A 59,217-nucleotide genomic window follows, 5' to 3' on the forward strand; every position below is an offset into this window, starting at 1 on the left:
ACTGACCAGAAGCAAGCCAGCAGTGGTATGCAGGGTGGTATGCTGCTGGATAAATATATTTAAAGAAACACGATTAGGAAGAAATATCAAACAGTTCAGAAACAATATATTTAGCTAGATAAGCAATTTAAGCCACCAAAGACCTAGGCAGGGCTGGATTTTGAATGACATGGTGAAGAAAAAACTAATCCGGCCAGGACTCAAACCGTAGTTCCTTCGACTTTTCCAAAAAACATTTGGCTAACAAGGTTGGTAGGTAAGATTACAATCTTCTGACAGAAGATCTTTCTCCTATTTCCCATTTTCGTCCTGTTTTCTTTCTTTGTGGACGTTATTTACATGCCTCACCAGATGAGCCTTCTGAGTGAATCCTTTACCACATACTGAGCAGACATGTTGTTTCTCTCCTGTGTGGGTTCGAATATGTTCGGTTAGATCTCCCTTCTGAATGAAGCTTTTCCCACAGTCTCCACAACTAAATGTTTTTTTCTCCTGTGTGAGTCCGTACATGGTTGGTTAGGTGCTGCTTGCGTTTGAAGCTCTTCCCACAGTCACCACAGCTAAATGGTTTCTCTCTTGTCTCTCCTGTATGAGTAATCATGTGCCTGGACAGAACCCCTTTGTATTTGAAGGTCTTGCCACAAATGGGGCAGGGTTTTTCCACGTGACAGAGTCGGACATGGGCTTTCACTTTACAGGTGGAATTGTAGTGTTTTTTGCAGAATCGGCATTCCCTGGGTCTCATCTTGATGAGAGTCAAATGCCTCTGCAGGTCAGCTTTCAGAGCGAATGTTTCAGCACAGTCATTGCAGCATAGTTTTTATTTTAGATGTGGTGTGGCTGGAGTCATTGTTTTGATTATTTAGGGAGGTCGCATTGCCGAAAGGTTTGAGATCCACTGGTTTAGAGTCACTCTCCCCGTTCTCCACAGTCTGGGTTTCAAGAAGAGTCAAGGACTGAAGTGGATCCTCCTGATCACATTCACTTTTCACACAAGGAGGAGTGCATTTGAACTCTATGATATCAACCTCCATCACTTGAAGCTTCTCTTTCTCCTGACTGGTCCAGAGTTCCTCCTGTTCCTCTTTAATCTGTATGGGCTCTAGATCCTCCTGCCCCAGTCTGGTGCTCCACTCCTGCTCACAGTGCTGCTGCTCAAAGGGAACATCCTCTTCAGAGACAGCGGGTTGCAGGGAGTCTGAAGGGAAGAATGGAGCAGATATTATCTATTCAGCCTTTAGACATCAGGGTTGGGGTCAATTCAGGAAGTCAACAGAAATTCAATTTTCAATTACTTCTCAAACTTGAGAAAAAAGCTGAATTCTTTGTCACTTCTTAGTCATACACATACCCCCAAATCTACGCTCAACTCAACTTCAAAGTCCACTATCGCAAGATTCGGAAACTTCAGGACCCTTCACTTGAGCCTTATTCTAAAACGGATTAAATTTCATCAATCTATACACAATTCCCATAATGACAAAGCAAAAACAGACTTAGAAATGTTAGCAAAGTTATGAAAATATATATATATATATATACGCACCTTATTTACATAACTATTCAGAACCTCTGCTATGAGACTCGAAATTGAGCTCCGGTACATCCTGTTTCTACAACTTGATTGGAGTCCACCTGTGGTAATTTCAATTGATTGGACATGATTTGGAAAGGCACACACCTGTCTATATAAAAGGTATCACATTTGACAGTGCATGTCAGAGCAAAAACCAAGCCAAGAGGTCGAAGGAATTGTCCTTAGAGCGCCGAGACAGGATTGTGTCGAGGCACAGATCTGGGGAAGGGTACCACAAAATGTCTGCAGCATTGAAGGTACCCAAGAACACAGTGGCCTCCATCATTCTTAAATGGAAGAGGTTTGGAACCACCAAAAGTCTTCATAGAGCTGGCCGCCCAGCCAAACTGAGCATTCGGGGAAGAAGGGCCTTGGTCAGGGAGTTCCTCTGTGGACATCGGAGAACCTTCCAGAAGGACAACCATCTCTGCAGCACTCAACCAATCAGGAATTTATGGTAGAGTGGCCAGACAATAGCCACTCCTCAGTAAAAAGGCACATGACAGCCTGCTTGGAGTTTGCCAAAAGGCACCTAAAGGACTCTCAGACCATGAGAAACAAGATTCTCTGGTCTGATGAAACCAGCGAAGAGCCCGGATCTCAATCCTATTGAGCACATCTGGGCCTTGCTGGAACGGAGGGCTAGGGCCATTCCCCCCAGAAATGACCTCCCCTTTGTTCAGGGACACACTATTCCATTTCTGTTAGTCACATGTCTATGGAACGTGTTCAGTTTATGTCTGTTGTTGAATCTTGTTATGTTCATACAAATATTTACACATGTTAAGTTTGCTGAAAATAAATGCAGTTGACAGTGAGAGGACATTCCTTTTTTTGCTGAGTTTATTTCCATTGTTAGGGGTCAGTTGACCATCTTGTCAATATAATAGCTCATCTTTGGTGAAAGTGATGACCCTTCTGCTTTACCTTTATTTAACTAGACAAGTCAGTTAAGAACAAATTCTTATTTACAATGACGGCCTAGGTACAGTGGGTTAACTGCCTTGTTCAGGGGCAGAACGGCAGCTCGGGGATTCGATCTAGCAACCTTTCAGTTACTGGCACAACAATCACAACCACTAGGCTACCTGCCGCCCCATATACTTTCTCATATTGTTGTGGATGGGCTTCAAGATAACTAAATTCATGAAAATAAGCTAAAGTTATTTTAGATTAAATTATATTTTTATGGATGCATTTACTTCTACCAAATGCCTTATGAAAATGTTCAATTGTGTTTTCATATGACCAAAATCTAGACGTTAAGATATTTCAACATGTCCAGGCGATAACCCGAGCTTGGGTCCCAAGTTTCTAAGTCATACCCAACCATCTTTGGTAATAATGTGATCATAGTCATTATTTTAGCGATCCAATAGTAGACGTCCTAAAATATTCCCCAAGCCTGCAGACGAGACCTAAACAGCGCACTTGATTTAGGTTTTAGGCCAGGCTTTGACAAATATACAGTACCAGTCAAAAGTTTGGACACACCTACACATTCAATGGTTTATCTTTATTTTTACTATTTTCTGTAATCAATGCAAAGGGTGGCTACTATGAATAATCTCATATAAAATATAGTTTGATTTGTTGGTTAGTACATGATTCCATAGTTTGTCTTCACTAGTATTCTACAATGTAGAAAATAGAAAAACCTGGAAATTAGTAGGTGTGTTCAAACTTTTGACTCGTACTGTATATATAGTATTTGAGTTGAAAGTCTATCCACAAATGTTTAAAAAATGTGATCAAATCGCTCCAGAAGGTATGGCTGCCGTTTTACAGTCTGCTAACCAATTCGGCGTCTTTTCACATTGTTTGTAAATTATTTTGTACATTGTTTCTGATACCGTCTTATGACCGAAAAGAGCTTCTGGTCATAGAAAACAATGTTTAAAAACCCCCACAAAATATCACAATTGGCCAGGAGCTCGTAAAACGGCAACCATCCCCTCCGACACCATTCTCACATTTGAGATCGTGTCTCAATGTCATGAAATGATGTCATGTCATGAAATGAATGTCACGTCATGTCATGAAATGATTGTTCTTTTCAAATACAATATCTTTTTGGGCTTAGTTGGTCAATGTGCAGTGTAAAAACATGACCGACATGGCAGATATGAACGGGACATAAATTACAGATGTGGTGATTTGTGCTTGTGCACATAATTAGGCCTACATAGCGGACAGTTTAAACTCCACTCCAAGGGTGAAGGAAGTTTCAGATGACTCCACCAACAGAGGGGAGCAGAGACCAGGCTTTGTGGAATCTAACTGACTACATGATTAGCCCAAGGTCAATACTTCAAAATTTTATAATTATGAAACGCCTGCCTACCTTGTACTTATGTTTGTCCTCTGTAGTTGTGTGCCTTTCTTTGCTAAAATACATACTTTTTCAATAAAGGTTAATCAAATACAACCACTAATTGTTGATTTAATTGGCACATGCTTTAGCGCCGAGTTTCCATCTTAGAGCAACAGGAATGAGCAAACAGTCCGTGGTTGCATTTGATTAAGCTGGTATTTTGGCAGGTTAACTAGCAACAAACTCCACAACCAAAAGTATGTGCTCATCGAACATCTCGTTCCAAAATTATGGGCATTAATATGGAGTTGTCCCCACTTTGCTGCTATAACAGTCTCCACTCTTCTAGGAAGGCTTTCCACTAGATATCTGAACATTGCTGCGTGGACTTGCCTCCATTCAGCCACAAGAGCATTAGCGAGGTGAGGAACTGATGTTGGGCGATTAAGCCTGGCTCGCAGTCGGTGTTCCAATTCATCCCAAAGGTGTTCGATGGGGTTGAGGTCAGGGCTTTGTGCAGTCGAGTTCTTCTGTATGGACCTCGCCATGCTGAAACAGGAAAAGGCCTTCCCGGAACGGTTGCCACAAAGCACAGAATGCCATTGTATGCTGAAGTGTTAATATTTCCTTCCACTGGAACTAAGGGGCCTAGCCCGAACCATGAAAAACAGCCCCAGAGCATTATTCCTAATTCACCAAACTTTACAGTTGGCACTATGAGGGAGATAGTGCTGTAACTGGTATTACACTACTATTTAGAGGTGGGCTGATATCAAGTTTTCATAACAATCGGAAATTGGTATTTTTGGACACCGATTTGGCAATTTTTTTTTTTTTACACCTTTATTTAACTAGGCAAGTCAGTTAAGAACACAGTCTTATTTTATATGCCGGCCTAGGAACGGTGGGTTAACTGCCTTGTTCAGGGGCAGAAAGACACATTTTTACCTTGTCAGCTCGGGAATTCAACCTTACAGTTAACTAGTCTAAGCACCTGCCTCTCATTGCACTCCACGAGGAGCCTGCCTGTTACGTGAATGCAGTAAGCCAAGGTAAGTTGCTAGCTAGCAATAAACTTCTCTTATAAAAAACAATCAATCATAATCACTACTACACATGGTTGATGATATTACTAGTTTATCTAGTGTCCTGCGTTGCATATAATCAATGCGGTGCGTATTCGCGAAAAAGGACTGTCCTTGCTCCAATGTGTACCTAACCATAAACATCAATGCCTTTCTTAAAATCAATACACAGAAGTATATATTTTTAAACCTGCATATTTAGCTAAAAGAAATCCAAGATAGCAGGCAATATTAACCAGGTGAAATTGTGTCACTTCTCTTGCGTTCATTGCACGCAGAGTCAGGGTATATGCAACAGTTAGGGCCGCCTAATTTGCCAGACTTTACGTAATTATGACATAACATTGAAGGTTGTGCAATGTAACAGGAATATTTAGACTTATGGATTCCCACCCGTTGGATAAAATACAGAATTGGATTTCACTGAAAGAATAAACGTCTTGTTTTCGAGATGATAGTTTCAGGATTCAACCATATTAATGACCTAAGGCTCGTATTTGTGTGTTACTATGTTAAGTCTATGATTTGATAGAGCATGACTTCAAGCCTATCAACTCCCGAGATTAGGCTGGTGTAACCGATGTGAAATGGCTAGCCATGTTCGGGCGGAAGGATGAGGGAAATAGTTCCTGTAACTATATTACAGTGCTATTATAGCTCACAGCTGTGCATGGGGAGAGGGGTGGAGGTGCTAAGGAGTGCATTCACATATATCTACACATTTTCATACACACAATTTCCTTTGTATTATTTGTATTTTTTCTTCCTCTCTTCTAGGTCAGCTTCAGCATTATGGACATGGGTGTATCTGTGGTCCATTTGGCCTGTCCCACTGCTTCCTTGAGTGGCTCTGTTTATGAACTTCTGGCCGTTGATTGATGTCAGTCCAGATATGCTGTTAACGTAGCGGTTGCTGATGTATCTTGGTAGTCTGTAAGCCATTTTGCTGCCATGTTTTGGACTATCTGTAGCCGATTCATCTGCTGCGGTGAAGCTGTTATCCAGGCTGGCAGGGTGTATTCAAAGAGGGGTCGGATGTAGCTGATGTAGACTTTCAGCACTGTCTGAGGTGAGGCTCCATATTTTATTCCGCACAACGTTTTTAGGTGGTTTAGTCTTTTTCGTCCCTCTCTCTTTCTATGTTCGCTATATGGGTTGTCCAGAGCATGTTCTTCTGGAAGGTGACTCCAAGGAATTTTGCTTCTTTTTCTACTTTTATTGTTTCACCGTAGAGTTTGAGATCTATTGGTTTCCTGTTTTTTTCTGGTGCTTCTTGTGAAGAGGACACATTGAGTCTTTTGTGGGTTCAATTTTACTCGCCACATGTTAGACGACGACTCGATCATTTCAATAGACTTCTGGAGTTTTTTTGCAGCAAGTTGAGGACATTTGGAGCTGGACCAGTAGCAGAGGTCATCGGCAAACTGTGAGACTTGACCTATGGTGGGTGGAGGGTAGTAGATATGATATGTAGAGTAGAAAAAGTAGAGGGCTTAGAACTGCCTCCGGGGTGAAGGGTGAGGATATTGCTGTGGAGAAAGCTGGTGATGTTTCTGATGGAGAGCGGTAGTTTGAGATTGGAGTCTGCGAGACGGTAACACAGTCCATTGTGCCACATCTTGTCAAATGCTTTCTCTATGTCAAAGTAAACCGCCAGGAGTAAGTTATTTTTTCTTGAAGTTCCGAAGGATGTCCTCTGACAGTCTTAGAATGTTATCGGTGGTTGATCTTGCTTTCCTGAAGCCAGCTTGGTGGATTCCAAGGAGGCCCATTTCCTCGGTGTGGCCGCTCAGTCTTTGGGTGAGTATTCTCTCAAACAGCTTCCCGACATGACTGAGGAGGCTGATTGGTCTGTAACTTGTGACGTTGTATGGGTCTTTGCGACAACTGCAGATTTCCAAGGTAGGGGAAAGTAGCCTTCCGTGAGACATGCTGTGAAGAGGTTGGAAAGAAGGTGCAGGTATTCGTCAGGTGCTTGTTTGATGAGTGTGCTGTCAATGTTGTCTTCCCCTGGTGCTTTGTTTTTTTTGTTTTTTTGCGGGTGAGGGGATGGTCTGCTGGTGTCGGATTTGAGGTGTACACTGTTTTCTGCATTTCTCTGTCGACGATGGTTTTCCAGTCTTTCTCAAAGAGAGGATCATCGGGACAAGAATAAACATTTTGTAGGTGGTTTCTGAATAATGTTGCTTTTGTTTCGTTGTCTTCGATGAGTTGGTTTTGAGACTTTAGCACAGGTATGATGTTATTGGTTTTGTCTCCATTGATTGTTTTGATTTTTTGCCAGAAGGTCCGGGGGTTGGTGTCTGTATCTAGCTGGTGATAGAAGGCAGTCCACTGTTTCTGTTTGTGGAGGGTGAGTTGATGTCTGATGTGATTCTGCAACCGATTAACTTCTGTTTTCAGGTTGGGTGCTCTTGTTCTAATAAAGTCTCTCCGGATCTTTCTTTTCTGCTTGATGAGTCTGAGGATATGTGGTGGGAGTTGTTGTTGTAGTGGTCTGGTGGTGGTAAGTGAGATGTTCTCTTCCCGGGCCTGGATGAGGATACTCCCTATTCTCACCGCCAGCTGGTCCAGATCTTTGGGGTTCTGTGTTGTTACTGCAATATTTGTTTTCTTGTCTGTAATGCAATTTCTGTATTTTTCCCAGTCTGCTTTCTTGTAGTTGTATCTTTGCTTTTCGGGTGCTTGTTGGAGTTGGAGAGAGAAGGAGGCAAGGACGGGAAGGTGGTCACTTCCCTCGTCGTGGCTGACAGAGAAGCTAAGAAGCTTAGCAGCCAAGTCTGGGGAGCAGAGGACAAGATCAAGGATGTCTGCCATGGAGTTTGAAGAATGGATGTGTGTGGGCTCGTTGGTGTTGAGGATGGCCAGGTTTGTGCTGTCGAGGATATCCCTTAATACTCTTCCCGATGTGTTTGTGGTATTACAGTTCAAGTCGGTGTTTGGTTTTAAAATCTGCCATTATGATGGTGTGGCAGATGTTGTCTGCAAGGGTGGTGATCAATGTTGTTGGTGTTGTTGCGGCTGGACAGTATAGGGTGGCTACCAGAAGAGTAGTTTGTGCATTTTGGCGTATTTTCGCTGCAGTGTACTCATTGTTGTTGAGTTCTTCTTTGGTGAGGTTGAAAACGGCTTCAGAGTACTCTATTCCTTCTTTTAAACGCAGTGCCACACCCCCTCTGCATCCCTCTAGTCGATCCTTCCTTAGAATGTTAAAGCCAGGAATACGGAATCTTGCATTAGTACTTAGGAAGGTTTCGTTGATAGAGGCAATGCTGGTTTGCTTTTCTAGAAGAAGTTGCTTCAGCTCCTGCTTGTTTCTCCTTAACCCTCTGATGTTGATATGTAGAACATTTATTGGAGTAGCCATTTGGAGTGTAGTTAACTTGGAACTGCCTTCTACAGCCTTAAGAGGAGGGGCCATCTCTGTGTTTCCTTATGCTGTCCATAACTCTCTCTACCATTTCTTCATCTCCGCATATTTCTTTCAGATCCTCCTGCAGGTGAGTGGTGCTGGTGAGAGGCTGGGAGCCGGAGAAGCTTGGTGTTGTGGGATGGTGTGCCGCCACAGTTGGCACAGCTGGCATCATTTTTCTCTTTGAGGCACATCGCAGACATTTGACCTGGTTTTTGCAGTCGGTGGATACGTGGTTAAAATTCTTGACATTTGTAGCACTGTTTGATAATGGTGGTGGGTGGCCGTGCTTTTTCCACCCTGAAGTGGAAGTAGTTCATGTAGAATCCCTCTAGCAGTAGGCCAGGCGCGTCGTCCAGGTTGCCGAGGTGAATACGGATGAAAGTGGTCGGTTGCTGTGTGGCTCGGCTGACGATCCTGTATACTTTAGTGGTTGTAATGCGCTGCCTCTCCAGCTCCTGCTGGATTTCGTCGCTGGTTGTTTCCATTTGGATGCCCTTGATGATAAGCTGTTTAGTGGGTTTGTTGTCTTGGGTGGTTTGATTTCCTCTCTGTGCCAACCTACACTTTATCATTGTCCCATTAAAAGGCCCCTGTGGGCCAGGGGGAGAGGAGGGAGTTCAGGGAGTGGATATCCTTGACAAATACAAGGATTCCACCTCTTCTCATCTGGATGAGCTTTTGCAGCTGGATATTAGGTTTATTGCGTAGGATTTCTTTGTAGATGTCTTTGTTTGAAGGGGGTGGGAGGGCATCACTGTCGCTTGTGCTTTCCCTTCTGGCCTGTTTTAGTGGGTGGCTACTGTGCAGCTTCCCATATTCTGAGTGACAATATCAGAATAGGTATCTTGAGGTGGAGATTGAGGTAGAGCTTGTGGAGGGTTAGTTGCTGTGGTATCACCGTGTACAAGCGCCGTGCCCATTTCCATGAGGGTATCTTGTAGTTGGAGAGCAAAGGGGGCAAGAGGGGTTGATTGGGTATGTTTGCTGAGTTCGCTGGCAAGATATTGGAGCTGGACTAGTACTTCGTGGAGCGCTATCGGGTCCGTTTTGTCCTTGGTAGGTGGTATTTCTTCTCGGGTGGTGATGCTTGGTGGAGAAATTGAGATGGTGTCCTTGTTCGATTCAGTACACTCCTTGGGTGGCTAGGTTCTTTAGGGGTGGGTTCGGGAGAGTTAATACTCTCTTTTTGCACTATCATTTCTTGCTGTGTAGAAGTGGCATAACAGTCCAGTAACAATGTATTTTTCTTGCCTGCTTGGGACTTGACGTACTTGGATAGGCGGGGATCCTTTTTGGCTTGATGGGGTTTTTCCTCCACGGATGGTGTCCTAGTCATGCCTGATTTCCCATCAAAAGCTTTGGTCCATATCAATTTTCTCTGTTCGTTTGTGATTGGGGGTGCAGTAGCCATTGTTGGTTTTGTAGTGAGGCTTATGGTAGGTTCAGCTTTTTAATTATTATTTTGGAGTAGAAACACTTTCTAATAATGGGATAGTGCCAGTGGTTAATTATAAGATATTCCCTTGAGCTAAAATGGCGGCCAGACACAGAACAAATGGGCTCAAGCAATGTAGATTTGTTAGTTAGGATGAGGGGTGCAGTGCAACGTGATAGAAAACCAATGGTATGTTTGTTTTTACAGCTAAAATACTACTGCATGATCAGGAAACGACAACACGTGGTGTGGATGTTTAACAGGCTAAAAAATATGTGGTTTAGAAATGCGTTTCTCTGGTGCTACAACAGAGAACTACGTGACAGGACTAGGTTACCAGTGATACAATTAGTGTTAGAAAAACTGGAACGCCTTAAATCAAACACACCTTTTTACCTTGGAGAGCGCGGGGTTGTCTAGGCAGAGTTGAGACAGCCCGACACGAGTTGGCAGTCGCTCGCTCTTACAGCACGAAGGAAACCCGACGCGTGTTGATACCGGAATGAGAGAAGTCGATTTCTGCCTAAGAAAGGCAGGAATTACCCTTAAAGGTCTTGCTCTTTTAGAACGCGTAGAATTCTCCCTCTCCTCCTGTCTCAGATGGCGCATCCTTTTCCGAGTCCCTTGCCACCTTTACCTCTTCCAGACATCGTGTGTTCGCTAGCGGAGTTCAAGTGAATGAATGATGTAATTCGCAGTGCGTGGTGTTCTTATTATCTGCTCTTATTATCTGCGTTTGGTGGACCTGGAGTCATGCTGCAGTCCTTCTAATAAAGGAGAAAACGGACCTGATGGAAACCCTGTCCATTAGTCCTGTGTTTTCCCGCCTTAATTCTAGCCTTCACGTCAGCAAAGCTGCGTACAGGCTGAACCAGTTTAAAAGACATTCTCACTGTTTTCTCAGTGTAACCCGCCACACTCAATCCATAGGCAGAGCCAATGATTCGTGGGCAGACGAAAGAATATAGGCCAACTATTCTGCCTCAGCAGATAGATGATGCCCAGTCTAGACATTCCCTGTTGTATTGACAGTGTCAAACAAAGGTCATGTTACACGTGTCTCTCTCACTCTTCTGTCAAAAAAGAGCGGACCTAATGGGAACACGGCCCATTAGTCCTGCAACCTTTCTTAACTCAAGTTCTGCCCTCAACTATGCTGTCCAACAGGTAGAATAGGATAAAAGGAGATGGTGACGACCACGACGCCGCTGCACAAATATCCTCTACCCCAATTCCTCTGAAAAGTGCCGTAGACGCCGCTACTCCACGAGTGGACTCTTAGGCCTTGAGGTATTGGTCGCACTGCCGCCTCATAAGCCGTCTCAATGCCTTCGCGAAGCCAACGAGACAACCGTTGTTTTGAAAGTGATCTACCCAGTGCGTTAGCACCGTGACAGACAAACAACTGAGGTGATGACCTAATCATCGCTGTGCGCTGCACGTAGCACGCCAAGGCGCGCACTGGGCACGGGCGATGAAGTCTCTCCGATCCTCATGAGGAGGGGGAGATAAAGCCCATAGCTCAACAGTCTGTGACCTGTATGAGCTCTTAATAACCTTCGGTGTAAATGCCGGGTTAGGACGTAACACCGCTCTGCTCAAGTCGCCATTTATGGCAAGGCAGTCGGGTCTGACACGCTTGGCTGTAGTCAAGGCAAGCAACAGTGCCGTCTTCAGAGACATCTTGAGGGGAATTTGATTCAATGATTCGAACGGCGTCTCACAGAGCGCCTCGACTACCAAAGTTAAATCCCACTGTGGTAGCGTGGCTCTAGCCACTGGTCTAAGCCACCGCGTCCCCAATAGAAACCATTTCACTAAAGGGTGACTGAAAACAGTGTCTCTGCCAAACCCCTCATGACAAGCTGAAATCGCTGCCGCAAACACCTTAATGGTGGGGGGTGAGCGCTGCTTGTCAAACATGAACTGTAGGAAATAGAGCACACTCTCAACCTGACAGCACACGGGGTCCACATTCTCTGTGACGCACCATTGTGAAAACATGTTCCATCTACTGGCATAAGTCCTGTATGTGGAACTGGCAGGTGAGCCCTGTATGGTTCTGATTACCCGAATCAGATAACCCACGGCGCTCTAACCTGTCCCTCTCAGGAGCCAGACCTTCAGTGGCTGGCCGATTAGAGGCAATTGCTCTATCATGCCCGCAGCCTGAGACATCGCATCCTGTCTGTGGAATTGACCATGACGGCGCAATCAACATTTGAATCATCTCCGCGTACCACAGAGCCTTTGGCGGTCGGGGGCTATCAATATGATTGACAGCCCTCCTGTTCTCACACGGGCTAGCAGTGGGAGAATGCAGGACAGCGTTGGAAATGCGTACAGGAGAACCTCTGGCCACTGGTGCGCAAAAGCGTCTATCCCCTAGTGGCGGGGTCGTCCTGGGCTCGTAGAGAAAACCATAGGGGACATTGCGCGTTCACACGTGACGCGAACAGGTCCACCTCGGCTCTCCCGAATCGCTCCCATATTTGGAGAACAACATCGGGGTGCAGTCGCCACTCGTCGTCTCGGGGACCTCCTCGAGACATGAGGTCTGCTCCAATATTCTGACAGCCTGGAATGTGTGCTGCTGTCAATGAGCGAAGGTGCTCATGAGCCCACAGCCACAATTCCTCCGCCAGCCGGTGGAGTGCAGGAGACCAGACTCCCCCTTGGCGATTTATATAGGCTATTGTTGTTCTGTTGTCTGACCAGACCAGTACGTCGTGTCCCCGTAGGGTGGACATGAAGTGAGTCAGAACCAGTAGAACCGTTTCTAATTCCAGGAGGTTGATGTGACTTCCCGATTGGGAACACACGCCTCCGACTGCCCGAGCCTGACATGTCCCTCCCCATCCAGTCAGACAAGCATCTGTGTACACTGGAATGTAGGATGACACCCTGCCCATTGCGACCCCTTGTGCCATTACGCACGGGTCTCTCCAATAGTTCAGGTCCGCTCTGAGCGAGAGGGGAACTGTCAACAACCGACGACGCTGCCTCACTGGGTCCAGTCGTAGTTGAGCAAACCATTGCTGTGTTTTGTGCATATGCAAAAGTCCCAGCGGAACCACGGAGTGGGCAGACGACATGAGACCCAAAAGTGTCATGACGGAGTGCGCCGTCACTATGTGATTCGGATAAAATCTTCTCAGGGCTAACAACAAGGCAGCCCGTCGAGGATCCGAAATTCGCGCCCTCATAGTCACAGTGTCTATCTGTAACCCCAGATAGACAATCTGCTGACTGGGCCAAGGCACACTCTTTTTCCAATTCACAGCGAAACCCAGACGCGTGAATCACTGTCTGTCTCGTGTGTGTGATCGCCAGCTCTGCTGACTGGGCCAAAACCAGTAGGTCGTCTAGGTAAGCTAATAGCCTTATCCCTTGATGGCGCAACAGCTCAAATGCCGCCTCCACACATTTGGAAAACGTGCGAGGTGCCAGGGTGTACCCGAATGGCATTCTTACATACTCGTACGACACCCCTTCAAAGGGGAAACGCAGAAACTTCATGTGACGCGAAAGTATGTGTCCTTTAGATCTATGCTAACACAAAAGTCTCTGTTGTGAAAACATTCCAGTAGACGTTTTGTCGTGAGCATTCGGAAAAGCCGTTTGGCTACGCTCTCGTTGAGAGTGCCTGAATTAGTGCGCCATCTCCCAACAGCGATTGCTTCATTGGCCCACTATGGGGCTGTGTATGCAGGCTGCTATTCAAACCCCTATCTACTTCACTCCTCAGTGTGTGGTGTTGGGTTTTTATGAGGTATAGCATGACGGCTCATTACGAGCGTCCGTCTTGCTTTCCTCTTGTCATTCCCACTCACAACGTCCCCCTGTGTGTGCTCAGAACCGCAATGGGCCGCGCTGCACACAGTGGTGAGAGGAAGAGAGAGAAGGAATCTGAGCGGTCTCGGTTTTGTTATGGAAAAGAGGTTCTCTTGTGACAAAGTCAAATGGAACACATTCTTTATTCAACACAGACACAATGACTCCTCCATCCCTTTGCAGGGATGGGGGATGAACAGTGGGCACCCTCACATGAAGTGCAGCGCTCTCTTCCCCTCGCCCCGTCATGGCCATCGCCTCTTCTGACTGCCTCTCGGCTGCCAGGGCGACGAAATAAACGGGGTCTCTCTTGTCGGTTTCACCGCCGCCTTCTCTGGTACTGCCGGAGGGGCTGGGCCCACTCTCGGTACTCCAGGTGCAGCCGTCTGGCCGTAGACCCTGGTCTACTGGAGACGGTGGCGCAAGGGGGATCTTTCGTAGCTGTTCTAGACCCTCCTGCCAAAGGCAGGTGTCTAGCCAGCTGCTTTCTCTCCTCCTCAAGCTTCCCAAAATGTGCCGTCAGAGATGGGGGGGCTATACGCCTTCACCGGCGCTCTGGCCATCAAAGGCGTTTCCCATGCACCCTCCTGGCCGTCAAAGGCGTTTCCCATGCACCCTCCACATATTTGGCGAGGGCATGGTCGGTGCCAAAAGTACTGCTGCCTGTCCTGGTCTGGAATAGTGGCCGCCCACCATCAAATCCACTTCCGAAACGGAGGATATGAGGAGCAGTGTAATCTCCAGCCTGCTCGCAGCCCGCTCAATGAGCCCTGTACAATCAGAGCGCATCTCCTCCTCGCCTAAGGATGAGAAAATCCCCTCACTCTCCCTAGGGAGGGGGGTCTTTTCAGCGTCGGTCGGTAGACTGGATTCTTTCGGCGAAAAACCCAGACACTTCTCAACAACCTCATCCTCATATGACGCCTCAGAATCTGAGGCTATCATAGACATTCTTCACTGAAAAATGCCCATTGCTGTTTCCTCTCCTTTAAAGAAAGGAGTGAACAGCTAGCGCATTCCGGAGCATCTGTGAGGCCGCCCTTAGCGTGCTTTGAACCTAAACACACAAAACATAGTTTGTGCGGGTCCAGAGGTGCAGCGATACTGAGCTCTTAAAAGAGCTTTTGGGGGTGGAAAATATGTGCTCATTGAAGGACGACGTCAACAACAGGATATCGACGACGGGTTCGTCCTGAGATTTCTTCTCTTCTCTTCTAGGCTTCTTCAGTCCAGTCCTGTCGCTGAAGATAATGGGAGGCTGATTGAGGGGAAGCGTCCCCTTATATAGGGACACCTGTACTCCTATTGGCTGCAGGTGTGTGCATAATTTTCTCTCAGGCTATTCGCTGCCTAGGCATTGGGGTAAACCACTAGGAGCAGAGCTCCACAATGTAGAACTGAAGTTACAACTCCGGTAAATTTCATTCCAGGTACAATGTTGTCATCTAAATTAGACTGCTGTTACACCCGTCGCTAATGCAGAATGTACTAAAGTCGATTTAATCACATTAGTCTCTGAATACACCACCAATTTTTTTTTTCCACCCTGGTCATAGGCCTAAGCTATGTCAAAATACGTAGAATGGCAGGAAATTAGCTTTTAAAAAAGTTTAATATTCCCCAATCTAGGGGTTGTGCCAGGGGGCAATGAAATTCACATCGCAAATCTCACTCTAAACTTCCTTCAAAAGTTGGCAGCCCTGAAAGCAAAATGAAAAGCGGGCATCATCCGGGTATCATCCGCTCATTGTTATGGATGTGTCCAAATGAATGTGAATAGAAAGCAGCTTAAACAAACGCAAATGTAGTTACCAGCTGCAGAGGTTGTGACTGTGTTAGCCGTAGCTAGTTGGCTAGCTAGCAAGCAAGGGGCAAGAATGTTGCCAGCGATAATGGAACATAGCTATAGAACGAACAACTGCCTGGGCAGCGTCCATAAAAATAGAACTAATCGAACGATTAGGGTCGCGTCTAGTAACCAAAAGATGACAAAGCATAAATTATTTTGCAAAAATTAAAAATTAAACTAGCATTTTTTCCCCAGTAACTGTACTTTAGTATTGTTTTATTTGGCAACTGTTATATAAGCGGTATAAAGACCTGAGTTCTGTACATTACCTTGGAAATATTGTCGGTGTTTATCCCTTACATAATTACATAACCCTATCCCCGGTAAATCTCTACTAGCTACATACGAACCAATTCTACATAGTTTTATCTTAGGGGTGATCCGCAGCAATCTCCGTAGCCGATCATTCTCCTCCTGGTACTCTACCACCGTTTTCTCAACTACCACGAAAATCTCACGAAACGACTGTAGTTTAGACATTTTTCGACTGAGAGAGGTGGGTAGTCGGCCTATTCCGTTGAGTCAGTGGGTCTTCAGTCCGCAAGGAATTTTCATAACCAAAACAAACTAGACTAATTCTACTTCCTGTTACTACTACTTTGGGTTTCATGACGAACTACACACAAATGGTGCATTGTTGCCACCAACTGGACGGGGGTGAAAACATTTACAAAATAAATAATTCCATAGGGGAAGGGAGAGTTAAGATGAATCCACACAAACTGCAAAAAAAGTATTAATACAAAATATATACATTCCCACATCTGCAGTCATCGAAAACTCAAATACCCTGCTCAGGATCTGGGGCCTGAGAGGGTGGGACTGCACGAGACAGTAACACACATGCATGCATAATCCCAGATGTTGTTGGTGTACCAGCCATACAATAACCAACTATTATCAAGTTTACCATGGCAGACATCCGTTTCCCTTCACACCAATACATATAAGCTGTTCATGCTGATGTCACCATAACGCTCACTTGTTACAACACATGCTTTTACCATGTTTATTTAAAAGCTAAATTTTTTATGCAGTGCAAGTGAAATGGATAATCAAACACGTCCGCTGTTGCTGCATTGAATAATAGAATTGCCGTGCAATCTGATATCTTGTGCTTTCTGTCCCTTCCTTTGAAAGAAAGTGGATTGTCCTATGGGAAATTCTCTCTGAAGGATGAGGGAGGGATCCTGCAGGTTGTCCTAGAGGTAAATGTCCATGAAAATCTTGTGAAATTACCGGCAGGAATCTTACCTACAGGATATCCCAATGTATTTTGGTGGCAATTCCTGCAGGACTTTTTTAGTGAGGCCAGTTAAAACATTTTGCTCTTTGGCCATTCTCTTCTTCTAAACTAATTCCAGTTTTGTGTATTTCTTCTTCTTTTGTGTTTAACAGCGGCTGGCGAACCCAGAAGTATGCAACAGCGCTACCAGTTGGATGGGGTTTACAAATGTACAAAGCAGCCAGACCAGTAGTAAAGGGAATATCATAGACTGGCTAGTCAGTTGGTTTTCTAAGACAACTGAGAGGCTAGTTAACTAGCTATTTTAACAAGAACAGAAGAATTGACTTGGAAATGGCATAAGCTTGCTGAAATGGAGCGGATCTCCCGAGTGGTTACTCCAAGGTGGACTTTTCCTGTAACTGAGGTGCAGTGACCCTTTGCCGCCCTAGCTGGCATCACCCAGGTGGGTGCTAAACAATGTTTGAAAAGTACCTGCCCACAGAGCCTACAAAGAGGCTGGGGATAGCATTAATTCACATGAACTCAACTTGTGAACACACAATGTCGCAACGAGGCCAGTAAGCCGTGGTCCACCTTCCTTATCTTCCACAGTGATTAACCAACCCTTACCATCAACGCCAGTACTGGGCCCGGCTGAGATATGTAAGGTGAAGGCGAGGCCCCTAACAGAGTGCCTTCGGAAAGTATTCAGACCACGTGACTTTAAAAAAATTCTAATTCTTTACACCCTTTCTCTAAAATGTATTAAATCGTTTTTTCCCCCTCATCAATCTACACACAATATCCCATAATGACAATGCAGAAACATGTTTTTATAAAAAATATCAAATGTATATAAGTATTCAGACCCTTTACTCAGTACTTTGTTGAAAAACCTTTGGCAGCAATTACAGCATCGAGTCTTCTGGCTATGATGCTACAATGTTGGCACATCTGTATTTGAGGAGTTTCTCCATTCTTCTCCGCAGATCCTCTCAAGCTCTGTCAGGTTGAATGGGAAGCGTTGCAGCACAGCTATTTTCAGGTCGCTCCAGAGATGTTAGATGGGGTTCAAGTCTGGGTTCTGGCTGGGCCACTCAAGGACATTCAGAGACTTGTCACGAAGCCACTCCTGCGTTGTCTTGGCTGTGTGCTTAGGGTTGTTGTCCTGTTGGAAGGTGAACCTTCGCCCCAGTCTGAGGTCCTGAGTGCTCTGGAGCAGGTTTTCATCAGGGATCTCTTTGTACTTTGCTCAGTTCATCTTTGCCTCAATCCTGACTAGTCTCCCAGTCCCTGCCGCTGAAAAACATCCCAGCAGCATGATGCTTCAACGTAGGGATGGTGCCAGGTTTCCTCCTGACATGACACTTGTCATTCAGGCCAAAGAGTTCCATCATGGTTTCATCAGACCAGAGAATCTTGTTTCTCATGGCCTGAGAGTCTTTAGGTACCTTTTGGCGTGCTGTCATGTGCCTTTTACTGAGGATTGGCTTCTGTCTGGCCAGTTACATAAAGGCCTGATTGGTGGAGTTTTGTTGGACATGGATTAAATTGAGATTTTGTGTCACAGGCAATAGCCCATAATGTTAGATTGCATCATCTGGGGATCTGTTGCGGAGGTATGCGAATTGGAGTGGGTCTACAGTGTCTGGTGTTATGTAATAGTATTCCACCTTCCTCCTATATTGTCTTTTTGATATTTAATGTCTATGTAAATGTACAGACCTGATCTACAAAAAGAGCCAACAGAGACTGCACTTTCTCAAAAGCTGGGATCTTTTAATGTAGACTGTACTATACTGACTCTGTTTTACAAATCTTTCATTGAGATTATTTGAACTTTTTGTATTGTTTGTTGTTTTGGCAATGCCACTGTCAGCCAGAGAAATATGCTGAGAAGGATTATCACCACACCATGCAAGGTACTTGGAGTCAAACAGACAGGCCTGGATGAGATCTTTAAGGTCAGGGCCCTCCAAGGCTCACAAAATAATTTTAGACCCAAGCCACCCCATGTGCCTGGACTTTGAACTACTCCCCTCTGTGCACAGGTATAGGGCACCCCTCAGCAGGAAAAACAGAACTAGACAATTTGTGCCAGGTGTGATATCCCCCCTAAATAGCTCGGGCTAATGTTCCTATCGACTCAGCAAGGCCAGCAGGCTAGTCTTTTTTAAATCTGTATTTATTGGTATGTAATTTATGAAAGTTGTATTTAAACATATACATGACACTGCAACAAAATTTCCCCATGGGGACAATAAAGTCAGTAAGTCTCGTCGGAGGTCGTAGCGTGCTTTCTAGTATGCATCCATGTCCGTGTCCTGTTCCTTTTAAGAGGTAGCTCCAGCCTTTAGCCCAGCACGAATATTTCCTGTAATCCATGGTTTTTCGTTTGGATACGTTCTTGTAGTCACTATGGGGACGATATCGTTTATGCACTTATTGATGAAGCCCATGACTGTTGTGGTAAACTCCTAAATGCAATTAGACAGCCATGATAATTATGGATGAGAACTTTCTTGGTAGATAAGTGTCTGCAGCTTACCATAAGATATTCTATACTGAACAAAAATATAAATGCAACGTGGAAATTCACAGGACACTCGAAGTCAATCTTAAATGAATCACTCTGGAGCAGGTGCCATTAATACAGGTAACGAGTGGAGGACAGAGGAGCCTCTTAAAGAAGAAGTTACAGGTCTGTGAGAGCCAGAAATCTTGCTTGTTTGTAGGTGACCAAATACTTATTTTCCACCATAATTTGCAAATAAATTCATAAAAAATCCTACAATGTAATTTTCTGGATTTTTTTTCTCATTTTGTCTGTCATAGTTGAAGTGTACCTATGGCGAAAATTACAGGCCGCTCATCTTTTTAAGTGGGAGAACTTGCACAATTGGTGGCTGACTAAATACTTTTTTGCCCCACTGTATATTCATGCACGGCGTCTCGTAGGAGGTCAAGGACGAGCTTGCTGCTTGGGAGTTACCTACGGATCTCGATTTCTGAATTGATGGGTGACTACGGGAACGACGGAGGGAGACGAAATTCGATTTCGCTCGCACGCCCAGGGATCCCACCTTGCCTCCGAGTCAAGAACAGAATCTCCCAACGGTCTTGTTGATGAGAGGACCCGAGGCTTCCGGACTTGCCCCGAAGGCTGCTGAAGACGGCCGAGTCACTGTTTCCTGAGCCTATGCCACTAGGCAGAGCTGGGTTGTCGCCAGCGGAACGGCAATATAGGATCAACACAAAGAGTCCGTATTGCGGGACTCTTGGTCATTTCATGTCATCTTGTCCTCTAAAGAAGCCAGGCTCACCAGTAGGAGCAAGGACTCTGGTGGGCCATATTGAAAATGTTCCTGCTTCCCCTGGTGGCACCCCTTTTCATGCCATTCTGCTGTGCGAAGCCCAGTCCAAATCTCTCCGGGTTTTCTAGTAGGAAGAGGAGCGCTACTAAGGTACACAATAGTACATTTTGGTAGACAGAAGGTGCTCTTTGGTAAAAGGGGTGAATTGGTCATCAAAAAGAAAGGAGGATCAAGGCACTCTTCATATAATTAATTAAAATGCCTTTATTTGTATGGCATGTTCAATAGAAACAAAGTTTTAAAAATCCGATGCATTTCAGCTGCATGGCCTTCGTCAGGGAGTACAAAGAAATAATACAATGTCCTCTCTTCATCAGCTTTTCCAATTAGCCCTAATTTGAAGAGGGAGTGGTTACAAAATTGATTGGACACACCTAGTAACCAATACTGTAGCTATGTTATCATAAAAATACAACTCCAAGCTAGAAGTATCAGAACACTTAGAAAGGTAGTTCTAACCTTAATTATGACTGGGAGAAGTGTCAATAAGAAAGCAATATATTCCATAGTACACTAGAACACAGCAAAACATGAACAACAGTCTAAACATAGCTGAGGGCATTGACTCTGGGGCCGACAAGTTTTTTTGGATGCTTTCCTGGTGTCTGAGCTGAACATCCCACTCAGCCCCTCTCCATTCACATGGACGTTAGAGCGCTGGATGGGCACCTCTATAGGGCAAGTCACCCACAACACTACTCCCATCCACCTATGGGTGTCAGAGAACCACAGCGAGTCTATCCCGTTCCTGCTCATCAAGTCCCCTCTGATTCCTGTGGTATTGGGATTCTCCTAGCTCCAACGACACAATCCCCTCATTAACTGGTCTACTGGTGCCCGGTCTGCCACGCTCAGTCAGCACAACCTGCACCTGCACCATTTTGCTGAGGGCTCGGAAGGTGCCCCTCACCTCTCCGCCATTCCTGTGGAGTACCAGGATCTCCGGGAGGTGCTCAGCAAGGCCCGGGCCATGTCGCTTCCGCCACATCGACCCTATGACTGTGGGATTGACCTTCTCCCTAGCTCAACGCCACCCTGGGGACGTCTGTACTCTCTGTTGGGACCGGAGATTAAGGCTATGGATACCTACATTGGGGACTTATCCATCCCTCTTCATCTCCCGCCGGCGCAGGCTTCTTCTTCGTGGAGAAAAAAGGACAAGACCCTGCGCTCGTGCATTGACTACTGAGGACTCAACAACATTACTGTTAAGAACCATTACCCGCTACCACTCATCTCCTTGGCCTTCAAGCCACTCCAGAGGGACACTGTTTTCCAAGCTGGATCTACGGAACACTTACCACCTGGTGTGGATACGAGAGGGGGACGAGTGAAAGACCGCCTTCAACACGGCCAGTGGCCACTACGAGTATCTGGTTATGCCCTTTGGCCTCACCAACACCCCTGCTGTGTTCCAGGCTCTGGTGAATGATGTTCTCCATGTCATGTTGACCTGGTTCGTCTACATTGATGACATCCTTGTCTTCATGTGCTCCACATCCGGCAGGTCCTTCAACGCATTCTGGGTTACATTATCTCTGCTGGGAGTGTCCAGATGGATCCCGGGAAGGTGACAGAGGTGATGGATTGGGCTCAGCCTACGTCCAGGTTGCAGCTGCAATGTTTCCCGGGGTTCACCAATTTCTATTGCAGCTTTATCTGGGGTTACAGCACCCTGTCAGCACTCACCTCGCCCAAGGTTCTGTTCACATGATCCCCAGCTGCTGATTGGGCGTTCCGGGACCTCAAACATCGCTTCACCACAGCTCCAATCCTGGTTCATCCGGACCCAGCATGTCAGTTCATGGTGGAGGCCGATGCTTCGGACATCAAGCTACATACTTCTTCTCTCGTCGCCTCAATGCCACAGAAAGAAACTACGATGTGGGGAATCAGGAGCTTCTCACAGTGAAGATGGCGTTGGAGGAATGGAGGCACTGGATGGAGGGGGCGGAACATCCGTTCATCGTGTTGACTGATAGTCCAATAACCTGGAGTATCTCCGCATCGCCAAACGCCTCAACTCCAGGCAAGCCAGGAAACCCTGCTGTTCACACGGTTCAACTTCTCACTCTCTTACCGGGCCGGGATCCAAGAATGTCAAGCCGGATGCACTGTTCCGCCGCTATAGCCACACAACTACTACCCCAGAACCCAAGATCATCCTTCCCACCTTATGCCTGGTGACAGCACTCAGCTGGGGAATAGGGAAGCAGGTCCGTGAGGCACAGCATTCCCAACCAAACCCGGGGGGGCCCTAATAACCGGATGTTCGTTCCCGACATCGGCCACTCCGCGGTCCTGGATTGGACCCACTGTCACCTGGGTGCCCGTCGTACCTTGGCCTTTGTGCGACAGAGTTTTTGGTGGCCTACCATGGTCCCGGACGTTGCTGCATTCATCGCCGTTTGCACAGTTTGTGCACAGAACAAGACACCTCGGAAAGCTCTGGCTGGTCTCCTCCAACCTCTGCCTGTCCCCCACCGTCCCTGGTCTCACATCTCCCTGGACTTTGTCACGGCTCTTCCCCTGTCTGATGGTAATACCGCCATCCTGACAGTGGTGGATCAGTTCTCCAAAGCCACACACTTTATTCCTCTCACCAAACTACCCTCACGTCTTCCGGATCCATGGGCTGCCCGTGGACATGGTCTCTGACATGGTCCTCATTTGGTCCTCATTTCCTCATGGTCCTCATTTCTGGAAGGCGTTCTGCGTACTCATTGGGTCGTCGGCCAGCCTGTCCTCCGGGTTCCACTCCCAGTCCAAAGGCCAGTCAGAGCGAGCCAAACAGGACCTTGAGATCACCCTGCACTGCCTGGTCTCTGCCTACCCCACCACCTGGAGCTGGCAGCTTGTGTGGGTCGAATACACCCGCAACACCCTTCCCTGCTCTGCCTCAGGCCTATGTCCCTTTGAGTGTTCCCTGGGTTATTAGCCCCCGCTCTTCCCTGAGCAGGAAGAGCATATCTTCTACCCAGATGTTTGTCCACTGCTGTCGTTGTATCCTGGAGGAGAGCCCGGTCGGCCCTCCTCAAGACCACCTCCAGGTATCAACGACAAGCGGATTGCCATCGCAGTCCGGCTCCCCGTACCATCTCGGGCAGAAGGTATGGCTCTCCACCCGGGATCTTCCCCTCTGGGTGGAGTCTCGCAAACTGTCCCCCCGGATTATTGGCCCTTTCCCATCTCCAAGGTCATTAGTCCCTCTGCAGTTCGTCTTCTGTTGCCCAGTACCCTTCGTATACACTCCAACTCTCGTGTGTCGCACAGTCCCTTGTCTTCCATTTCCAGGCCCACCCCTCCTCCCAGTGTTGTCGATGGTCATCCGGCGTGTTAGGTTAGACACCTCCTGAGGGTTCGACCATGGGGCATGGGGTTCCTGTACCTGGTTGACTGGGAGGGTTATGGCTCGGAGGAGAGGTGCTGGGTCCCCGCTAGAGACATCCTGGACCCAGCCCCATCGCCGACTTCCACCGCCGGCACCCCGGTCAACCAGGTATGCGCCCAGGTAGGATGCCAGGTGGTGCCCCTAGAGGGGGGCGGTGGGGACTGTCACACCCTGATCTGTTTTACCTTTCTTTGTGCTCGTCTCCACCCCCCTCCAGGTGTTGCCCATCTTCCCCCGTGTTCTTATATAGTCCAAGATGGTGTAGCAGTAGGACGTGTGTGTTTCTTTGTCACATTCCGTGTCTTAGCCCGTCTTTTTCGTATATATATATCTCACTTTCTATCTATGAACTAAATATACTTTCCTGGAACCCGCCTCACCCAATGTGGTACGGATCTGCTATTTTTATTCCTTATTACTGGAACTTCCATCGGGAGCTTGCCAGCTGACAAGCTACTAGTCTTTGTTAGACACGGCTAGCGGTATTCACATTTTTTCTGTCACCAGCCAGCACGATATCAACCCAGAGCATATTGGACTGCTTCTCTCTACCACATCACCGGATCATCGCAGCTAGCTAGCTGTGGCTACTGTTGGCTAACGCCTCTATCCCGAAGCAAGCTCGGGCTAGGCCCATATATCAACTAATTATAGGGCTACAATACCTCCTTTGCCAATTGGCCTGGACCCTTTATTGTCGACACGGAGCCCCGCCGATCCATCACGACTGGACGTGATCGCCCGATGTAGACTCAACAGGCTATTCTGTTACGATTTCGCCGAAGAACCATCTACTAGCACCGGCCCGCTAGCTTTTCTGAACCCTGTGTTCCCTGCTCGTCTAGCGTAGTAGTGACTACCGAACGGCACCCTGACTCACCTATTGCTACACAGCTGATGCCCCCTGGATTATTTCAATAACACGGTACCTGACTTTGTTTACCTGTCGGCCCCAATCTCGAACTCAGGTCATGTATGTACCTAACTGACCCCTCTGCCCATTCATCGCCATTTACTTGTTGTTGTTTTAGCTCTCCTGATCAACACCTGTGATTGCTTTATGCCTCTCTCTAATGTCAATATGCCTTGTCTACTGCTGTCTTGGCTAGTTCTTATTGTTTAAATTTCACTGTGGAGCTCAACATGCCTTAGCTCTTTTGTCCCACCCCACACACATGCGGAGACCTCACCTGGCTTAACTGGTGCCTCCAGAGACAACCTCTCTCATCATCACACAACGCCTAGGTTTACCTCCACTGTACTCACATCCTACCATACCATTGTCTGTACATTATGCCCTGAAACTATTCTACCACGCTCAGAAATCTGCTCCTTTTATTCTCTGTCTCCAAATTCCTAGATGACCAGTTCTTATCCTACTCCTCCTCTGGTGATGTAGAGGTTAATTAACCCAGGCCCTGTAGCCCTCAGTTCCACTCCTATTCCCCAGGCGCTATCAATTGTTGACGTAAACGTAAAAACCTTGGTTTCATGCATGTTAACATCAAAGCCTCCTCCCTAAGTTTGTTTTATTCACTGCTTTAGCACACTCCAATCTTCAGAGTTTGTACTGTTAGGTGGGATATGCTTAACACCCCGGCAGTCCTGCAATCTAAGCTTGATGCCCTCAATCTCAAGGAACCTACCAGGTACAACCCTAAATCCGTAAACACGGGCACCCTCATAGATATCATCCTGACCAACCTGCCCTCTAAATACCCCTCTGCAATGGGTCAGTGGTCAAACGACCACCCCTCATCACTGTCAGACTCCCTAAAACACTTCAGTGAGGAGGCCTTTCTAATCGACCTGGCCCGGGTATCCTTGAAGGATATCGACCTGGATGCCTGGTTGCTTTTTAAAAAGGCTTTCCTCGCCATCTTAAATAAGCATGCCCCATTCAAAAAATGTAAAACTAAGAACAGATATAGCCCTGGGTTCACTCTAGACTTGACTGCCCTTGAACAGCACAAAAACGTACTGCATTAGCCCCCGCGAAATGCAACTTTTCAGGGAAGTTAGGAACCAATTTACACAGTCAGTTAGGAAAGCTAAGGCTAGCTTTCTCAAACAGAAATGTGCATCCTGTAGCACTAATTCCAAAAAGTTATGTGCCACTGTAAAGTCCATGGACAATAAGAGCACCTCCTCCCAGCTGCCAACTGAGACTAGCAAACACTGTCACCAGCGATAAATCCACGATAATAGAACATTTCAAAAAGCATTTTTCTACGGCTGGCCATGCTTTCCACCTAGCTACCCCTACACAGGTCAACAACTCTGCACCCCCCACAGCAACTTGCCCAAGCCTCCCCCATTTCTCCTTCACCCAAATTCAGATAGGTGATGTTCTGAAAGAGCTGCAAAATCTGGACCCCTACAAATCAGCTGGGCTAGACAATCTGGAACCTCTCTTTCTAAAATTATTCGCCGCAATTGTTGCAACCCCTATTACTAGCCTGTTCAACCTCTCTTTCATATCGTCTGAGATCCCTAAAGATTGGAAAGCTGCCGTGGTCATCCCCCTCTTCAAAGGGGGAAACACTCTAGACCCAAACTGTTACAGACCTATATCTATCCTACCCTACCTTTCTAAAGTCCTAGAGAGCCAAGTTAGCAAACTCGAATCCCACCGTACATTCTCCGCAACGCAATCTGGTTTCCGAGCTGGTCATGGGTGCACCTCAGCCATGCTCAAGGTCCTAAACAATATCATAACCGCCATCGATAAAATACAATACTGTGCAGCCATCTTCATCAACCTGGCCAAGGCTTTCGACTCTGTCAATCACCACATTCTTATCGGCAGACCCAATAGCCTTGGCTTCTCAAATGACTGCCTCGCCTGGTTCACCAACAACTTCTCAGATAGAGTTCAGTGTGTCAAATCGGAGGGCCTGTTGTCGGGAATCTCTGGCAGTCTCTATGGGGGTACCACAGGGTTGAATTCTCTGTATACATCAATGATGTCTCTCTTGCTGCTGGTGATTCTCTGATCCACCTCTACGCAAACGACACAATTCTGTATAGTTCTGTGCCTTCTTTGGACACTGTGTTAACAAACCTCCAGATGAGCTTCAATGCCAAACAACACTCCTTCCGTGGCCTCCAACTGCTTTTAAATGCAAGTAAAACTAAATGCATGCTCTTCAACCGATAGCTGCCCGCACCCATCCGCCCGTCCAGCATCACTACTCTGGACGGTTCTGACTTAGAACATGTGGACAACTACAAATACCTAGATGTCTGGTTAGACTGTAAACTCTCCTTCCAGACTCACATTAAGCTTCTCCAATCCAAAATTAAATCTAGAATCGGCTTCCTATTTCGCAACAAAGCATCCTTCACTCATGCTGCCAAACATACCCTTGTAAAACTGACTATCCGACCGATCCTTGACTTCAGCGATGTCATTTACAAATGAGCCTCCAACACTCTACACTGGATGTAGTCTATCACAGTGCCATCCGTTTTGTCACCAAAGCCCCATATACTACCCACCACTGTGACCTATAAGCTCTCGTTGGCTGGCCCTCGCTTCATATTCGTCGCCAAACCCACTGGCACCAGGTCATCTGTAAAGCCCTGCCTTATCTCAGCTCACTGGTCACCATAGCAGCACCCACCCGTAGCACTCGCTCCAGCAGGTATATTTCACTGGTCATCCCCAAAACCAACTCCTCCTTTGGCCGCCTTTCCTTCCAGTTCTCTGCGTCCAATGACTGGAACTAATTGCAAAAATCACTGAAGCTGGAGTCTTATCTCCCTCACTAACTTTAAGCATCAGCTGTCAGAGCAGCTTACCGATCATTGCACCTGTACACAGCCCATCTGAAAAAAGCCGAACCAACTAACTTATCCCCATATTGTTATTTATGTTTTTGCTCCTTTGCACCCCAGTATCTCTACTTGCACATTCATCTTCTGCACATCTATCACTCCAGCGTTAATTGCTAAATTGTAATTATTTTGCCACTATGGCCTATTTATTGCCTTACCATCCTGATCTTACTACATTTGCACACACTGTATATCGATTTTCCTATTGTGTTATTGACTGTACGTTTGGTTATCCCATGTGCAACTCTGTGTTTGTGTCGCACTGCTTTGCTTTATCTTGGCCAGGTCGCAGTTCTAAATGTGAACTTGTTTTTAACTGACCTACCTGGTTAAATAAAGGTGAAATTGAAAAACTTGACCCCAAAAAAACATCTGAGTCAGATGGATTAGACCCTTTCTTATTTAAGGTTGCTGCCCATATAATCGCCAAACATATCTCCAACCTGTCTCTCATTTCTGGGGAGGTTCCAATTGCTTGGAAGGCAGCCACGGTTCATCCTTTATTTAAAGCGGGAGACCAAGCTGATCCTAACTGTTATAGGCCTATTTCTATTTTGCCCTGTTTATCAAGTGTTGGAAAAACGTGTTAATAATCAACTGACTGGCTTTCTTGATGTCTATAGTATTCTCTGGGGTATGCAATATGGTTTCCGCTCAGGTTATGGACATGTCACCTTAAATGTCCTCAATTAAGTCACCATTGCCCTTGATTCTAAGCAATATTGTGCTGCTATGTTTATACTGTTGTCACGTTCGTTTAGAGATTAATTCAGACCAAGGTGCAGCTTTGTAGGCGTACACCTTTCTTTTATTAAATGACACAGAAAAAACAACAAAATACAAAACGAACGTAAAGCTACATGCAGTGCAGAAAGCAACTACACACAAACTGAAGGTCGAAAAAAGGCTGCCTAAGTATGATCCCCAATCAGAGACAACGATAGACAGCTGCCTCTGATTGGGAACCATACCCGGCCAACAAAGAAATAGAAAAACTAGAATGCCCACCCAAATCACACCCTGACCTAACCAAATAGAGAAATAAACAGGCTCTCTAAGGTCAGGGCGTCACAACGGTAGACCATTCCATTCTTTTGGGCCGGCTAAGGAGTATTGGTGTCTCTAAGGGGTCTTTGGGCTGGTTTGCTAACTACCTCTCTCAAAGAGTACAGTGTATAAAGTCAGAAAATCTGCTCTCTCAGCCACTGCCTGTCAAGGGAGTACCCCAAGGCTCGATCCTAGGCCCCACGCTCTTCTCAATTTACATCAACAACATAGCTCAGGCAGAAGGAAGCTCTCTCATACATTTATATGCCGATGATAGTCTTATACTGAGCTGGCCCCTCCCAAGATTTTGTGTCAAATGCTCTACAACAAAGCTTTCTTAGTGTCCAACAAGTGTTTCTCTACCCTTAACCTTGTTCTGGTAAGAAGAATGTCCCTCCTCCCACAGGTGTGATTACTACCACTGAGGGTTTAGAGCTTGAGGCAGTCACCTCATACAAGTACTTGGGAGTATGGCTAAACGGTGCACTGTCTTTCTCTCAGCACATATCAAAGCTGCAGGCTAAGGTTAAATCTATCTATTGTAATCGCTCCTAATTCACCACAGCTGCCAAACTAACCCTGATTCAGATGACCATCCTACCCATGCTATATTACGGAGACATCATTTATAGATTGGCAGGTAAGGGTGCTCCCGAGCGGCTAGATGTTCTTTACCATTCTGCCATCACATTTGCCCCCAAAGCTCCTTATAGGACACATCACTGTAAACTGGTCATCTCTGTATACCCATTGCAAGACCCACTGGTTGATGCTTATTTATAAAACCCTCTTAGGCCTCACTCCCCACTATCTGAGATATCTACTGCAGCCCTCATCCTCAACATACAACACCCATTCTGCCAGTCACATTCTGTTAAAGGTCCTCAAAACAAACACATCCCTGGGTCACTCCTCTTTTCAGTTCACTGCAGCTAGCGATTAGAAAGAGCTGCAACAAACACTCAAACTGGACAGTTTTATGTCAAAGACTCAATCATGGACACAGTTGTGGCTGCTTTGCGTGATGTATTGTTGTCTCTACCTTCTTGCCCCTTGTGCTGTGGTCTGTGCCCAATAATGTTTTATGCTGTTACCATGTTGTTGTTATGTTGTGTTGCTACCATGCTATGTTGTTGTCTTAGGTCTCTCTTTATGTAGTGTTGTCTCTTGTTGTGATGTGTGTTTTGTCATATATTTATAGGTATTGTTTTTTATTCCTAGCCCCCGTCCCTGCAGGAGGCCTTTTTGGTAGGCCGTCATTGTAAATAAGAATTTGTTCTTAACTGACTTGCCTAGTTAAAAAAATAAAAACAATTAAATAGACCTTCTCTTTGTATGACTGACGCTGAAAGATAAATTCCAGATACACATTTTAGCATTATTATACAATAGATGCGAAATGGCATTCTGCAATATCACTACACACAGTAATGTTAGCTAGCCATCTAACATCAGCTAGCTAACAGCAAGCTTTAACTTTGTCTTTTGTCTAGACATGTAGCTAACCAGCTAAACAATTAACCATCATCCCAATCCATAGAGTACTAGTAATACAAACCGATTGTCTAACTAGCTGAAGTTAACCAATTAGGTTCAATGTTTGCCAGCTAACATTAATGGCAATCTGAGAAAACATCGCTAACATTACACAGTTCATACACAATGCTAGCTAGCTAGCCAGCCATCTTACGTCAGCTAACATTAGCTAGCTAACAGGAAGCTTTAACATGGGGTCTTTTGTTGAGACATGTAACGTTAACATTAGCTAGCTAAACAATGAATTTATAATCCCAAACCATAGAGTACTAGCAATACAAACCGATTGCCATAGCTAGCTCAAGTTAACCATCGAACTACAGCTAGCTAGTTAGCTAACAGCAAGCTTTAACTTGCAATGAAAATAACTTTGACTAAATCAGAAACGTATATTAACAAACTGTAAGTAGACTCTCTTTCCCATATACATGGATGAAAGCTTCACAGCAGACTGCAACCCCTTTCATTAAATAAGACCTGTGTCGTTTCCATTTTGTATGTACAGTTTGCTTGGCCCATTGTTGTTGTATCAAGTCACTCTGGTTCACACTGACCATGTGCAATGCCACAAGATACATCTTAAGCTTTAGCCCCCACCCAAACTCTGACCCTTTTACTCGCCCTAGCAGAGCTGGTTAGGCTGTTTTCATGTTATCCAGGAAATCTTCCACATTTTGGAAATGTCACTGTAGTCATGACAGATTACTCTGATGACGAAGTAGTGGATGTCGGCTAACATCACCAGATTGCTGCTTTCAATGTCACTTACAGCAGGTCTTTGTGCTGAATATTTTTACTTAGGAGTCACTTGACCGACAACATGGTAATTACTTAATCATTTTTATTCTGAAAATATGTCTATGTACTGGTAGAAAAAATGTACACACTCCAATCCAACTCATAAAAATGTAATTTTCTGACATGTTGCCGACTGTAGTTGTAATTGTATTTTTGTCATAGTTATTTCAGAGATTGGCAGCACAACTGAAAAAAAAAGACGAACTGCAGACACTTGCAATTGGATCACAACCATTGAAACCATTGACCTGACACTACCAGGAAGATTGATACCAAAGATGATCTACATATTGACAAGATATTGGACAGTCTGCTCAAACAATGGGCATACATGTCCGCAAAGGCAGAAGGCGGAAGGGAAACTTCTAGCCAATGAGGGCATATAAGCATGTGAACAATTGGCTCAACTTATATCAGTATATTCGTAACAACCTGAACATTGCGAAACTTATATTCGATCAAATACGCCTCATTTAGCAATTACATTTTATATTGACCAAATTCGACACGCTATACAAAAAATCCTCACTTGGTCTGCTTCTCGCGCAGAAAGATTCGGGACGGAGTCAGTCCTCTCGCTTCTCCCTTTCCGCCAGTCGATACCATAGAGAATGATAGAAGGCTCAAGTGTCCAAAAGGTCGTTTTAGCATGGGCGTCCACCTTGCTTCCGCCATTTTAAAGCAGTAAAAAAGTTGTCAACTGGGTGGGAATTCCTATGGGTTGTAGGCTCAATGGCGCTGCCCATTTTTGTCAAAGGCGCTCTAATAGCACAGATATAACGATGAGTCCTCTGTCTATATGTGCTGCCAATGTTGTCAATGACACTATAATAGTACAGCTATAACAATGAGTCCTTTATCTATCTCTATGGCCAATACACTGTCGAAATGCTTGCTGGGATACCTGTCATGGCGGCGTCCTGTGAAGGGTTGAAATGGATGTTTGATATCGCTGAACGTGTAATGCAAATGGGATTGAAAACCACATTAACAATGTGGTGAAACGGGGTAGCCTAAATCACAAGGTGAGTTCCTCGGATTTGTGTTATTGCTAGTGGGTAGCTAGCCACATAAAATCATGGCATCTAGCTAGCTAACTCCCCAAAATGACTCCAGCTAACTTACTATGAAGTCCACTGCAGTGAACTGTGGTGTTTTGGACACTGTCGCCACAGAGTTTGACAACCATATTTGCAGTCTCTGTTAACTGCAGTGTAACAGAACAATTTTGTACGGGCGTGGCTGAAGTGCGTCAAGGTTTGATTTGCCCGATAACCCGGTTAAAGTTTCCCATTTCCTCCATCTTTGAAGTGGGTGCAACAACACAAGCTGTGCTAAGGTCAACCACGTCTGTTGCGTTTCAGGTTCTTTTTTTCTAGTGTCTTCAGGCGTTCTACAAATCTTTGCAGCCTGACTGTAATAAAGACAATCTGGAACTCGATTTTATAATCGAGTTTTATAGCTCTATTTTTTTCAAATGTAATTTGTTCCTTAAACTAAATGGGCAAATTAGCTTCCCAGAAGTTACTGACCCTACCGTTACACTTGTTTACACTGAGCTGCACTGGAGTCAGAACGCAATCATGGTTACATTAAGACACAGTGGAGCCAGTGTGAGATGTGTCAGAAAACATACCTCAATGCAGGGCTGGAATATGTCACTGTACTTCAAATTTGATCTTTATCCGCACTGCTCCACCGAGAAGTTTGAAATACTGCACATTTTCGTGGAAAACCGTCCCTTTCGTCCTCATGTTAGTTAATAGTAGCCACTGCTGCCATTTTGGAATGGCAGTGTTAGCCAGTATGCAAAGTTGATATTCATATAATAAGGAATTCCCTTTGACCACGCCCACAAATTGGGGGAAAACAAACATTATTTCCAAATGACCCACATTGTAAAAGAGCCAACTTTGTGTTGATTTTTATGTTATACAGAAATAACAAAACATGGTGAAAACCTACGGTTCGTGATGCTCTCACATAGGGAAATAGAAGCACGGTGGCTTCAGGTTTTTCGATGTGGGAACCCACAGGCCCCTTTTCATAATGTTGCTAGCAAACCGCATGGAAAATGGTAGTTAACCTACTGTACAGCACGACTGCAGATGCCAATGTGAAATGAAAATAACAATTCTGTTTCTTTTAGCACTGAAATGAATCGGGCGACCTCCCTGATAAGGAGGGTGAGACTGATAACCCATACCGACCCTACACTGGTTGCAAACTACCTCCCTTTCCCTATCTTTGCTCCAGCTTGGACCCCTGCACCTCCACTGACCTGCCACCATGCCAGATTCCTTGCTACTAAGCAGGTGAGACATAGGGGCAAGTTTTGAGTTGAAGAAAAACATATTCAGACCCCTTGACTTCTTCCACATTTTGTTACGTTACTGCCTTATTCTATAATGTAAATTGTTTCCTCATCAATCTACACACAATCCACAATTAAAGCGAAAAATAGGTTTTGAGGAATGTTTATAAAAACAGATACCTTATTTACATAAGTATTCAGACCCTTTGCTATGACACTCAAAATTGAGATCAGGTGCATCCTGTTTCCATAGATCATCCTTGAGATGTTTATACAACTTGATTGGAGTCCACCTGTGGTAAATACGATTGATTGGACATGATTTGGAAAGGTACACACCTGTCTATATAAGGTCCCACAGTTGACAGTGCATGTCAGAGCAAAACCAAGCCATGAGGTTGAAGGAATTGCCGTAGAGCTCCGAGACAGGATTGTGTCGAGGCACAGATCTGGGGCATTGAAGGTCCCCAAGAACACAGTGGTGTCCAATGCAAGAAGTTTGGAACCACCAAGACCAAGAAGTTTGGAACCACCAAGACTCTTCCTATAGCTGGTCGCCTGGCCAAACAGCAATCAGGGGAGAAGGGTCTTGGTCAGGGAGGTGACCAAGAACCCAATGGTCACTGACTGAGCTCCAGTTCCTCTGTGCTGTGGAGATGGTTGTCCTTATGGAAGGTTCTCCCATCTTTGCTGCACTCCACCAACCAGGCCTTTAGTAGAGTGGCCAGATGGAAGCCACTCCTCAGTAAAAGGCATATGACAGCCCGCTTGGTTTGCCAAAAGACACCTAAAGGACTCTGACCATGAGAAATAATATTATCTTGTCTGTTGAAAGCAAGATTGAACTCTTTGGCCTGAATACCAAGCGTCACTTCTGGAGGAACCCTGGCACCATCCCTACAGTGAAGCATGGTGGTGGCAGCATCGTGCTGTGGGGATGTTTATCAGCAAGGACTGGGTGACTAGTCAGGATCAATGGAAAGATGAACAGAGCAAAGTACAGAGAGGTCCTTGATGAAATCTGCTCAGGACCTCAGACTGGGGCAAAGCTTCACCTTCCAACAGGACAACAACCCTAAGCACACAGCCAAGACAATGCAGGAGTGGCTTCGGGACAAGTCTCAATGTCCAGCCAGAACCCGGACTTCAACCTAATCTAACATCTCTGGAGAGACCTGAAAGTAGCTGAGCAGCGACGCTCCCTATCCAACCTGACCGGGTTTGAGAGGATCTGCAGAGAAGAATGGGAGAAATTCGCCAAGTAAAGTTGTGCCAAGCTTGTAGCGTCATTCCCAAGAAGACTCAATGCTGTAATTGCTGCTGAAGGGTCTTCAACAAAGTACTGAGTTAAGGGTCTGAATACTTATGTTAATGTCATATTTAAGTGTGTGGATTGATGATGGAAAAAAACAATCAATTTTTGAATAAGGTAACAAAATGTGGAAAAAGTCAAGGGGTCTGAATACTTTCCTAATGCACTGTAAATGCAAATGATAAATGTAATAGGCCTTGATCTCTATTGAAAATAGAGATCATGTGGTTGTGGTCTTTCCTTATGCTTTTAGATCCATTAACATTTTTTTTCATGTCTTTTTTTTCTAGGGTAAAGGCCATAGTAAAGTTCAGAAAGTCAAACCGAAGCAGGACAAACAGGAAGTAGAAATAAAGCAGAAGATGACAGTGTCTGCACTGGCTCAAGCTATGAACAAAGACTTTGGTAAGGCTGATTAAATGTAATGTATAATCATTCAATAGTCTTTAAAGTCATTATTTATTTTACTGAATTATGGTATGAAGTATTGAGTATGTTCCAAGGTGATTAAACTTGTCCAATAAGAAATGCTTGTTTTCGTTTTCCATTCCAAAACGTTTCGCTACGGTGTACACTAATGAATACAACGCAGGTCTGATATGTAGTACTGATTTGAACAGCGTACCATTTATTCCATAGATCATGTCTTTGAGGCTCTGCTCAACACCTCAGTGGACCTGGATTCCCTAGAGCCCCACTCTGTTCTGGAGGAGCAGTGGATCAAGGAGGTTGTGAAGAGGTCTGGGATGAAGTTCAAGTGGGCCAAGCTGGTGGAGTCCAAAGAGCGTGAGAACAAAGACACTCAGAGAAGGTAGAGGACCTGTCTTGTCGTCTGATTGTTAGAAGGGTGGTTAATAGAGTATTTTGGTTGACAGATGCTGGACATTTCAAAACAAAACCTCTTGAGAATTGGTTGTTGGCCATCTGTAGGCATTAGGGTAGAAAGGGCTCAGTACCATCCAGGTACTGACATTCCCATTCAAGCTCAAACCTGGATAAAACCCAAGTTATACCACCTGAATATGAACTTTTTTTTAAACATTTTATTATATTTAGAGTTTTTTTATTTTCACATGAATGAACATACAAAATAGAAGTTGCATCTGAATGTAAATCAATGTTTATTCTAGAGATCCACCAGATCCGGCCGTCCTGGTGTCTCGTCCTCCTGTCGTCACCATAATGGGCCACGTAGATCACGGAAAGACCACTCTGTTGGACAGCCTTAGGAAGAGCCAGGTGGCTGCGGGGGAAGCAGGGGGCATCACCCAGCACATTGGGGCCTTCCTGGGTAGGGAAACACCTAGACTCCACAAGAAGTTTTTTTTTTTTGTGGAATGTTTAGTGATCATAAAACTAGCTGCTAGTAGTAGTGAATCTTACAGAATCTAGCTGAATGAATCAAGGGAATCATATTAATATTGTATGAAAATGTTGACTAACACCGGAAGCTCCCCTCAGACCTGTCCCCATATCCACTCTTTGCTTGAGGCTTGAGACCACCTGTCGATGCAGATCATTGCAAGGCTAAACTGTAAAAGTTATTTCTCAACCTGGTGTTATGATGCCTCATAGCAATACATATTTTGAATATACCAAATTTCTCGGTGAGGTTAGATTTATCTTCACAGATTTCAGAAGGTTCCATCCTGATTTCTCTCTGCAGTTCAACTTCCTTCGGGGGAAAAGATCACCTTCTTGGACACCCCAGGGCACGCAGCCTTCTCCGCCATGAGGGCCCGTGGAGCTTTGGCCACAGACATTGTCATCCTGGTTGTTGCTGCAGATGACGGAGTCATGAAGCAGACGATTGAATCCATCCTACATGCCAAAAAAGCCCAAGGTACTGTCATATTTCATATTGGTATTTCTATGCAACTATAACACATTTTGGGTGACATCTTTGAGGGACATTAATATTTTTATAGATTAAATAACCCTAACTGTAGGGATTGATGGCATTCAATCCAAACTGCACCTGGCGATAGCATCATGTACAACACATATTCCTGCTGTTCACTTTAAATCTATATACACTGAACAGAAATATAATCGCAACATGTAAAGTTTGACCCATGTGTCATGAGCTGAAATAAAATATCCCAAAAATGTTCCATTCCATTTTGTACACATGTGTTTACATCCCTGTTAGTGAGCTCCTTTGCCAAGATCTTCCATCCACCTGAAATGTGTGGCATATCAAGAAGCTGATTACACAGGTGCACCTTGTGCTGGGGACAATAAAAGACCACTCTGAAATATGCCATTTTGTCACACAACACAATGTTACAGATGTCTCAAATTGAGGGTGCGAGCAATTGGCATGTTGACTGCAGGAATGTCCACCAGAGCTGTTACCAGATAATTGAATGTGCATTTCTCTACCATGAGCCGCCCCCAATGTCGTTTTAGAGAATTTGACAGTACGTCCGACCGGCCTCACAACCACAGACCACGTGTATGGCTTCGTATGGGCGACGTCAACGTTGTGAATAGGGTGCCCCATGGTGGGGTTATGGTATGGGTAGGCAATAAGCTACAGACAATGAACACAATTGCATTTTATCGATGGCAATTTGAATGCACAGAGATACCATGGCGATGTCCTGAGGCCCACTGTCGTCCCATTCATCCGCCACCATTATCATTATGTTTCAGTATGATAATGCACAGTCTCATGTCGCAAGGATCTGTACACAATTCCTGGAAGCTGAAAATGTCCCAGTTCTTCCATGGCCTGCATACTCACCAGACATCACCCATTGAGCATGTTTGGGATGCTCTTCATCGACGTGTACGACGGCGCGTTCCACTTCCTGCCAATATCCAGCGACTTCGCACTACCATTGAAGAAGAGTGGGACAATATTCCACTGGCCACAATCAACAGCCTGATCAACTCTATGTGAAGGTGTCGTGCTGCATGAGGCAAATGGTGGTCACACAAGATACTGGCTTGTTTTCTGATCCATGCCACTATTTTTTCTTTTTTGGGGGGGTATCTGGGACCAACAGATACATGTCTGTATTCTCAGTCATGTGAAATCCATTGATTAGGACTTAATGAATTTCATTCGACTGATTTCCTTATATGAACTGTAACTCAGTAAAATCTTTGAATTTGTTGCATATTGTGTTTTTTATATTTTTGTTCAGTATAAATCATCACTGCCTTTTCATGGCTAACGAGACGTTTCAAGAGATAACATTGTTGGTCTGAACAAGGCTCCCAATGAGCTCATTTAATGATAGTTCATTATTGTATGCCTTTTAATAATAATAAGCAATAAGCATTTCTCAACGGCTGGCCATGCCTTCCGCCTGGCTACTTCAACCTCGGCCAACATCTCCGCCCCCCCCCCCCCCCCCCCCCGCAGCTCCTCGCCCAAGCCTCTCCAGGTTCTCCTTCACCCAAATCCAGATAGCAGATGTTCTGAAAGAGCTGCAAAACCTGGACCTGTACAAATCAGCTGGGCTTGACAATCTGGACCCTCTATTTCTGAAACTATCTGCCACCATTGTCGCAACCCCTATTACCAGCCTGTTCAACCTCTCTTTCATATCGTCTGAGATCCCCAAGGATTGGAAAGCTGCCGCAGTCATCCCCCTCTTCAAAGGGGGAGACACCCTGGACCCAAACTGTTACAGACCTATATCCATCCTGCCCTGCCTATCTAAGGTCTTCGAAATCTGGTTTCCGAGCCGGTCATGGGTGCACCTCAGCCACACTCAAGGTACTAAACGATATCATAACCGCCATCGATAAAAGACAGTACTGTGCAGCCGTCTTCATCGACCTTGCCAAGGCTTTCGACTCTGTCAATCACCATATTCTTATCGGCAGACTCAGGAGCCTCGGTTTTTCGGATGACTGCCTTGCCTGGTTCACCAATTACTTTGCAGACAGAGTTCAGTGTGTCAAATCGGAGGGCATGCTGTCCGGTCCTCTGGCAGTCTCTATGGGGGTGCCACAGGGTTCAATTCTCGGGCCGACTCTTTTCTCTGTGTATATCAATGATGTTGCTCTTGCTGCGGGCGATTCCCTGATCCACCTCTACGCAGACGACACCATTCTATATACTTTCGGCCCGTCTTTGGACACTGTGCTATCTAACCTCCAAACAAGCTTCAATGCCATACAACACTCCTTCCGTGGCCTCCAACTGCTCTTAAACGCTAGTAAAACCAAATGCATGCTTTTCAACCGGTCGCTGCCTGCACCCGCATGCCCGACTAGCATCACCACCCTGGATGGTTCCGACCTAGAATATGTGGACGTCTATAAGTACCTAGGTGTCTGGCTAGACTGCAAACTCTCCTTCCAGACTCATATCAAACATCATCTCCAATCGAAAATCAAATCTTTCTATTCCACAACAAAGCCTCCTTCACTCACGCCGCCAAGCTTACCCTAGTAAAACTGACTATCCTACCGATCCTCGACTTCGGCGATGTCATCTACAAAATGGCTTCCAACACTCTACTCAGCAAACTGGATGCAGTCTATCACAGTGCCATCCGTTTTGTCACTAAAGCACCTTATACCACCCACCACTGCGACTTGTATGCTCTAGTCGGCTGGCCCTCGCTACATATTCGTCGCCAGACCCACTGGCTCCAGGTCATCTACAAGTCCATGCTAGGTAAAGCTCCGCCTTATCTCAGCTCACTGGTCACGATGGCAACACCCATCCGTAGCACGCGCTCCAGCAGGTGTATCTCACTGATCATAAAGCCAACACCTCATTTGGCCGCCTTTCGTTCCAGTACTCTGCTGCCTGTGACTGGAAAGAATTGCAAAAATCGCTGAAGTTGGAGACTTATCTCCCTCACCAACTTCAAACATCAGCTATCTGAGCAGCTAACCGATCGCTGCAGCTGTACATAGTCTATTGGTAAATAGCCCACCCTTTTTCACCTACCTCATCCCCATACTGTTTTTATTTATTTACTTTTCTGCTCTTTTGCACACCAATATCTCTACCTGTACATGACCATCTGATCATTCATCACTCCAGTGTTAATCTGCAAAATTGTAATTATTTGCCTACCTCCTCATGCCTTTTGCACACATTGTATATAGACTCCCCCTTTGTTTTCTACTGTGTTATTGACTTGTTAATTGTTTACTCCATGTGTAACTCTTTGTTGTCTGCTCACACTGCTATGCTTTATCTTGGCCAGGTCGCAGTTGCAAATGAGAACTTGTTCTCAACTAGCCTACCTGGTTAAATAAAGGTGAAATAATTTTTTTTTTTTTTAAATGTACCTGAATAGTAAAATTGGTGGGTGGGGTTTTGGTGTATCTGCAGTGCCAATCATTGTGGCAGTGAACAAGTGTGACAAGCATCAAGCTGACCCAGCGCGTGTGAAGCAGGAACTACTATCCCATGATGTGGTATGCGAGGAGTATGGAGGAGAAGTTCAGGCTATCCACGTTTCTGCCCTGAAGGTGAGTTCCTCATCCATAGGAAGGAGGTTTACTTTTTTAATATATCATTGAATATATAAAATGGACTCATTTCCATTGTTCTCATTTATTACAGCAGACCAGGTGGGAAACAAAATGTCAGACATTTAGCAAGCCTAATGTGTGTGTGTGTGTGTGTGTGTGTGTGTGTATATATGCATATGTTTGTTAATTGGATTCTTTCCCTTGTCTCATCTTGGGGGTTAGGACAGTCCGCCAAACATGGTCCAGCCTTAATACAAACACTACTGCCCACTTAAGTCATTCCTGTAATGTGCTTATTATGCATTTGTCACTGTCTGTTTTTGTCACGCAATAGTTGTCTAAAGTTGGTAAATGTGGATAAAACTGTCTGGCCCCAGCCTAATTCACCTATTTGTGCAAGTCGGTGCATAATGCCAAAGCCATGAAATTAAAGAACAACAATATGATTCCATAGGGGGACAATCTGCTGGAGCTGGCAGAGGCCACGGTGACCCTGGCGGAGGTGATGGAGCTGAAGGGTGACCCGACAGGCCTAGTGGAGGGCACCATTATCGAGAGCCGCTCGGATAAGGGCAAGGGGTGCGTCTCCCCATGGCACAGCCACAGATGAGAGCATGAGCTTAGCATTTGTTTGTTGGAATGGTTGCACCAAGCCTTCTAGCTCGATTTAATCGGGTTACAAAACTGCCAACATTCACACAAAATCACAACCTAAAAGCATTATATTCTCAAATGCATATAATTCATTACAATTTGAGTGAAGTTATTGGAGTAACGGAAATTAAAAATAGCTTTGGTAAACATTTCAAATGTTTAAACTATTTTTAAATGAATGTCAGTTCAATAAGATGCTGCTTACAAATACATTTTTACAAATGATTTCCTGTTTTGCAGGCCAGTTACGACAGCAATTGTCCAGCGAGGCACGTTAAAAAAGGGCTGCACTTTGGTTGCGGGGAAGACATGGGCCAAGGTGCGCTTCTTGTTTGACGAGAACAACTGCACAGTGAAGGAAGCTGGGCCGAGCACTGCTGTGGAGATAGTGGGGTGGAAGGAGCTCCCCTCTGCCGGCGAGGAGATCCTGGAAGTAGAGTCTGAGGTAATCTCTCCTGGACAGACATAACATAAATGTAACGTCTATCCTAAGACAGTGAGATGAGGAACAATTGTTCCTGTGCACCTATTTACGGTGTACCTCTCCCCGAGAGAGACAGCGTTTCGGCAAGATTTTGATTGTGGGTTGCCGAGATTAAGTCTGAGGTGACATATATTGCATTATTAGAAGAGTAGATGAATTCTAAAGCCTGTGTGATTCAGCCAACTCCGAATGTGGTAGTCATACAACCCAGCCTCAAAGCAATATCTGGACGTTTTTATTTATTTATGAGAATGAGGAGTAGTACAGTTGGAATAGGCCTTATCTGATTCATTAATTGCCTTCAGACACGATCCAATACCATGCATTGTTGACGTGTCACGTATGCAACCGGCCAAGTCAATCCTTGTGTTGACAACTCCCACTTCAATTTGCAGTGAAGATTGTTTAATAACGCTAATGTCAGTTCTAAAACGGCTTGTTTGGATCCTGGATGTTGATTGGACAAGCAGAGTTCCATGCCGCGCTGTATTGGCCGTCACAGGTGCACCATAGATACACACGGCGAGGCATGGCTTAGTGTGACCACGCCTCAGAGCAGAGTACGGACGTAGGGTACTCCCATGTAATTAGCCTAACTTTGCCGTCAACCTAAGCAAACTACTGACACTTTTTGGTAGTTTCAATAAACATTTTCAGTAGATTCATTATTAACATAATTCGCTGTCACAACAAGTGATTTGAGTGATATTTATTCTGCCACTCTGCGTTACCCGACCTGCTAACATTGACCGTAAACCTGTCACGTTATACTTACGTCACTGTTTGTTTACCCCTAGCTTTTTCGCCGGTTAGCCCGCTGGCTAGAGAGAGAAGTTCATCTCAATCTAATTCGCTAGTTTTAGATCTGCCAAATAACTACTTCCAGTCTTTTTGCCTTAGTCAGTGCATTCAACTAAGTTTAGTTTATCACTGTGTAATGTTGATGTTCCCTCTGCACAAAGCAGCATAAAACATAAGGCTAGTCATCATACACTGATAAAATATTCAAATCAAATGTATTTATAAAGCCCTTCTTACATCAGCTGATATCTCAAAAGTGCTGTACAGAAACCCAGCCTAAAACCCCAAACAGCAAGCAATGCAGGTGTAGAAGCACGGTGGCTAGGAAAAACTCCCTAGAAAGGCCAGAACCTAGGAAGAAACCTAGAGAGGAACCAGGCTATGCCGGGTGGAGATTATAACAGAACATGGCCAAGATGTTCAAATGTTCATACATGACCAGCATGGTCAAATAATAGGTCTGGGACAGGTAGCACATGGTGAACAAGTCAGGATTCCATAGCCGCAGGCAGAACAGTTGAAACTGGAGCAGCAGCACGGCCAGGCGGACTGGGGACAGCAAGGAGTCATCAGGCCAGGTAGTCCTGAGGCATGGTCCTAGGGCCCAGGTCCTCCCAAGAGAGAGAGAGCATACTTAAATTCACACAGGACACTGGATAAGACAGGAGAAATCCTCCAGATATAACAGACTGACCCTAGCCCCCCAACACAAACTACTGCAGCATAAATATTGGAGGCTGAGACAGGAGGGGTCTGGAGACACTGGGGCCCCATCCAACGATACCCCTGGACAGGGCCAAACAGGCAGGATATAACCCCACCCACTTTGCCAAAGCACAGCCCACACACCACTAGAGGGATATCTTCAACCACCAACCTACCATCCTGAGACAAAGCCAAGTATCGCCCACAAAGATCTCCGCCACGGCCAACCCGGACAGGAATATCACGTCAGTGACTCAACCCATTCAAGTGACGCACCCCTCCTAGGGACGGCATGGAAGAGCACCAGTAAGCCAGTGACTCAGCCCCTGTAATAGGGTTAGAGGCAGAGAATCCCAGTGTAGAGAGGGGAACCGGCCAGGCGGAGACGGCAAGTGCCTTTCCGTTCACCCTCACACTCCTGGGCCAGATTACACTCAATCATAGGACCTACTGAATAGATGAGTCTTCAATAAAGATTAAAGGTTGAGACAGAGTCTGCGTCTCTCACATGGGTAGGCAGACCATTCCATAAAAATGGTGCTCTATAGGAGAAAGCCCTGCCTTCAGCTGTTTGCTTAGAAATTCTAGGGACAGTAAGGAGGCCAGAGTCTTGTGACCATAGCGTGTAGGTATGTATGGCAGGACCAAATCGGAAAAAGATAGGTAGGAGCAATCCCATGTAATGGTTTGTAGGTTAGCAGTAAAACCTTGAAATCAGCCCTTGCCCTAGCACTGGTGTAATATGATCACATTCTTTGGTTCTAGTCAAGAGTCTAGCAGCCATGTTTAACACTAACTCAAGTTTATTTAGTGCTTTATCCGGGTAGCCGGAAAGTAGAGCATTGCAGTAGTCTAACCTAGAAATGACACAAGCATGGATTAATTTTTCTGTGTCATTATGGACAAAGTTTCAGATTTTTTGCAGTTATGTAGATGGAAGAAAGCTGTCCTTGAAACAGTCTTGATATGTTCGTCAGAAGAGAGATCATGGTCCAGAGTAACGTATTGTCTTTCCTTACTTATTACTGGTAATGCCCCAATTCAGACTTACAAGCATATCTCAGACCATAGTCACTTTTGAGCTCTGAGTTATGTTTTTGTCTCGTCTGTTAATATATCTGTTGTGACACCATATTACCCCATTCTATCGATCTTTATCCACTCAACTATAGAAAAGAGCAAGGGAGGTGGTGGACTGGCGGTGCTACCAGGAGGAACAGGACAAACTGAAGGAGGACATGCAAGCCATTGAGGTAAAGCAACGGGAGCACCATGAGAGCTATAAGAAGGAGCGAGAGCCCCTGGCCCACCTCAGCTGGAGGCAAAGGAAGTCTGCTCTGTACAAGGCCAACAAAAAGCTCATGGCCATGCGGCCCAGCGAGAAGTTGGAGTCCCAAGAGCTCTCCCTACCACTCATTGTCAAAGGTGACTAGATCAATGAATTAATCTGAATGACTCAATGACATGGCTAGACAATCCAATTACAGAACAGAATAGAAATGCTCCTAACTAAAATCATATTTCAATATTTATATTAAATTCATCATGAAATAACTAAATTAATCACAAAATATAAAAAAATAATGCCATGAATAATTCTAATAAAGCATATGCCATTTCATACCGACTTGTCTTTTGCCACTGCAGGTGATGTGGATGGCTCTGTCGAGGCTATCCTGAACATCTTGGAGAGCTACGATGCGCATCACCAGTGCCAGATGGAGGTGGTCCACTTTGGCATCGGAGATGTTTCCGAGAACGATCTCAACCTGGCCGAGACCTTCTCAGGTGCATCCTCCACACATCACACCATGTCATTGAAAAGGGAGATGTTTGGTCTCCATAGAAGACTGAAATGCCGGCATCACTGCTGTAGTTAGAATGCCCCATGAGTACATTCTAACTGTCTTCAGAGTTATTATCCAATACTCAACTTAAAACACATCTGGTTTACTTTCACTTCAACAAACTTTCTTTGTAATGATTTTAACCCTTTACACTCATGGGAATTGGCCTATATGGATAGGCCTAAATGGAAGTGTTTCTTACAGAATACATTTGAATGGTATAAGCATGATAGCAATTAAAAGGGAACATTTTGGTGATTATGGGGAAATTATTAGACCAGTCTAGGACATAATAATTCACCTGACAAAAGACTGAATCCAAACATGACACTGTTGATTGTATGTGTATTTTACATTTACTGTACTTTTCACAGCATTAGCCAATAACGAAATCTGAAAATACTCTGGATACATTCAGTAACATAATAAGAATATTAATTGAAATGGTGGAGTAGGTGCAACATAAGACAATAAGGGTTAGAGTGAGAGGACTAACTGGTGTCTCTGACGTGACCACACACTTCTCCAAAGTAATTTCAATGCACTTCCATGACTCAAGAGTCTTCAACTATAAGGTCGTTTTTTTGAGCTCTCCTAGCTGTGCTGTTGAAGATCTAGCACAAGCATACTTGTTTTGTTTGGAACACAACCCTGCATCCCCGCCGTCACACAATTACTGTTTACACAATCCAAAAACTGACCATTTTATAAATCGCCGAAAGCAAACATGACTAGCTAAGGTATGAAATACGATCTTACAGTGTTAGACTTTCACAAGGCAGTTCAGAGAAACATAACCTAATTTTGGTGAGCATAGTAAGGAGTCATGAGTGCTGTCAGGTGTGTGTTCCGCAGCAAATTTTCTTCACAATAGACAAACAGGCTCATTCTGTTCAGAACAACCCAGGGTATGACGCCATGTAATCTTCTAACTACATCAAACATGGTGATCATAAATATATATGACATGAGTTTTATGATATGGAAATGTCAAGTGCACATTTGAACTCCATTGGAGGGATGGGGGCAACTTCTTGTCACGTGCAGTACTCATGTTCAGAATGGCTGTCAGTCGAAACCAATACAGCGCTGTGAAGCCTGAGCTCTGTCATTTAGAATATTTTACTGAATAGCCAATTTAGGCGCTTCTGTGCCCAAATGTGCCATTTTTCAACCCGTCTACGGGTACAAGTTTAAAGGGCTGTGTTTTAACCAGTTAAATATAATCTAAATATTATTTCCCTCACATTCCATTGTTTAATGTCCCTTCAAGCATGTGCTCTTATATCCCCTCAATCTGTCTGCTTACCTGTTATATAAGTGTTTTATTATATCCCCTATATTAACACTTTTGAAAATGAAAGATAAGTTTATTGGTAACTAATGTTTTAAGATCTTTTTTTATTTTATGTTGACAAATGTTTTGTTTATTGTTATAGTAACACTTGCTATTTCTTCCCATGACCAGGCACCATATACGGCTTCAATGTGGGTGTCAATAAGTCCATTCAGCAGATGGCCACTAAGAAAGGCATCATGCTAAAGATGCACAAAGTTATCTACAAACTCATCGACGACCTAAAGGACGAGCTGAGCAGTAAACTCCCTCCGTCTGTGAAGGAGAATGTGATCGGTGTGTGTGTGGTATTTTAATTTAATAAATCAGGGTAGTCAACACAGGCAATTGTTACCGAGTTTTCTTGGGAGTCCTGGGATACATCGAATCAATAAACGTACACATGACATAGTAATTGTCAAAAATGACATACTCTAGTGGTCAAATAAATTGGCACTTTTGCAATGGAGCAGAATATTCAGTTTTCTCTTTCAAAACATGTCATATGGCTATTTTTACTGTGTAGGCACCTGCAATTGACACAGGTGAGGTAAATTATACCCTTAACAAGAATCACTTAAGTCTCCAACCAGATTAATTTGAATTCTGAGTAATTCAGTTCAGGACATTTTTTTCTTCTTTGAATTGAAAAAATGTTCTGTAACTTTTTGGGCATTCTATGCAGTTGTAAATCAAACGCATACACGTGGGAACACAAAGTTTTCCCCATTTCAACTTATTTTAGAAGAAATAGTGAATCATGCAAGGATATGTATTCCTGTATATCGGTAGTGTTAGTTGCTTTGTTTGCTGGTTTGCATGCAGTTTAAAAACACTGGATAACTGTCTTTTCACTAAACTGGGAATAGACTGTGCTAGAAACCCTAATGTAATTGTTTGCATCTCACACAGTTTGGGTTACTGTTTTGAAACCCAGTTCTGACGGGTGAAAAAGAGAGAAAAAATCTGGTGGTAGTGATCTTAACTTAACCCCCTAAACTGCTTATTGGGCGCTGCTTGTGGCTGCCCTCTGCTCCAGCCTCTTCAACCTAATGTGTGTTTGTGTAGCGGAGGGGTTAGGTACAGCAGAAGACCGATTTCCATCTCGTATGGATTGAAAGTATTTTTCTTCGTCTTCTCTTTCTAGGGGAGGCATCTGTCCTGGCCATGTTTGACGTGACTGTTGGGAAGAAGAAAGTGCCTGTCGCCGGCTGTAGAGTTCAGAAGGGTCAGCTAGATAGAAAGATGAAGTTCCGACTGGTCCGAGACCGAGACGTCATCTGGGAGGGTAAGCAAGATCGCGTGAAGACCTACTACCATACCGAATAGCTAAAGGGAATGTCACTCATCCGGGATCCTTACTGAGGTTCAATATCTAGCTGATACTTTTAAATACATTAAAAAACAGGAGATGCCAACACCTCTGGTTCCATGGTTGCCATGGCACTGTAGCCCAGGCAGAGAGCTCTGTAAATATTGTACATGTTTATTATTATTTATTTTTTTGTGCATTTCTTAAATGTATTTTGGGGGGGATTTGGCTGCTCTAGGGTTTGATCACTATATACTGTGGACTCTCAGACTTGCAGGATTGTGATAAAGTCCATATTTGGGCTTGTTAGCTAGCTAGCTTGCTGTTTGGATCAAAATAATGTGACTTTTTGTTTAATCTGTTTGGAAGTATTACAACAAGGATTGCATGCTGTGTCCAGAGATAGCTGAGGAAGTTCAGGGACTGTTCAGGGAATGCGCCTAACCACTGCCAAGATGTGGTGGCTTTTCATGCGTTTTTCAGACCTCCATCTCCATTTCTATTTTTTGTCTTTTACTTTTTATGCGCTTTGAGATTCTTTAAAGCACTATACAAGTTCCAAAATATATGAATTATTATTAGATCTGTAACCCAAGTATGCCTAGTAGGCTAGGCTAGGTCTACTGTGTATCTTATGTTTGTACATTGTTTAAGCCATTTATTTAAGAGGACCACAATGGTAATAGTTTTTTTTGTGTCATCCCCAATTTTAAAAGCATTATCCACATGTGTGGTTGTATTGTGTTTTAAATGATCAAATATATCTAACCTTTTCCTTTATGAAATAGGATGTTATCTAAATGAGCACCTCATTCCATAGAAGCCTTTTAGGAGCGTCTGCATATCTACACTATACTTTCAAATATATATTTTTAAGTATGTGAAATTCTGTATTTACTATCAATGCTCCATACTGGTAATTAGTCAAACCGGTTGCTTAGTGTATACAGATGATATCATGTGATAAACCTGTGGCTTATTTTGTATGTACTCTGACGACGGGTCACCCTTATTCTTGAGTCGGTCACAAAAACATTTGGTGAAAGTTGGTTTCTTATTCTTGATTAGAGTGAAAACTGTGTGCGGTGTCTTGTATTACCTGCAGGCTCCTTGACAGCACTGAAGCACCACAAAGATGATGTCCAGATGGTGAAGACTGGGATGGAGTGTGGCCTCTCTGTGGATCAGGACATCGAGTTTAGACCTGGAGATGAAGTAGTGTGCTACGAAGAGACTGAGACGAGGCAAACAATTTCCTGGGATCCAGGATTTTAGGACATGCTATGGATATTGGCCTCATCAGGTGAAAAATCCATGATCTGAATTGATGGAGTATTATTTATGCTAGAGACGGTTGAGCATTCCAAGACTTCGCATTTACATGTAAAATTGTGAATGTCATGACTAATTGAATTTGAGGTGTTGTACTGACTGCTCTGCTTGATGTAATAAAATTGTTTCTAGTAAGATTTTATTTTTTTCAAGTGATATGAGCATTCAGTACTTGTATCTGTACCAGCTGTGACTTTATTTGTGTTCTACAATTGGACAGATTTTCTTTGCTTTGGGCTCACTGATTTTGAGTTAATATTCTATAAGAGGAACAGGAGCTCAAGCAGTGGAAAATTAGGTGCTGGTACTCAGCTCCAGTGAGCTCCTGCTCAAGTCAGGCACTGCATATACAGCACATAATTTTCCAAGAGACGAAGTGTAAATACGTATTACAATTTAAAAAATAATGTGCATATCGTTTAAGGTAATAAATATGCTGTTATGTTGAAAAGTTATGCACACACTACATGTAGAAGGGCCTAACTCCACTCACATCTCTCAGCTGTCTGTGCATTGCCCTGATAACTTTAGTTTCTGGCCATTTTTTTTAGCTTCTTTAAAAAATACACAACTGTAGTGTCCAAATGGGCCAGCATCCCTGTGGAACGCTCTACTTTGTAGAGTCTATGCCCTGTTGAATGCCCTGTTTCGCCCTTGTAAAAAAAATATTTAAAAAACGCAGCTCGTGAAACGCACACTAGGCACTCTGATTAGACCAGCAAGCTGTCAATCAACACAGGTCGGGTGAGCTAGCGAAGAGATTGCCGATTTGCTGTACAGCTATAGGATCGGGTGCAGCGCAAACTTCAAATTGTAGGAAGAGGGGATTGCCATAAATAAATATGCAGCTCCAGAAATTGGTCCCGGCGGGAGCGCAGGACACTGCTAGTTTAGCCAGCTAGTCCTAAGGAGGACTCCGTGTCCGTCGCTCCCGCCTGTCAGGAACGGATTTCTCCTGAACACAGCAGGCAGGAGCGACACTGTGTGCTAGCTAGTTAGTTTGCTAGCACAAAGTGTTGCCCCAGCCTCCCACCTGCTGTGCTAGCATAAGGAGGGGATGACCCATAGACTGTGTTCTTCGCCCCCCTGTCTGTTGGGCACTGTTTTCCCACATTTCTGTTAACGACGGTGAGGGCAGGTGGGAGCGAAGGACACTGTCTACCTGTATCGCTCCTGCTAGCTAGCAAGAATGACTGGTAGGTGGGGACGAAACAATTCAGATAATACTTTTATTGCCCGTTTCACCCACATTCAAAAGCGTCACACAAGCATGATCCAAAGATTAGGCAGAGACTCATTTAAAGGATAATAGTTGGGCCAAATTGAACCTCAAAATGTCATGGATGAGGAGGACAAGAGATCTCTTACCATTAAAGGCCTGGCTGGAAAACAGACAGTCCCTCAGAGATTTTTTAATAAGGACTCTTACCTTAGTTGTGGCCGGAGGGATGTCTGGGTCTTAGCCGAGTGAAAAGGGTCAAGAAGTAAGGTTGCTCTCATCTGGGTCACGGCACCAAATGTTGTTCACACTCATATTCGTCACGTGAAGGCTGAGCTTCTTCAACTTACTAAGATATTGCATAATTAGAATGCTATCTGAAAGCTGCTAATAAATTACCATTCACCATACTGTCAACACTCATTAAATGTGACCTCAACTGATAGACCCTGTCTTTGTTACTTTCACTAGTCTCCATATCTGTTTCCTTCAACTCAGATCCTTCTACTCTTTTCAATAGGAAAGCCCTCTCAATCACTACTGCTAATACACACAGATCACTTTCAAACAATGTTCTGCTTTTACCCCTATTGTACCAAGAGCTACAAACAAACAAAACATGATCATTTCTGTTCACTTGGATGCCACTGTCCCCTTTTCCTTTCTCCTTATTGGAAGTTATTATCTGTATTTTAGTCTACCCTAACAATGTTACTGTATATATTTATGACCAATTTCACTTTATTCTTCACACTCATTGAAAGTCCTGGGGTTGCTTCTCAGCCAAGGGAGTGGGCTCACTCAATTTTGCCTACTGGCAGCAATATCCTTGCCTGTGAAGCTGTTTTTGTGCAAAGCAATGATGACAGCATGTGTTTCCTTGCAGATAACCATGGTTGACAGAGGAAGAACAATGATTCCAAGCACCACCCTCCTTTTGAAGCTTCCAGTCTGTTATTTGAACTCAATCAGCATGACAGAGTGATCTCCAGCCTTGTCCTCGTCAACACTCACACCTGTGTTAATGAGAGAATCACTGACATGATGTCATCACTCTTCATAACATTCTGGAGTATATGCAAATTGCCATCATACAAACTGAGGCACCAGACTTTGTGAAAATTTATATTTGTGTCATTCTCAACTTTTGGCCACGACTGTCCACCAGGGTACATGTTTGTTAGCTATCTACTAGCCGATATTGCTACTCTGATGTACAGCAAACGTTTATGCTTGGTGTCTGCTAAATGGCTGGGACATTTTGGAGCACACTTATCTGTTAGACACATAAATGCATTATGTATTTTCTCTGTAAACTGATTTGCATTTCTGCGGTGAGGTGGGGCTAACTAAATGAGAAATGGCAATTCAGGAGAAATGGAAGTACAGCATACTTTGTGATATCAATGCCTTATTTTCGTACACTTTAAGATTGGGTATGCAACCAAGCTCACATGAAACCTGTGCAGGACCTTCAAGTTCTTCCACACCAATCTCAAAAAACAATTTCTGTATGGACCTCGCTTTGTGTACGGGGGCATTGTCATGCTGAAACAGGAAAGGGCCTTCCCCAAACTGTTGCCAGAAAGTTGGAAACACAGAATCGTCTAGGATGTGACTGTCTACTGTAGCATTAAGATTTCCCTTCACTGGAACTAAGGGGCCTAGCCCGAACCATGAAAAACAGCCCCACACCATTATTCCTCCTCCACCAAATTTTATAGTTGGCACTATTTTATAGAAGGTAGCATTCTCCTGGCATCCGCCAAACCCAGATTCGTCCGTCGGACTGACAGATGGTAAAGCATGATTCATCACTCCAGAAAACATGTTTCCACTGCTCCAGAGGCCAATGGCGGTGAGCTTTACACCACTCCAGCCGATGCTTGGCATTGCACGTGGTTAGGCTTGCGTGTGGCTGCTCTGCCATGGAAACCCATTTCATGAAGCTCACGATTAACAATTCTTGTGCTGACGTTGCTTCCAGAGGCAGTTTGGAACTTGGTAGTGAGTGTTGCAACCTGAGGACAGATGATTTTTCAGCACTCGACGGTCCCGTTCTGTGAGCTTGTGTGGCCTACCACTTCGGGGCTGAGCCGTTGTAGCTCCTTGATGTTTCCACTTCACAATAACAGCCCTTACAGTTGATCAGGGCAGCTCTAGCAGGGCAGAAATTTGACAAACTGACTTGTTGGAAAGGTGGCATCCTATGAAGGTGCCACGTTGAAAGTCAGAGCTTTTCAATAAGGCAATTCTACTGCCAATGTTTGTCAATGGAGATTGCATGGCTGTGTGCTCGGTTTTATACATCTGTCAGCAACGGTTGTGCCTGAAATAGCCAAATCCACTAATTTTAAGACGTTTCCACATACTTTTGTATAAAATAGTGTATGTAGGACGCGACCTGCAGGACTTTTTGCCACATTCAACATAAGCAAATCTATTTGTGACATCCCTTTCACAGACCCTCCTTCACAACCAGACAACCAACCATTCCACTACTGGAGTATCCCCAGCATCATTCAGGCTGGGATAACATTCCAGTTAGGTCTCTGGTATGCAAGCTGCATCTGCTGAGTGACTATACCGAACACACTTCATTTTAACGGGGAAAAGAGGGTTGCACATACAGTTGAAGTCGGAAGTTTACACAAACTTAGGTTGGAGTCACTAAAACTCGTTTTTCAACCACTCCACAAATTTCTTGTTAACAAACTATAGTTTGGGCAAGTTGTTTAGGACATCTACTTTGTGCATGACACAAGTCATTTTTCCAACAATTGTTTACAGACAGGTTATTTAACTTATAATTCACTGTATCACAATTCCAGTGGGTCAGAAGTTTACATATACACTAAGTTGACTGTGCCTTTAAAACAGATTGGAAAATTCCAGACTATTTTTTCATGGCTTTAGAAGCTTCTGATAGGCTAATTGACATCATTTGAGTCAATTGGAGGTAAACCTGTGGTTATATTTCAAGGCCTACCTTCAAACTATTTGCTTGACATCATGGGAAAATCTAAATAAATCAGCCAAGACCTCAGAAAAAGAATTTTAGACCTCCACAAGTCTGGTTCATCCTTGGGAGCAATTTCCAAACGCCTGAAGGTACCACGATCATCTGTACAAACAATAGTGCGCAAGTATAAACACTATGGGACACGCAGCTGTCATATTGCTCAGGAAGGAGACGCGTTCTGTATCCTAGAGAATAACGTACTTTGGTGTGAAAAGTGCAGATCAATCCCAGAACAACAGCAAAGGACCTTGTGAAGATGCTGGAGGAAACAGGTACAAAAGTATCTATATCCACAGTAAAACGAGTCCTATATCAACATAACCTGAAAGGCTGCTCAGCAAGGAAGAAGCCACTGCCATAAAAAAGACAGACTATGGTTTGCAACTGCACATGGGGACAAAGATTGTATTTTTTGGAGAAATGTCCTCTGGTCTGATGAAACAAAAATAGAACTGTTTGGTAATAATGACCATCGTTATGTTTGGAGGATAATGGGGGAGTCTTGCAAGCCGAAGAACACTATCCCAACCGTGAAGCATGGGGGTGGCAGCATCATGTTGTGGGGTGCTTTGCTGCAGGAAGGACTGGTGCACTTCACAAAATAGATGGCATAATTGAGGTAGGAAAATTATGTAGATATATTGAAGCAACATCTCAAGATATGAGTCAGGAAGTTGAAGCTTGGTTGCAAATGGGTCTTCCAAATGGACAATCACCCCAAGCATACTTCCAAAGTTGTGGCAAAATGGCTTAATGACAACAAAGTCAAGGTATTGGAGTGACCATCACAAAGCCCTGACCTCAATCCTATAGAAAATGTGTGGGCAGAACTGAAAAAGCTTGTGCGAGCAAGGAAGCCTACAAACCTGACTCAATTACACCAGCTCTGTCAGGAGGAATGGGCCAGAATTAACCCAATTTATTGTGAGAAGCTTGTGGAAGGCTACACGAAACATTTGACCCAAGTTAAACAATTTAAAGGCAATGCTACCAAACACTAATTGAGTGTATGTAAACTTCTGACCCAGTGGGAATGTGATGAAAGAAATAAAAGCTGAAATAAATCACTCTCTCTACTATTATTCTGACATTTCACATCCTAACTGACCTAAGACATGGAATTTTTACTAGGATTAAATGTCAGGAATTGTGAAAAAACTGAGTTGAAATGTATTTGGCTAAGGTGTATGTAAACTTCCGACTTCCACTGTATACACTACTATAGTAGCTGACTGTTGAATTATGGTTGCTTTCCTGTGACTTGGTTACGCTACTGTGTGCCTGTGTCAAGAAAGGCATGTTATTATATTTTGTGTCATTGCCCATTGTCGATATGCTGTAAGTGTGTGAATGAGATTAAAACATGAACACACATTGAAAACTAGTTGGCTTCGGCTGTTCAAACACAGAGGCATGGCAGTGCCACTCATAGTCCTACTTCCACTGAGTGTACAAAACCTTAAGACCACCCTCCTAGTATTGAGTGAAGTTTACATTCATCATAAATATTCATAGTTGATATTTCTGCATATTGTATCTTTGTGTTTACATATATCCATGCTTTAAGATGTCCTTTTTTGTGATCAAATTTTTATTGAGTTCACACAACAAATTATTTATACAAATTGAAAATAAAATCTGTGTTATACATACAATCAATGTTATACATGCAGCTCCAGCCCTTGAAAATTCACAGAAGTAAAATAAGGTCAAGCCTCCCACCCATCTCCTACCAACAGCCAAGTTTCTCAAAAAGTAGAGATGGTCAAAAACAAACAAAAGATGTAAGTAATCCTCCACCATAAGGGACCACTGGTAGGCTATCTCTGATCACTGTTAGGCTAAATTGTGCTATTATGCATTCCAAATTAACAATATTCTGCATAACATTAATCCAATAAATTGCAAGAGCCAGCCCCGAATTCCACCATAACCATATCCTATCCCAATCAGAGGTTAATCCCATCCTCTCTGACTCTGTCTCCCATACAACCTCCATGCGTCATTTCTTATATGTCTTCCCTGTATCTCTGCTACTAGCCCTCTTGAACTCCTATCTGGACCTATCCAGGCTGCCATTTGGGTGTTCTGACAAGGGCATATTCCAGGGTACACCATAAGCTTTCATTGCTGACCTTAACTGCAGATACAGAAAGTATGAGGATCTTGGCAGGGAATAGTCTTCTTTAATATCCTGAAATGTGCGCAAGCCAATCTCACTATAAATGTCCTTCAAATTATAAACATCTGTGTGAAAAGATGTCCATCTGTCAATAAATGGATATAACTGATGGAATTTTGTCTGATGACCTATGACCTTTTCCACCCTCTTCCATAAATTCAAGGAGTTCAGAACTATGCTGCCAAACCTAAGATATTTTCTATCATCCCCAGCAAATACTAACTCGTCTAGTCTATTCGGTTTAACCAGAGCAGATTCAATAGCTCTCCAAGGTAAAACTGATTGACGGTCCAGCCACACTCGTAATGCTCTTATTTGAAAAGCCCAATAATAGAAATTGAGATTCGGGAACAGCTAATCCTCCTGTGCATTTCGACGCAGCAAAGTAGTGAGTTTGATCCTAACCCGCTTTCCACCCCATATAAAGTTATGCATGTGCTTCTTTTATAAACGTTGGAGGTGGCGACAAAGGGATCATGAAGAATAAAAAGTTAACCCGGAGCAAGATATTCATTTTCACTGTGATAACTCTGCCCTGTAACGATACAGTTAGATTAGACCACCTCTGCAAATCCTCCTTCATTTTTTGCAAAATGCCACAGAAGTTCTAGGATGTAGGATGTATTTTAACCCCCAAATAAGTAAACGCTGGTGCTTATTGGTACAAAAGAAGGTGACTGAGCATTCTTAGCTGCTTCATTTATAGGAAATAACATAGATTTGGTTTAAAAAAATATATCCACCCAGCTCTTTAGACTCAAACAACTGAAGTACATGAGAGAGAGAGGACCCAACATCGGAGAGGAACAGAAGGATGTCATCTGCATAAAGTGAGATAAAGTGTGTAGACTCATAAATTGCAATTGGAGAGAGTCATATTAAAAGCAGTGGGGACATAGGACAATCCTTGTTTAGATCCGCGTTTTAATGGAAATGGGGACAATTTACAGCTGCCAGTAGGGTCGTTATATCATGTTTTTATCATAGAGATGAAATTAGGGCCGAACAAAAACTTCTACAAAACCATCCATAAATATCCCCATTCTAACCGGTCGAATGCCTTTTCAGCATCGAGTGACAAAACAGTGCAGTCATGAGGTAAACTGTCAGCAATGTCAATAACATGCATTAACCTGCGTACATTATATGCAGCCAATCTCCCTTTAACAAAGCCAGTTTGGTCATGGTGTATTTAACTTACCAAGAGATCAATACGCATGGCCAATACTTTTGCATACAACTTTGCATCCCTACAAAATCAGGGAGACAAGGTGGTAACAATAACATTCATGCAGGTCTTTTCCCTTCTTCAGTAACAGAGTAATTAAAGCAATGTTCTGGTCTCTATGGAGTGACCCAGTCTCAATAGCATAATTAACGGAGTCCAAAATCAGGGGACCAACTTTATCCCATAGAACCAGATATTGTTCAGGGGGGATCCCATCAAGCCTGGGAGATTTCCCTTTTTGTAGAGTCCTAACCACATCCCCTAGCTCTTCTAAGGTTATGGGTTGTTCCAGCAGCTCACTTTCTAATAAATCCAATTTAGGTAAAGCCAAATTTTGCATAAATAAATTGCACCTTTGCATATCAAGTGTAGCTTCTAAACAGTAAAGGGCACTATATAAACGTCATTTATTGCTTTGTGCTCCGTGACTATTTGAGGATCTTTCTGACGCTGGGTTAATCATTGCATTAAGATCTCCCCCCACCATGAGATGACCGTCATGGAACTGAAGCAAAAAGTCACCTATGGAAGCCAAGAACATGCTGTCATATTCATTTTGGCTGTAAATTGAAACTAAAAAAAGTTTTGCATGATTCACGGTCACCTATACATAAACAAATCGCCCCCACAAGAATAATTTCCTGAGAGCTCGACAGAGATCTGGAGTTTTCTATCCACCAAAATCAGTACTCCCTTTTGACTTATTTGCAGCACGTGAATGGGCAATTAGTTTATAGCGTCTGTTTTGGAATATGTGTTCATCTTTATCCAGCAAATGAGTTTCCTGAATCAATGCAATGGATACTTGCTTGCGGTGTAGATATTCGAAACATCATGTTTGATTGGTGCATTCAAACCCATTAAATTAAAGCTCACCACAATCAAATCAGTCATTGGGATATGTACATTAGATTGAAATCAGTGAGATTAGCGGGCATGGCTGTGAATGTGAAACAGTAGCTGACCAAAAAGATAAAACAAAAACAATGCATGTACTGTAATGACTAACATAGGCATGAAGTGTTGACAATAACAAATACAGTATATACAACAAAAAGTGCCCAACTTGGCTCTAAGAATGGGTAGCATAGAATCTCTGTTCAATTGAAAACAAAACAATCAATCAATCATATTGAAAACTCAAATAATTGATTCTGAATGAAAATTCAGACAATGTTGGCTAACGTTACCTTATCAATCCAGTATGACAGACTCTGTTAAATAAATGCCAGAAGGGCTAGACCATTTTTTTGTTGGGTGTGCTTGACACACAAAAATACTTTCTTAATATTTTTTTTTTGGCTCATATCATGAAAAAATATATATATATATTTGCACAATTTCTTTGTCATACTAATCTACAATGAGTTTTTGGCTGATGAGTGGGCAATGACAGAATTGCTGCAGCAAATGTCACAAAAAAAAACCCTGCAAAATCCTGGATGGACTGACATGCACAGGCAATATAGCCTAAGTTGTTACCTTGGCTTTTATAACATATAAGGCTTAAGCAGGCAGACAGACAGGCAGAAAACAAAAAAAGCACAGAATGACAGCAGAGAAGATGCTGAGACAGATAGACAGCACAGCAAGGAGGCAAAAACAATGGCTAGAGCAGAGGCAATGCCTTCAGACATTTCCAGAGTTTCTTGTGTCACAGCCTGAATTTAAAATTGATTAAAATTTAGATTTTGTGTCATTGGCCTACACACAATTATTTTTACAAATAAATTCACGCTGAAATGTCTTGAGTCAATACGTATTCAACCCCTGTTATGGCAAGCCTAAATAAGTTCAGGAGTAAACATTTGCTTAACAAGTCACATAATAAGTTGCATGGACTCACTCTGTGTGCAATAATAGTGGGATGCATGATTTTTGAAAGACTACCTCATCGCTGTACCCCACACATACAGATAATTGTAACGTCCCTCAGTCGAGCAGTGAATATCAAACAGATTTAAACTCAGTTGCCGGAGAGGAAGAAAACCACTCAGGGATTTCATGATGAGGCCAATGGTGACTTTAAAACTGTTACATAGTTTAATGGTTGTAATAGGAGAAAACTGAGGATGGATCAACAACATTGTAGTTACTCCACAATACGAACCTAAATGACAGATTGAAAAGAAGGAAGCCTGTACAGGGTAAAAAAATCTATTAAAAAACATGATTTTTTTTTGCAATAAGGCACTAAAGTGAAAACTGCAAGACATGTGGCAAAGAAATATCCTGAATACAAAGCATTATGTTTGGTGCAAACACATCACTGAGTACCAATCGTCCTATTTCCATGCATGGAGATGGCCGATGGGTATGCTTGTCATCGGCAAGGATTGCAGAGTTGTTTTAGGATAAAAAGAGACAGAATAGAACTAAGCACAGGCAAAATCCTAGAGGAAAACCTCAGTCTGCTTTCCAAGACACTGGGAGACAAATTCACCTTTCAGCAGGACAATAACCTAAAACATAAGGCCAAATATACACTGGAATTGCTTCATTGAGTTAGCGACGTGTACAGTGATGTGGGCTGGTGTGGATAAAATTCCAGGGCCGAATTCTTGTCCCAGTCTGCCCCTGGGTTAAACTTTGGAACTCATCAGGGTAAAACACTAAGGTAATACTTTTGATTGCTCAAAGTGAGTATTGTGATCTGATCAAACACCCAGATTTATTTTTGTATTTTTTTAAAACGTGCACCTAATCAGATTATTTTATTTAGTTCAATTTGGAGACTAGTGAGAGCATGAAAATCCTATACTTCATGGTCTGTGTGTTCTGTTGGTTCCAAACTAACTTTTTCCCATTAACTAATTTTGGTTGCACCAAAATTCACTCAATAGAAAAATTAGAAGCTTAATCGTATTATAGAGTGATTCAAAGTACTTCATTAAGAAGTGGTCCTTTGTACTTTAGCTGGTAGAGCATGGTGCTTGTAATGCCAAGGTAGTGGGTTCAATTCCCGGGATCACCCGTGTAAGTATGCATGACTGTAAGTCACGTTGGATAAAAGCGTCTGCTAAATGGCATATATTAAGTGTACTAGAGTACTACAATTTTATTTATTAGGATCCCCATTAGCCTACGGCCACCAATGGCGACAGCACGTCTTACACTGCATTCGGAAAGTATTCAGACCCCTTGACTTTTTCCACATTTTGTTACATTACAGCCTTATTCTAAAATCTATTCAATTGTTTTATTCAAACTACACATAATACCCCATAATGACAATGCTCCGTTCATCTTTCCCTCAATCCTGACTAGTCTCTCAGTTCCTGCCCCTGAAAAAT

General features: G+C 44.0%; 1 protein-coding gene and 1 long non-coding RNA gene across 3 annotated transcripts; one reads left to right on the top strand and one right to left on the bottom strand.

Moving 5' to 3' along the window:
* Positions 1-261: 261 nt before the first annotated feature.
* LOC109896733 (uncharacterized) lies at positions 262-31,589 on the bottom strand. The gene is made up of 2 exons (XR_002256144.2): positions 31,252-31,589; positions 262-1,198 (listed from the first exon to the last, which is right to left on the bottom strand). It is a non-coding gene; the product is annotated as an uncharacterized LOC109896733 (long non-coding RNA).
* Position 31,590: 1 nt separating this feature from the next.
* On the top strand, positions 31,591-50,968 carry mtif2 (mitochondrial translational initiation factor 2). Of its 2 annotated transcripts, XM_020482544.2 has the most exons (15): positions 31,627-31,747; positions 32,872-33,037; positions 34,639-34,753; positions 34,988-35,159; positions 35,479-35,639; positions 36,015-36,191; positions 39,660-39,799; positions 40,257-40,381; positions 40,697-40,901; positions 43,619-43,871; positions 44,094-44,234; positions 45,762-45,926; positions 46,777-46,917; positions 48,047-48,244; positions 50,379-50,968. In XM_020482544.2, exons 2-14 carry the CDS (start codon positions 32,879-32,881, stop codon positions 48,214-48,216), a joined length of 2,124 nt encoding a protein of 707 aa, XP_020338133.1. In that variant the 5' UTR covers positions 31,627-31,747; positions 32,872-32,878; the 3' UTR covers positions 48,217-48,244; positions 50,379-50,968. The 2 variants fall into 2 exon arrangements, with proteins under 2 accessions (XP_020338124.1, XP_020338133.1); XM_020482535.2 differs by lacking the exon at positions 50,379-50,968 and having other exon boundaries at positions 31,591-31,747; positions 48,047-49,935.
* Positions 50,969-59,217: the final 8,249 nt, after the last annotated feature.

This window comes from Oncorhynchus kisutch, linkage group LG1, assembly GCF_002021735.2.
Source record: "Oncorhynchus kisutch isolate 150728-3 linkage group LG1, Okis_V2, whole genome shotgun sequence".
In the NCBI taxonomy this organism is placed as follows: domain Eukaryota; kingdom Metazoa; phylum Chordata; class Actinopteri; order Salmoniformes; family Salmonidae; genus Oncorhynchus; species Oncorhynchus kisutch.

Bases quoted from the DNA above. Each gene is read 5' to 3' on its own strand.
- mtif2 (XM_020482535.2), top strand. From the start codon at position 32,879: ATGAATCGGGCGACCTCCCTGATAAGGAGGGTGAGACTGATAACCCAT. The intron at 40,382-40,696 runs GTGCGTCTCCCC...CCTGTTTTGCAG, and splicing joins CGCTCGGATAAGGGCAAGGG to GCCAGTTACGACAGCAATTG. The intron at 45,927-46,776 runs GTGTGTGTGTGG...TTCTCTTTCTAG, and splicing joins TGTGAAGGAGAATGTGATCG to GGGAGGCATCTGTCCTGGCC.